Raw genomic sequence first — 72089 nt, forward strand, 5'->3', positions numbered from 1 at the left:
TTGTTGAGTAATTTCCAAAGTTCACAGTGTTTGTTTTAGTTTTCCTCAGTTTTGTCATTGATGACATTTCTTTTTACGGATTTGATCATGGTGTTTACATCATTTCTTAGTCTGTTTCTTTGTATTTTGAGTTCAACCATGTGGGCTTGGAGTTCACTGTTTAAGCTTTTGGTAAGCTTTGTCTGACTTTTATGAAGTTCAGAGCATTTTTTGTCTCTGGTTTTCATAGCGGTCAGTATTTCAGTGTGCATCCATGGCTCAGCGCGGTTTTTAACCCTGGTGGTTCTTAGGGGGGCCATGTTGTTAAGTATTGTTGTGAATTTGGTTTTGAAACCAAGCCATGTTTCTTCAACTAGTGTACCACTGAGCTAATCTGACACAACCAGGCTCTCCAGTTCTTGGTTAAAGGCCTCGCTAGAGTAGGTTTTGAGGTCCCTAGATGTGACTGTTTTGTGACAGTCAGTCTTTTGTTTTAGCTTTTTGCGGGTACAGAATATCATATAATGATCGCTTAACCCGCATGCTATAACCCCTTTATTGGAGCCGTGCAGATCACAAAACCTACTGAAGGCCTTGAAGATGGGTGCATTCTTACCTTGCATATCCGTGTTCCACAAGATCTATTAACAAATCAAACATGTGACCACTTTTAATCAGTTCATTGTGTATTTTATTGTTGCTTTTACTATTATCATATTGGATTGTGTTGTAGATATTGTGTTTTACTTTTAATGCTTCTGTTTTAGGTGTATGGTTTTATAACATATTGCCAAAACTACTACATTTGCGAATTAGCCAGCTGGCTAAAACTGGCAAATTTACAGTAATGTCGATTAATGTGTACTTTTTAAATAAACTGAAGCCACATAAGGTTGCCGGAAAATAAACGAGTTCCGTGAGAAAGTTGAACTCAATTAAACTTTTCGCAATAACACAAGCCCTCCCCATGCTGTGGCCGTCAACCGATCACAGTTGAATACAAGGGATTGTGGCGTGGAGGGGGGGTTACCTAACTCACAGCATGATGTCACACAAAGGGCCCATCCACGCCAATGCACCAAGCTGTGGTGAGGTGCCACCTTGTCGGATTAGATGAGAATGAGTCCTAACGGATCAGGAGATGTACTAATTTGAAAATGTAAGGTTAGTGCAAGGTCATGGGGTCACCTAAATCAATAGGGGTCATGAATGTGCACCGTCAATTTGAAAATATTTGGATGACAGCTATTCAAGTTCACATTCACACGTAGGACGTGGAGGCGATCAGGGTGAATGCATGATATCCTGTTGTTCGGGGATATAATCATAAACGCTGCTGGCTCATCCGTGTGGCCAAACAGTTTTCTTGGCCGAAACTACCCATCGTATAATCAACTTTAGTGGTCACCTGGTACTTATGAGGGGATAGTCCAGTGAGGGCAATTGTAGAAAAGGACCTGTCCATCAACAGTGATCACCAGTTTCATAAGTGTAGACATTGTGTGGGGGGTTATCTAGTGTCCTTATTTAGTGTGTTTAATTTGATCTAATTATCGAACCCACACAGAGAGAAGGCAAGAGAGATACAAAAAAAAGAGAGAGGATGAAAAGCTGTCTTTGTGTGTGGTTGCAGGTTAGGGTGTTTGGGTTTGGTTGGAGATTTACCATGTCACACGACTAAAAATAGTCCAAGAAATTGCCCCCCCTCAGTTTCAATCAATCTCCAGCGCTTGGAACATTTGGACATTTACCAGCACAAGTGTGTATATCTCCCGAAGGCTATCTTCTAGACACGGCGCAATCCGACAACCATAACAAGTACGTATATCTGCTGAAAACTCCCTTCTATATACATGGCGCAATCCGACGACCATAACAATTTAATAATGTCGGGGCATCCGTAAACTCATTGTTATGGTGTATCAATCACCCCGCTCCCCTTCCGACTATACAACTGTCATCAATATTTTCCTCTGACACATTGATTATTATCATTGTGACTCATTGCTCATAGTGTTTTGGTGGTGCCAGAAGAGGGATGTGGAGTTACAGCGCGGCAGAGAGCACCAACCTTTGGCTGGTCTGAGTAATCAGCTAATGTAGGTGTGGGGGGGGGGACCTTTCACTGGCTTTCACTAGCCTGATTTATTCCACCGATGGATGCAACCACATCAGGCTTTCATATTCCATATATGGTACTGTATCTATTCGCAATATTTAACAATAAGGGAACTGACCTGTGACCCTCTACTTTACCACCATTTGGTTGCCCTCGTTAATTGTTTAACCCTATTCTCTCTTTCTATCCTTCCCCCTTCCTTCCTTCCTCTCTCCCTCTCTCTCTCTCTCTCTCTCTCTCCTTCTGTCTGTTTGAGTGTGGGAAATATATATTTCTGAACAAGGATGTCAGTTAGGGGGATGGTTGGGATTTAATACAGGCTCATTATTTTGATTGATGCTGCAGGAATCTGCCACTCAGTGTAGACCTAAGAGGATTCAGCTACATGCTTTATGGGTTATAAAAACCCTCCAAGGAAAGTGTAAGTCCCTTTATAGATCCCCCCTGGCACTTTCTCTTGTCTTTCAACTTGATCCGGACAAATGGACCCAAAATATATTTTTTTCCTGCAAGTAAACATAATGGGGAATATACTTTCTTTCTTTCTTACTTTCTTTCCTTCTTTTTCATGGGCGTGTTGTCTGTTGCCATATGATCGATTGGATTAGTATTGCAATGAGGATGTATTTGGATCATTAATCTGCCAGTAGAAGAGGTGTGGGGAGAATATCACATTAACAGAAGCAGAGTTCAGGGCATAATTGATGAGAGATTAGAGAAATGATATACGCTTTAGTGCCAGTGTGGCAATGAGTGAATGGAGCCGACGTGGTACAGGATCCGCTGTGAAGGAGAGATACTTGTGTGATCAACACAAACATTTCATTTGTTGACTTTGTTTCCTCAAAAGTAAAGCAGTTTGCATTTATGAATCCTTAATAGTTTCACTCGAGGTGATGATTTGTATACAGAGGAGAATTTAATAACACATCCTATTCACTTTAGGGTCTCCAAGCAATAGATCTCTATCCCCGGAAACAATTCAGAATGAATTAAATGGCTTTACCGCGGGTGTTATGCGTATTGTTCAGGGGCAGAACCATAGAGTGAGGGTAGTTTTTCACCGGGGAACCATAATAGCGTAACCCTCAGGGCTGACAGTGAGTCATAACACTCCCTGAATTACATTTCATCAGCAGGATATTCAAGACAAAATGTCTCCTTCTACCTGAGAGACACAGGGGCTCGACCAGCACCCTTCACTGCATGTAATTCTTCATTTCTGATGGGTTTTTTTTGGGGGGGGGGGGGGGTTCTCCCACTGTTCAATTTGCCGGGTACCAGATCAGAATGAGTTAACATGCAAATGTAGCAGGTATATTAAATATACGTTAATGCATTCCACCAATAATCCCTAATGTTTTATTTTATTGCTTTGATATTATTTATTGGCACTTTTAAGGTTGTAACCAAAGATAATTTTGGGAGCTAAGTCTTTTATTTTGAAATCGTCACTTCCTCCCGCAGCGACCTATTGTATCTGTTTTCCGGTTTGTACCTCAGTTTATCTGTGATTGATAAGAGGTATGGGGCTTTTCCTGGTTATCTTGATATATTTATGGTCTAAGAGCCGATAATGTTAAATGTAATGATAAATATGGTCCCAACCAATGAACCGGGTTTGTAAAGTAAGTTGATGTTAACGATGTGCAGTTGTACAGTTGTTTGAAAGAGATTTAACCGTTTTCGTGGATTTTTCGCGGATAGTTGGTTAGCTAGCATTGGGGGAGGGGTTGTACACACGGCTCGAGCTGGTAGTATTCTAACTGGCGTTGTTCCCTACCGCAGATGTGTGTGCTACTGACGCCATTAGGTGGTTAATGCTGATGCATTATTTTTGTTTCATTTACCTGACAGGTATGTTGTAACGTTTATGTTTTTGGTCTATTGTGTTTTGAACTGTTTATTTTTTATTGTTTTATTCTAATGTCTAATGGAGTTTATCCGTGATTGATAAGAGATGTGTGTGCTACCGACGCCATTAGGTGGTTAATGCTGATGCATTATTTTTGTTTCATTTACCTGACAGACTGTGGACACCAACATCTGTAATAAATACGTCACAGTTTCAGGTAAAGAGAAGAACACAAGTCTATCATTCGTCCGCACACAACAAACAATGCAGAGTCGTGGCATTGGGGGTCTGTCAAGAGTAGGCCTGAAACCGGCTACACAGACACAAATTAGACTTCAGTTGCAAACATTTCTATTTCCTCACGGGGAAAAAAGAAAAAAAGAAAAGTATGACTTATCCGTTTGATTGCAAATTCCACTTTTCCTGAGACAGGCAAGAGAATGTATGCAAATCCCTGTAGGAAATGCCTAAGATAATGTGTTTTTGTTATTGTTAGATTAGATTACGATCAAATAACATAAATAAAACATGAAACCAATTTTCCAAAAACAAAAGCAAAAAAAAAATTAAATTTATGTTGATGAGTTTTTGTGATAGCATACAAAAAAACAGCATACTGAATTCTTCATGTGTCTCCCGGAGTTTAGCTTCACAAGTTGTTTCACACTGAATTCATTGTTGTCAGAATACAGAGAATGACTGATCACCCATTATCTTTCATGCATCACATCGGATTGGATTCTCTTTTACATTAAATATTAGCCCCTCATCATAATTTCTATTCATTATTTTTCTAGTTTTCCTGTTGACCACCATACATGCTGTCAGTTAGATGTCACCAGGATGTTAGAATTACAATATCTGACAACTAAGAGTTGAAGAGATGTACACTATGTGATGCCCTCCCTCCGCCCCCCCCCCCCCCCCCCCCCCCACACACACACACACACACACACACACACACACACACACACACACACACACACACACACACACACACACACGCACACACATGCACACACACACACATACACAATATGCATGGGAAGAGCTTGATCAAAGCCAAACAGGGGCAAGGAAGGAAAAGCCAAGCAATCAGTGAGTGTACTAAAAAATACCAACAGGCCACACACACACACAACACAGTACTCATACTCCACCATCCACAGCCCTCTCCGACCATGTCCAGTGAAAATAATTCCCTCTTTTTTTTGGGTTACCAAGTAACTGTCTATTAAAAGTGCTTGTTTTTGCCACTGAAACAGAAATCTAGTGAAATCTTGTGAGGCGTGAGTGTGAGCAGGAAGAGCGAGAGAGATTTGGAGAGGTGTTACCACGTTACCACGAAGATAAAAACAGTGGTTCATGGTTGTGTATTTCCAAATTGTGCCGACATCATGTCGCCCCCTTCACGTAGCGCTCATAGACCTGATAGGGACACGCTCATGGTGTGACGACAACATGTCGCCCCCTTCACGTATCGCTCATAGACCTGATAGCGACACGCTCATGGTGTGACGACAACATGTCGCCCCCTTCACATAGCGCTCATAGACCTGATAGGGACACGCTCATGGTGTGCCGACAACATGTCACCCCCTTCACGTAACGCTCATAGACCTGATAGGGACATGCTCATGGTGTGCCGACAACATGTCGCCCCCTTCACGTAGCGCTCATAGACCTGATAGGGACACGCTCATGCCATGGTGTGCCGACAACATGTCGCCCCTTCACGTAGCATTCATAGACCTGATAGGGACACGCTCATGGTGTGCCGACAACATGTCGCCCCCTTCACCTAGCGGACTCTCATTGGTGAGGTGTAACGTGTGGGAGGCTCACACTATCCTCACCATCTCCCTTCCTCGCTGTACAGGCGCCCTGACCGACCTGTAGGAGTCGCTGTTTACAACGACCAGATTACCACCCACCAGCTTCCCACCAACTCTGCCAATTGAGCCAGCATGACGGCCGGCCAAGCCGGAGGCACCGCTGACAGCCGGATTCGATACCAGTGTCTCTCACGTTGGTGACGAACGCTTAGTCCGCTGCGCCATCCAGCTGCCTAACTGTGACTGTTTTGATTGACAATAAGCATTAACTCATTCAGCGCGAGGGCGCTGTGTACTGTGTGGTTGAAAGGCCAACGCTTTAAAGTATAGGAATATGTCGCGGTGTTTGCAGGGCTACATTATAGCTATGGATACAATACTATTGCCCATTTGACATCGAGTATCTATCGTTCAATATGTGAAAAATAAATACTTTTTTCATCCATACATTCCCGTTTTATACCGTGGTGAATATAAGTATGCTTTTAGGTTAGGGTAATTCATGGGAGGCTGGTAATAGCCTGTATTATCCTAAATGCATTGGCGTTCCGTCCCTACACACGCTATCGATCTATTATCAATTATCAAATAGGATCGATGCAACGTAAAAAGATCGATTCATATTGCGATACTCTTATTTTGAAAATCCCCTCGTGAGCATATCCGCCCGGCTGCAACAACAGTAGCTCAGCGCAGCTCAGCGTGTGTAGACGTTAGACAGCATTGCTTCGGAGTCCGCCTATTTTGCCCGAAATAAGTGCCTGTTGTTTTTTTCCCCACAAGGGGTCAAATGCATCTAACATGCTTTCCATCCTCGCCATTCCTTTATGCCCACGTCGCGTTAAATACAGAAATTAACGTTGCGTTAGCGTGAGCTAACTAAGCTAAGCTGATAGAGCGATAGAGAGAAACTAGGGACTGGGAAGGAGGGGGGGTTACTGCATTCTCCCACTAACAGGATCTGGCCGGTACTGCACCTTCTGACTCCCAATATGCCTTTTCCAGCCAAAATACAGCGCTGTGATAGGATATTAATATCGAAAAAAAAGAAAAACTAACCAAAAACAGTGAACAGGAGGTCTATTTGTATTAAAAACAATAGATTGTTTTTGAGATGATTTCGGTGTGGGTTAGGAGAGGAGATCCCAAATGCAGGTAACCCGAGCAGAGAGAGAAGAGACTGAGACGACGTACTGAAGTGAACAGGCTTTTACTAAGCAGTCAGCAAGCAACAATGATTACAAACGGTATCAAAAGTTACTAAACAAAAGCGAACTGCAAACCCGGTAAACAATACTCAGCAATGCTGGAAAAATAAGAACTTAAGAGAGGAACGGACTCATGGGGAATACGGTGACAAAGGTGAGTAAGTGACCGAAACCAACTGTGATAACAATACACTGAAACAGGGCAATGGTGCGACAATGAGTGAGAGGCACGGGCAGGTCTAAATAGAGCCTGTGAATAATAATTACTAATGAGTGCCAGCTGGCATAGGCCAGGCAGGTGAACACAGAATTAGTAAGAGAAAACTCACAACATTGTTAAAAGCATGTGTACAGGAATATCTAAAGAAACATGTAAAACAAACAGCCCTTAAAAGGAACATACATATGTAAAGAAGTTAACACTATTAAAAACCTGTGTAAAGGGAATGAGCCTTAAAGGAAACACAAATAAAGTATTAACACTATAAAAACATATGCTGAACCTTTAAAGGGACATGAAAAGGATACCTTAAAGGAAACATATGAAAAGGTTGGACCTTTCAAGAACATATGTAAGGATAACCTTTTAAGGAAACATGTAAAGATAAACCCTTTAAAACACAAGCTACACACCACACAACATGAACAGAGAAAACACAGCACCAATATTATTTAGCAGACCTAGACTAAAATGCCACAGAGAGTCCAGGATCTGGAGTTGCTACGTTTGGCCACCAGAGGGCGGCAGAAAACCACTGTTCACATTGTTCGAGCATGATCCCTGGCTGGGACCATGACAGTACCCCCCCCCCAAAGGGTCGGATCCCAGACGACCGGTAAGACCGTCCGGGAACAGGCTAGGCGGGGGGCCGAGACCCCGGAAAAAACGGGGGGCGAGGACCCAGAGAGCCGGGACCGGGGGGCCGCGAAAAGAACCCAGGATGGGCAAAGCAGCAGGGGACCCGAGGAACAGGACCAGAGGGAAACCCGGGGAAGGGCGGGCGGGGCAAAGGGCCAGGGCGGCCGGAGACGGGGACAAAGGCCCGATGACGGGGGCCGGAAACGTGGACAGAGGCCCGGTGAGGGGGACTGGACACGGGGATGAAGGGCCGGTGAGGGGGACTGGAAACGGGGACGGTGGGCCGGTCAGGAGGCCTGGAGCAAAGGGCCGTGGGCGTCAGACCCGGAGCAGGACCCTGGATGAAGGACCCTCCAGGCGCAGGACTCGGGGCCGGACCGAAAGGACCGGAGCGGAGGCGCGAAAACGACAACCCCGGAGCAGGACCCCGGACGGGGACCACTCCACGTGCAGACCTCGGGACCGGGTGCAGACCCCCGGACGGTGGTCTCTGTGGATGAAGACCACGGCGAAGACCACGGTGACGACCACGGCAAAGAGCTGGACCAGACGAGGAGCCGGGGCCAGTCGAGGAGCCGGAATCAGTCGAGGAGCCGGAATCAGTCGAGGAGCCGGGACCAGTCGAGGAGGCCGGGTCAGGCGTGGGAGCCGGACCAGTCGAGGAGGCCGGGTCAGGCGTGGGAGCCGGACCGGGCGTGGAGACTGGGCCGGGCGTAGCACCTGGGGCTAAGCTAACAGGGGCTAGGCTGGCAGTAGAGGCTGGGTTAGCTGAAGAAGCCCTGCTAACTGTGAGGGCTTTACTAGCCTTTCTAGACTTGCTAGCAGTAGCAGGGGGAGCTAAGCCTGTACTAAGGGCCGGAACCCTCACACTGAGTCTCCTAACTGAGGAAGCCAAAGGTTTAGCTGTAGGGCCTGTAGAACTAGCAGTGGAACAGGAAGTTACTCACTGCGCATAGCCGCATTTCTCCCTAGCCGTATTTCTCGCCCGGGCTAGAAGCAATAGCGCTCTGAGTGCGTCATCGCTGTATCCGTCGCAACCAATCAGTCCGTAACGCGATGTGCGTTGAAATATGATGTATTATGTCGGAAGCCGGGCGCGATTTGAAGCGGTCTAGGCAAGCAGCCTTAGCAGTTTTTTTTTATTTCCGTAGCCGCATTTCGTGGAGACGCTCTCTGATTGGCCGACGCGGCGACGACAGTACTTTTCCGTAGCCGCATTTTGCAGAAGTGGATGGTAGATCGCCAGGTAGTTTGCAGGATGTTCGATGCTGTGTGTTGTGATGCAGTCTCGAGTCTGGACAGTGGGCAGTGGAATATACATCGACAACAGTCTGGGGACAGTCAGTGGACAAACACTTTATTAAGCCCTCCGGCTGGACCACGTTTCAATTAAACAAAGTGAGTTAATTCTCTTTCTCTCTCTATCTCTCTCTCTCTCTTAGCCACTCAGCTAATGCTAGCCGCTGTTAGCCACTCAGCTAACGCTTCTCTCTCTCTCTCTCTCTCTCTCTCTCTCTCTCTCTCTCTCTCTCTCTCTCTCTCTCTCTCTCTCTCTCAGCCACTCAGCTAACGCTTCTCTCTCTTTCTCTCTCTCTCTCTCTCTCTCTCTCTCTCTCTCTCTCTCTCTCTCTCTCTCTCTCTCTCTCTCTCTCTCTCTCTCTCTCTCTCTCTCTCTCTCTAACTAACTAACTAACGTGATTCTCTCTCTCTCTCTCTCTCTCTCTCTCTCTCTCTGCGTGTGTTTGGAGACGGAGCGAGTTTGTTTCTAACTTTTCTATTTATATATTGTGTTTCAAGTTGTGAATTAGACTGTACTTTATTTGACTGGTTGTGTGTTGTTGGTGGTTTGGTAGTGTTGTGGGGAGTCAGTGTTCGCTTGGTCAGCTGTCCGCTGCCAGTGACATGCCAATGCGTGGTACATGTTTGCAAAATGTTTGTTATAGCGCCCCCCATCGAGAAGAATGTACTGGCCGCCACTGAGCAGAGGACAGGAGCTCCCGAATCAGCCAACGGATCACACGGCCGTGTGCCTCCAGCTGGGGCGCCTGCTCGGCACTGCACTCACCGACAGAGATGAGCAGCGTGTACATGGTCCATCTCTCCTCTGAGAACGAGGAGAGAAAATCCCCTTTGAAGAACCTCTCCATCGAGAGGAGCGCGTCGCTGGCTCTTACAGTCTTCGTGGGTGCTGGAATTATGACTGGTTGCACCATTCTGAAATGGTTTCGGTGTGGGTTAGGAGAGGAGATCCCAAATGCAGGTAACCCGAGCAGAGAGAGAAGAGACTGAGACAACGTACTGAAGTGAACAGGCTTTTACTAAGCAGTCAGCAAGCAACAAGGATTACAAACGGTATCAAAAGTTACTAAACAAAAGCGAACTGCAAACCCGGAAAACAATACTCAGCAATGCTGGAAAAATAAGAACTTAAGAGAGGAACGGACTCACAGGGAATACGGTGACAAAGGTGAGTAAGTGACCGAAACCAACTGTGATAACAATACACTGAAACAGGGCAATGGTGCGACAATGAGGAAGAGGCACGGGCAGGTCTAAATAGACCCTGTGAATAATAATTACTAATGAGTGCCAGCTGGCATAGGCCAGGAAGGTGAACACAGAATTAGTAAAAAGAAACTCACAACATTGTTAAAAGCATGTGTACAGGAATATCTAAAGAAACATGTAAAACAAACAGCCCTTAAAAGGAACATACATATGTAAAGAAGTTAACACTATTAAAAACCTGTGTAAAGGGAATGAGCCTTAAAGGAAACACAAGTAAAGTATTAACACTATAAAAACATATGCAAAAGAGATGAACCTTTTTTTTTTTTTTTTTTATTTGATTTGAAGTCTTTATTTCGAACATGCAATGAATACAACAAACAAAAAAGAAAAACAACTCAATCTGCATGTTCGAAAAGGAGTAGGAAGAAGTATACACTTATTTAATCCTACCCCTTTTCCACTACTCAAATGAGTGTACTATTTTAAACATAAAAAAGAAAAGAAAAGAAAAGAAAAAAAATATATATATATATATGCAAAACAAAAAAAAACAAAAACGATATATGTATAAAATAAAATAAAATAGAAACAAAATAAAAATGTAAACACCTGTGAATATCAAGTCCCTTCTTCATCCCTGTACCTTGTGAACATAATTTCCTTATACATCAGTTTGAATTGTCTCATGTTTGGACATTGCTTTAACACCACATTAAGACTGTTCCACAGTTTCACTCCACATATTGAGATGCAGTGTTTTCTCATGGTAGTGCGTACGTTTAGCACCTTTAAATTGTGTTCTCCCCTCAGAATATAACCCCCCTCCCTATCAAAGAACAATTCTTGAATGTTTCTTGGAAGTGCATGACTTTTTGCTTTATACATTAATTGTGCCGTTTTAAATTCCACAAGATCATTTAACTTCAATGTCTTTGACTCCAGAAACAATATGTTAGTGTGATCACGATAACCTGCAATGTGAACTATCCTTATGGCCCTTTTTTGGAGTATAAAAAGTGGTTGTAGTGTAGACTTATAATTGTTTCCCCAGACTTCAGCACAGTAATTTAAATATGGTAAAACTAGTGAACAGTAGAGAATGTAGAGTGATTTTCTATCCAGGATGTGCTTTACTTTACTCATGACTGAAATGCTTCGTGAGAGTTTAGATTGGACATGTTTTATGTGAGGTTTCCAACAGATTTTATGGTCTATTATTACACCTAGGAATTTATTTTCATAAACTCTTTCAATAATCACATCATTTATTTTAACTTGTACCTGAGTATCCAATCTACAGTTTCCAAACAACATAATTTTAGTTTTGCTCAAGTTCAATGATAATTTGTTTCTATCAAACCATTCCTTCAATTTCTTCATTTCAGATGTGATGACCTCTAAAAGCTGCTGGACATTCTCACCAGAAAAAAAAAAAGATTAGTGTCATCCGCAAATAAAATACATTTAAATATATTGGATACTTTACATATCTCGTTAATGTACAAGATGAACAGTTTTGGACCCAACACTGACCCCTGGGGGACACCACAAGCAATGTCCAAACATTCAGATTTATAATCTCTCATTGTCACAAATTGTTGTCTTTTATTTAGATAGCTTCTTACCCAGTCCAATACTACCCCCCTGATCCCATATCTCTCCAATTTCCTTTAAAGGGACATGAAAAGGATACCTTAAAGGAAACATATGAAAATGTTGAACCTTTCAGGAACATATGTAAGGATAAACCTTTTAAGGAAACATGTAAAGATAAACCCTTTAAAACACAAGCTACACACCACACAACATGAACAGAGAAAACACTGCACCAATATTATTCAGCAGACCTAGACTAAAATGCCACAGAGAGTCCAGGATCTGGAGTTGCTGCGTTTGGCCACCAGAGGGCGGCAGAAAACCACCGTTCACATTGTTCGAGCATGATCCCTGGCTGGGACCATGACAGTTTTTCATTTAAATGTCTGGAAGAGATCAAAAATGTAAATGTCAAATGATATTTCCATTGCCTTTTTATTTAAATGTTACTGATTGTGTTAAATGGGCATATAATATCGTCTCATATCAATCGCAGGCACCTGAATCAGATCGTATCATATCGTATCGTGGCAGACTTTGCGATATTGGAAAATATGGTATCGTTGTCCAAATAATCGATATCGTATCGTATTGTGATGAAACTGGTGATTCCCACCCCTAACACACGCTACAATTAAACAATCAAATGCATATGATAGGTATTATGTTCCAGCATGAATGCATGAAAGGGTGGGGGGGGGGGTAGTTTTTTTATGCTTTGATCGTCACCAACGGAATACGTTATGGACTAGCGTTACACACATACGCTCGGATCACAATGAAGGCATGCTTTGATCAACGCAAGATTTATAACATATAGCCCTTACCTTGACGAGGATCTGCCTCAAAAAGAATATTCCAATTATCTGATCGCGAGTCCCAGTATTGGTTTCGATCGTGTCGCCAACATAATCCGCCATACATCATCCATCTGGATCATTTGACGCTCCTCAAGCCGATCGGGACAACCGCTCCCCTTGCCTGACATGGAAAAGTCCGCCCAGACCAATATAATCGACGCACAGCCCAATACACAGAGTTTCAAAGAATGTGCAATACCGGCCGCATCCTACCAGGCGGCGGTATTGGACTTTTGCGATCTCAGACTTATTCCCTATGATAACACCAGGCTCCCTGGATGGATAATGAATGGAAATATCGACTAAAAGAAAAAACTGCCAAAACCCGACTATACTCTGGTCTGGCGCTGAACGTTTAGCGAGTTAACCCAACTATCATCGGGTCTGGCGTGGAAAGTGTTAAGCATTGGGTATAACGTTATTGCAATAAGCTCAATAAACACAGATAATATCTGAGCGGAGTTTATCCCAATCTTCCGGGACATGTGGACCGGCACCAAACATCTATTGTTGTTGTGGAGACACCAGCGCTATTTGCAAAGTGATGTCCTCTAAATCCAATAAGCAAAGTACACATTGGTTACAACTCGGCTCTCTCTGGCCTAGTATACTCCTGACAGTGAGCTCTTGTAAATCATTCATGAGGTTTGTATTGTTTTTATCCATGTGGAATCTATAGTCTTGTTATGGCAATAGTACTTCTCAGAGCAGCCTTTGTACACTGTAGGCAAGGACATTAGTGGCATAATGGATACTGTAGAAACACTGCCTTATTAACCTTGCGGCGATTTGCGGTCATCTGCCGGCTCCGGGTCTCGAGTTACAAGACGAAATATCTGGCGAGCTCCATTTGACAGGCCGCTCCGTCAAATGACCACGTCCGACTGTAAACGGTCCCGAACTGACCAGTCACCACTGATGGCGAAAATGATTGACCACCGTTGTAGCCAAGGAGCGTCTGCTCCGTTATAATATTACAGTCCAGTAAAATGTCATGGTCATGGGATAAAGGCATAAATCAAATCTCTGCAGTGGCGATGGCTTGTTTTCAGCCCTAGTCTGCAGCAATTCTCCACTTGCACAATCTCAAAGTAGCCATTTCCGGCTGACTTCCGGTTGCCAATGGCACTTCCTGTCCCATCCAAATACATTGGTTTTAGCTACTTTTCTCCCCTTATTTAAACAACTTTGTCGTCACAGAGAGGCAATGAAACGTTTGTATTATTATAGTATAGAATGTATTTAATAAGCAAACGTTTGTCAGCAGGGTTTTTGGGCTGTATTTCATGTAAAAACGTTTACTGTTAGTTTCCTTGCTCAGCCAGCATTAGCTAACAGAAGCTAGTGGTTAAACAGGCCGGATTAGCTTTGAGCTAACTATCTTTCCCGACCCATGTATTCATTCCATTCTAAACATAACGTTAGTTTACAAAACATGACCTGTCTATATAACGTTGAGGAACAAATTATAAGTGTGTGGGTGTGTGTTTTGGTGAACATTGGACTGCAACAGAAAATGCATCACAGTTACAGACAGTAGCTACTGTTAGCTGCACTCAGGCTGGCTGCACTCAGGCGACGCAATCAGCCTGTTGGACAGGGAATGAAGATCTCCAGCGAACACTTCATTGCCTCGGATTATGTTGTTGGGGGTGGAAGGTTTGTCCAGAAAACCACTAATCAGCTGAAGCCTGATGCGGTTCCCTCGGTCTTCGACAGACAGACCGGCGCAGGCTCCAGTTAGTTAGCACCAGCCAGGTATCAACGTTAGCTCTCAGAACGATAGCCAGTTAGCCAGCACCAGCCAGGTATCAACGTTAGCTCCCGGAACGATAGCCAGTTAGCCAGCACCAGCCAGGTATCAACGTTAGCTCCCGGAACGATAGCCAGTTAGCCAGCACCAGCCAGGTATCAACGTTAGCTCTGGCTATCGTTCTGAGAGCTAACGTTGATACCTGGCTGGTGCTGGCTAACTGGCTATCGTTCCGGGAGCTAACGTTGATACCTGGCTGGTGCTGGCTACTGGCTATCGTTCCGGGAGCTAACGTTGATACCTGGCTGGTGCTGGCTAACTGGCTATCGTTCCGGGAGCTAACGTTGATACCTGGCTGGTGCTGGCTAACTGGCTATCGTTCCGGGAGCTAACGTTGATACCTGGCTGGTGCTGGCTAACTGGCTATCGTTCCGGGAGCTAATGTTGATACCTGGCTGGTGCTGGCTAACTGGCTATCGTTCCGGGAGCTAACGTTGATACCTGGCTGGTGCTGGCTAACTGGCTATTGTTCTGATTGCTAACGTTGATACCTGGCTGGTGCTAACTAACTGGAGCCTGCGCCGGTCTGTCTGTCGAAGACCGAGGGAACCGCATCAGGCTTCAGCTGATTAGTGGTCTTCTGGACAAACCTTCCACCCCCAACAACATAATCCGAGGCAATGAAGTGTTCGCTGGAGATCTTCATTCCCTGTCCAACAGGCTGATCGTGCCGCCTGAGTGCAGCCAGCCTGAGTGCAGCTAACAGTAGCTACTGTCTGTAACTGTGATGCATTTTCTGCTGCAGTCCAATGTTCACAAAAACACACACCCACACACTTATAATTTGTTCCTCAACGTTATATAGACAGGTCATGTTTTGTAAACTAACGTTATGTTTAGAATGGAATGAATACATGGGTCGGGAAAGATAGTTAGCTCAAAGCTAATCCGGCCTGTTTAACCACTAGCTTCTGTTAGCTAATGCTGGCTGAGCAAGGAAACTAACAGTAAACGTTTTTACATGAAATACAGCCCAAAAACCCTGCTGACAAACGTTTGCTTATTAAATACATTCTATACTATAATAATACAAACGTTTCATTGCCTCTCTGTGACGACAAAGTTGTTTAAATAAGGGGAGAAAAGTAGCTAAAACCAATGTATTTGGATGGGACAGGAAGTGCCATTGGCAACCGGAAGTCAGCCGGAAATGGCTACTTTGAGATTGTGCAAGTGGAGAATACAACCTGCACCATGCACCCAGCCTAGCCCAGGCTGCTACCGCAGACCAGCTACTACCAGGCCTAGCCCAGGCCACAGCGGCAATTCCACCACCAGACCTAGTCCAGGCCACAGCAGCAGATCTACCACCAGGCCTAGTCCAGGCCACAGCAGCAGATCTACGACCAGGCCTTTCCCAGGCCAGAGCAGCAGCTCCACCACCAGACCTAGTCCAGGCCACAGCAGCAGCTCCACCATCACACCCGGCACAGGCTGCTGCAGCAGCCCAGCTGCCACCGTTTTCAATGGTAACACCAGTGCTTTTAGTGTCAATGCGGAACCTAACCTTCCGCGACCACAGACATGTTTAGGATTAGACCCAACATTAAAAAAATGGCGCAAAATGAACTTCTATCAAACTGTCAACAATACCAATGTTCTGTGGAATCCTCACTCCAAACCCAAGGGACTGCTAGGAGGACATTTGAATATTCGTAGTATTATCCCAAAAAGCAACCAAATTAAACATCCTCTCTCAGACTCTAATCTAGACTTCCTGTGCCTCTCTGAGACATGGCTCCACAAAAACTCCCCATCCGCTGCCTTAACTATACCTGGCTATAATATCTAGAGGAATGACATAGTTCAAGGAAGGGGGGGGGGGGGGGGGGGGTAATGTTCTATGTCCGAGAACATATATTATGCGAAGAGATCCAATGCCCCGAGAATGACATCAAATGCATCTGTCTGAATGTCACATTATCTCCAAGAATGTCCTTTGTCTTAATTGGAGTGTATATGCCACCCTCTGCAGAGTATGTCTTTCTTGATAACTTCCATGATGTACTAAAGAAATATAGCTCAGGGAAGGAAGTATTAATCCTTGGCAATCTGAACCTAAACTATGAAGATACGTTAGGTAAAAAAGCACTGAATAGAATCACAAATAAATTTGATCTTACACAGTTAGTACATAACTTCCACATCAATAACTCAAATTGACCTAATATTCTCTAATAAACCTGAGAGAGTGCCTAAGACATTTAACATGATTACAGGCCTGTCTGATCACAACCTAACCCTTGTAGTTAGAAAACTTCCCCAAAATCAAGCACACCTGACCTCCAACACAAAATGTAATAGGCCTACATTCAGAATACCTAAGAGTGACATGGCTGAATTTGAAAGTGCAATTAAGAACATCAACTGGAAAGACCTAGTATCTGGGAACAATGTGGATACTGACACATGCATGTTCCTAGATACAATTACAAATACAACAAAATCATTTCTTAAGAAATGCAAAGTAAAAAACAATAGCAAACAGACTCTCCCCTGGATTGATGGTAATATAATGAAACCCATGAAGGGACGAGACAATGCCCTGAGAACATATCTGAAGACCAAACTATCAACCTAAAGCAACCTTTTTTGTAAATATGTTGAGCGAAGCTAAGCGAAATCCAAAACAAATCTGGGACAATTTTATCAGGCAGCAGTCAAAGATCAACAAAACAGCTTAAAATTTAACATAATTGCTCCCTGATTAAAGAACCAGTACAAATTGCAACTATTTTCAACTCCTATTTTGTGAACTCAGTTAGGATGACAGTGCCAAACAGTCAAACAGGACCACTTATTGCACGCCTGATAGATGAATCCCAGCCAGTGTTTTCCCTGATGGAGGTCACTGAAGCCCAAATTAGCAAAATTCTGAAGTCCCTAAAAAGCTCTAAGTCTAAGGATGTATTTGGTCTGGACTCACTTTTTCTAAGAAATAATGCAGATGCATTAACTGAACCATTAACAAAAATAGTGAATGCCTCTATTAAAGAATATAAATATCCTAATGACTGGAAGACAGCCATTGTTATACCAGTCTTTAAATCAGGAGACTCAAGCACAGTGAGTAACTTTAGGCCAATCACTATATTGCCTGTTATCTCCAAAGTTGCTGAAAAATGCATTATTGAACAGCTAATCTCCCATATTAATAATAGCCCGTACACTCTGCACCCAATGCAATTTGGCTTTCGGACCAACCACTCCACGAGACAGCCAACTGCTTTCTCTTAGAGAGTATTAAACCAAAGATGGACAAAGGAGGTGTTGTCGGTGCCATATGCTTAGATTTTAAGAAGGCATTTGACACTGTTAGTCATCAGATACTCCTTTGCAAACTTGCTAACTATAATTTTTCTATTGGCGCGCTGAACTGCGTGAAGTCTTGTCTTGCTGACAGAATTCAATGTGTTAGGGTCAGAGGTGACCCTTCCTGAGCAATACAATGGGTGTGCCCCAGGGATCCATCTTCAGGCCTCTCTTATTTAGTTTATTTATAAATTATCTTCCGTCTGTTTGCACAGAGTGTGAAATTCAAATGTATGCCGATGGCACCGTTATTTCTATTCATGCAAAAACCAAAGAACTGGCAGCTGTTAAACTAAACGCTGCAATGGTGAATGTCAGCAAATGGCTCACAGAGTCTCAACGGTGTCTTAATGTGAAGAAGACAGTTTGTATGTACTTCACAAAATCCAATCCAACATCTGATAATCCTGGAGTGTTTGTTGCTGGAGAGCCAATTCAAGTAGTATCTCAATTAAAATATCTTCGTATTATCCTTGACTCTACATTATCATTCAAAAAGCAGGTAAAAAGAGTAACACAGACTGCCAAATATAATTGGTCAAATTTCAGATTCATGAGGAACTGTTTAACATCCACTGCTGCCCTTCTCTATATGAATGCAATGATCATTTCCCATCTCATGTACTGTATGACTAGCTGGACCCATGCAAAAATCACAACCATGACACCCATTTTCCCTCTGTATAAACAGGCCCGCAAGGTGCTGGACCAAAAACCATATACTTACCACCACGGTCACATCCTCAGCAAATACAGAATCCTCAGCAGGGAAAACATCACAAAATACACTGACGCCTGCCTACTATTCAAGATCTTAAATGGCAAGGCCCCCCCACCCTTCAGTACTTCTATCAAACAAAAAACATCTTATAATAGGTCCACAAGATCTACCCAGAGAGGGGACTGTACTGTGCTGTTTAGATCCAGCTCCTTCAGTCAATCCTGTTTTGTAGTCAGAGCAACCTACCACACCTTTACGAAAAAACTCAATACCTGGTTATTAACCAATCAAACATGTAATCACTTTTAATCATTTCATTGTGTATTTTATTATTGCTTTTATTATTATGTTGGATTATGTTGTAAATACTGTGTTGTACTTTTAATGTTTCTTTTCTAGGTGTATTGTCGGTCTCATAACATCTTGCCAAAAGGACTACAGTTGCGAATTAGCCAGCTGGCTAAAACTGACACATTTACAGAAAAGTGTATCAATGTGTACTGTCCTTTTTAAAAAATAAACTGAAACTGAAACTGAATAGGATCCCAGACGGGCGGGTGAGAGTGGGGGAAGGTGACAAAGAAGATTAGATTTAGATTTTCCGTCGGATTTTAGTAAACTTTGGTCTTTATGACTATAAGACTTCAGGCTATGGAAACGTTATGTTTTCCAGCTCCTACTACTCACCTGGAACCTAAAAACAGGCATCTGGCAACAAGTCAACACAAAAGTAAGGAGAACATATTTTACTTCAGTGTGTTCAAACCTCTGTTTCTCTAATACATTAGCACTCAAAGTGATTTTTTTTTTTATTGTGTAAGAAACTACACCTCAATGTTATTGCCATAAAATACAACGCAGAGTATATTGTTTCTTTACCTTTCTGTGAATGTCTAGGAAAAGAAACGTGTGGCAATCCGGTAAAAAATGGCGTAGCTATGGACATTATACAAAAGTAACTGTACTTACAGTAGATTTCATTCATGGTATTTGCTGGCCTATACCAGGCGCCTGGTGGTACTAAATCCAGATTTAACTCTGCCATTGGAAAGAGGAGATTTGGGCCGATCCATAGATGTATGACTTGGCCATATTAAGGTCATTTATGCCTGATATTCTATATTCAGATTTCAAATAGCATGTGTCCGGATGGCAAAATTCTGTACTGTATCTACAAAAAAACCTGTGAATCATCTGCCCTTTATTCATTTGCTTAGGTTTTTAGTACACTAATCTCAAGAAGGTGCTGAATGGACTTCCGGTTTGACAACGGCATGTGACGGTCGCATTGGTCACATGCTCCGCTCCCGTTTTTGTTAATTTCGTTTAAAAACCTACTTTTTACAACACTAATGTTTTTAAACCTCGACGTATATATTAACTAAGACCTTCAACTAACTATATCAACAGGAAAAATCAATATGCCAGCAAAGAAAGATACTACAAAGAGACGTGAAGCAGACACTCTAACGGTAGACACTGCGGTGACGCGCTCTGTGAAGGAGAAAGCGGACGCCATTGAGAATAAAACGTTCGACAATCCCATGGATTCCAACGTTCCTACGACCTCATCCGAGACAGACATGGAGAATACTTCACCCGATTTCAAAACGCTGACCACTCTGATAAAGATCTTAACCGACAAGGTGGATAACGTTGATGCCAAGGCTGGTAATATAGCTGACAGAGCGGATAGGGCTGTTGAGAGAGCCGAAGCTAATGCTATCGCATTTAAGTTAGCTATAGAAGCTAAACTTGAAGACATCAGGGCAGAGGCTGTAGTACAAACCTATCGCATAACGGAAGTTGCAAATACTGTGAACGAATACTCACTGAAACAAGAGGAGAAGAATAAGGATCTATATGATAATATCGTCGAAGTATCGAAGGAGATGCAAGTGGGGGACAAACAGCTTTGGCAGATGATACAGGACAACAACGAGAAAAACACGGTCAGATTGCTAAAAATCGAACGTCACGCCCGCAGATTTAACATCGGTATAGTGGGTTTGGATGAATCAGTCAAATGCACAGATGCCTCGTTTGCTGCAGTGCTAGTCGAAATTCTAGGTCCTGAAATCCTACCTACAGAACCGATAGTGGACAAACGCTACAGAATAGGCACCGTAAACTACAACAACAACAAAGAAAGAGTGATCATTGCTAGCCTACGTGAAACTGAAACAAGAGACACGATCATCAGGGAAGCACGCAAGAAATGGGGAAAACTGATATATAAAGGGAAAAAAGTGTGGTTCTATGAGGACATGTGAAAGGAAGCTATAACTCTACGAGCCCGCTACAAGGATGTGGTACATCAGCTCTATGAGAAAGGTCTCCATCCCATCCTACGTTATCCAGCTAATCTTTCCATTGTGGAGGGAGATGGAAAAAGATTTGTGCTACGTTCGCTTGAGGCGGCAGAAGATTACATGAAGAATACAAAAAGTGGATGACAAGATTCATCTTTTTTGGATAACTTTGCAATCGCACGGACATCAAAAACGGCATCATACAAGCTTTTGACAACATTGAGGTATAAGTAATTTAATATAAAACGCTATACACTATATATATAGATTCATGGTAATATGCAGGTCATGATTTGATACAGACTTTTTTGGAACATTCTAGAATTTTCTATTTTCTTTTTTTACTTGAAGGCTATAATGGAATATACTGGAATACACTAGATTGATATTGTTCTATGACACGAGGAATGTACTGGAACATTACAACAACAATCTGCAAGTCATGATCGGCTGACAGCATTCTGGAATACAATGCCTTTTTCAATGATGGCCCTGGAAAATAACAACGATATGAGACTTGGACATGAAATAGATGTGAAGAACAACGACCACCATAACAGATTAATGATCACTCTTGACGGGGGACGATCTGCATACAAGTATTTAAAAACCTCCTTGTTATCTAGATGTGTAAACATGCAAAGTTATTTAAAAAAAAATGTATTAAAATTAAGTAGTTATTCCCTGATTTTATGGGTTTCGATAATCAAATTCTAAACATCGTTCTTTCTTTTTCTTTATTTCTTTATTTCTGAAATGTTCTAACCAATACATGTTAGTAGAAGGTTAAAAAAAAAAAAAAAAAATAGGTTTAAATGAGTATACTAATTGAGGTATATTTTTCATTTTGTTTAATTACATTAACGGGAGAGTGGCTTGGCCACAGGTGACATTCTATTAAATTAGAATTAAAAGTTTAGATTCTATGGTATAGTAAAGTTTAGGATAAATTGCTCATTCTGGGCTGACCGGAGGTGCAGGATAGGATGGAGTTGTACGCGAAGGAGGTATCAAATAGGTACCTTGTACAACTCTTTAGGGGAGGGGGATCAGGGGTTTATTTGTATATATGTATGTTTTTATGCTCGGCTCTCAACGGGACCTCAATAGTAGGATGTATATCCATTGTGAATTCGCACTCCAGAAGCATTACCAACAACTACAAAACAACATGTATAGATTATGGCTAGTTTGAATATAATGATCTGGAATACTGGGGGAATAAATAATCAACATAAACGCAAAAGCGTGCTCACACTGATGAAAAACAAACAGGTTGACGTGGCTCTTCTTAGCGAAACGCACATTTTAGTGGAAGACAAAGCTATGTTAGCGGACAACATATACCATAACATTAGTCACTCTTCCTTTGGAACGAGAACCCGTGGAGTTGCTATAGTCGTGAAACGGAAGTTGAATATTGAATTGAAGGGAGTATGGTCTGATGCAGATGGTCAGATAACCATAGCTAAAATTGTATACAGGAATAGGAAAATAGCGTTGGTAGCGGTATATGCCCCAAATTTGTACGAAGCTGATTTCTACACTACACTTACCAGAACAATGTTAAACCTTCCTGAATACTCATTTATAATTGGTGCAGATTTTAATGCCATTTGGGATCCTGGGATGGATAAATCTTATCCCACCTTTTCCAACGAACAGAAAAATTCATCTAATGCGTTAAAGGATTGGTCGAAGATTACAGGTGTAAATGATCTATGGCGATCACTCAACCCCACGACCTGGAAGTACTCTTGTCAATCTGCAAGACATAACACACTTATTAATTAATTAATTATGTTTTTGCATCCCCGAGACTATTTGATAACTATGACGTGGAAATGGTACCCAATGCACTATCAGATCACTGTTATTTACTCCTAAAAGGATCATTTGGTATACTGTCATCCCGAGCCCCAAGATGGCGATTTAACTCGATATTGCTGAATAACAAGGAATTCATTACACAACTCAAAAAAGCTCTTTCTGTATTCCTACTGGAGAATGCGAAATCGGTACAGGACCCCAGAATATTATGGATGTCGGTAAAGGGATTGATCAAGCATTTTACCGGGTACTTTTCCTCCAAAATACGCAAGAATCGCTGCTCAAAACTGGCAGAGCTGGAAACACTTTACTCTACGTTATTTTCTTCTTTACAATACAACTACTCGGTTCGACTGGAAACTCAAATTAATGTGTTAAAAAAAGAGATTAATGCCATTTATAAACAACAATCTGAAGTACAAATACGTAGCACAAGACAACAGCAATACTCTCATGGTTCTAAACCAAGTCACCTACTAGCTATGAGGTTAAGAGTCAATGCAAAATTTGCAGATATAACTACCATTAAAGCACAACAAGGACTTGTTACAGACCCTAAAAAAATCAACGAGACATTCAAAGAGTTCTACTCCAACTTGTATAAATCAGAAACGACCTTCGATCAAAACAAAATAGAAACATATCTCAATCAAATTAACCTCCCTAAACTATCAGAGGATGACGCTAAACAGTTAGAAACACCCATCACAATAGATGAACTTAGGGAGGCCATATCTGAAATGCAAAGTGGTAGGGCTCCTGGAAGAGACGGTATCCCACCAGAAATGTACCTCTCATGTTGGGACATAATTGGACCCCTATTACTTAATATGATTTTATACTCAATCAAGGAGGGGAACTTCCATAAAAACGACAATATTGCACTCATAACAGTCCTCCTTAAAAAAGACAAAGACCCCACCGATTGCGGTAGTTATAGACCCTTAAGCCTCCTCGGAACCGATATCAAGCTGTACTCTAAGGTACATTAGCCATCAGACTTCAAAAGCATATGACGTCTTTAGTTCATCCGGATCAGACTGGCTTCATAAGAGGCCGCTTGATCAGGGATAATATAAGACGATTACTACACGTACTAGATGCCAGCAAGGATGACACCACACCTAAGGCGATGCTGTCCCTGGATGCGATGAAAGCTTTTGATAGGTTGGAATGGTCTTATCTATGGGCAGTATTAGAAAGGATGGGGTTAGGAAAAGGATTCATCGATATGATTAAAGTATTATACAAAGACCCATCGGCCATGATTACAACAGGTATAATCACCTCCGAAATCTTTCCGGTATCACGCTCTTCTAGACAGGGTTGCCCTCTTAGTCCCGGACTATTCGATTTATCATTAGAGCCTTTAGCACAATATATAAGACAATCCCAATCCATAGAACCAATCGCAATCAAGGGCACACAACATAACATTTGTTTATATGCGGACGACGTAATACTGTTCATGCAAAACCCTAACACCGCAATGCCTCATCTTCTCAAGTTGATTGATGAATTTGGATAAATTGGCCAAAGTCGGCTTTCCTTCCACTTAATGCCCCTACAAAAAATATACTCCTTCCAGAAGAAATACCAATGGTTAAACACTATAGATGTTTGGGAGTTGAAGTATTCCCTACTATAAGCCAAACGGTGAAGTACAATTACATAAAAATCCAAGATAAGATCAAATACGACTTTGACAGGTGGTCAAAACTTAAAAACTCAGTACAGGCACGGGTATCAATAGTTAAGATGGATGTCCTACCTAGAATCAATTTCATTAGCTCAATGCTACCGTTACCCCCTCCAGATGGTTACTGGAAAAAATTACACTCTACCGCATACAAATTTATTTGGAATAACAAACCACCACGTATAAAAAGATCCACTGCACAGAGAAACAAAGCCGACGGAGGTATGGCATTTCCAGATTTTTACCACTATTTTAAGGCGTACACTTTAAGACCACTGACAACCTGGTTTGATTCCCAAGCATCAGTATCCTGGAGAAATTTAGAAGTAAATATAGCCTAGACTCAGTCTGGAGGAGGGATATACCAGACCTGGAAATACATTTTTATTGGCAAGAAGCCTGGGCAAACGTTCGACTTGCGTCACGTAACCCGGACCATCAACAAATTAATCTTAACTATATTCATAGGACATACCTGACTCCTATAAGATTGAACAAAATGGGACTTAAACAAGACTCCAGATGCTCCTTATGTACAAATGGGGACGAGGGTACATTTATGCACATGTACTGGGATTGCCCACCAGTTAAGATATTCTGGAAAGAACTGTCCCAGCAATTATCAAATTTCTTAATTCTGAATATACCTGTACACCCCTCTGTATTGCTGTTGAATGATGTTTTTGAGTTTGCAGTTCCTATACAGCTAAAGAGATTAGTTTTATCTGGTATCACAGCGGCTAAAAAGCTGATAGCTTCACCAGTGGCGAATCCTTATGGAAGCCAACGGAAGCCATGCCTCCCTATAAATTCATATCAAATATGAAATATAAAAAATAAAAATAAAAAAAAAAAAAAATAATATAGTTTACATTCTTTTTCATCTGTGCATCTGTGTTATATATATATTTTTTTTTTTAAATGTCTCCCTCTTCTCCTTCTCACTCCCTCTAACCCACTGTCAGACTCACTGTGCTCACTGCAGCTAGTATAGGAGAGAGGCAGTGGGTAGGTCTCTTTCTCCAGGCTTCCAGCATTATAGAGTCCAAATCCGATCCTAGCCAATCAGATTCGAGCTGACTGCCACACCCTAAAAGTTTAAAACGGAGCTGGGAGGAAAACACTCAGCATATTTTCCCCCCTGGAGGCGGGGCACTCAGAAGTTCACGTTTCCACCTGACTACCTAACGTGACATCCCATTAGTAGTATAAAACTGTCTGGCGTCACTCAGTCTAGTAGTCTACTACAAACATGTCTGAACATCATCCCCTCGCGGAATTGATTGAAAATGTTATTAACAGAGCGGGCACGTTCGAATCCTCTATTAGTGTATCTAACATTTAGCACTTTAATAGCAACTTATTTTCGCCGGCGGGACTTTACTGAGGACCAGCAGAGCACACCACTGTGGATATTATGATTTAACAAATCTATCTGGCAAGAGGAGGACCACATTATTGACCAGGTAAGCACTGAGCAGCCTGACTGACTAACTAACGTTATCAGGCAAGCTTGTATACCCTTTCATGACTGCAATGCAAGCCAGGGGCTGGGATACGCAGTCACTTATTCCTCCGTAGTAGCCAGGTTAATGTGCACCATCAAGCACTGCTTAAAAGCTAGCGGTGGGTCCAAAATATATCGGATATAAATGTCAAAGGTACCCAGCGTTCCATTAGGGTTTCACACACAGATGCGGCGGGGTTTGAAAGCTCGGCGTTGCTAATAAACATTTTAAATCATTTTTATAAACAAGTAAAACTGAGGCTGAAATTGCTGCTTCCGCATTTTACAGTAGGAGCGCTCTGATGGCTGGGCGTGCCGCGCAACAGACACGTGAATGAATGAATGAATGAATGAATGAATGAATGAATGAATGAATGAATGAATGAATGAATGAATGAATGAATGAATGAATGAATGAATGAAAACTTTATTTAACAGATTGCAGAATGGGTACAATACAGTACGGCTCAATACACACAATTGTTAAGGGGATGCAGACCAGAGAAATACGTTTGTCTTGTCACGTTTGTCTAATAGACAGTCATATTCTCTCCCGGCCGTATGTATATTTCTCTCCCACCCACCCACCCCCTCCTAATGTACAGTCCCCTCCCCATCATATGTATATACTCTGTCAGGATCTATAGGTAACAGTACTGTATATTTGATGTCATGATGTCTTGTATGTCATAAATGTCACTATGAATTGAAAATGGGGGACCCTGATGTAATAATAATAATAATAATAATTTAGGACCTGCTCCGAGGTCATCATTTGGCACACATGCGAACCATGCATACAATGCGTATCTGCGATTAACCCATCCCGTCGTCCTTCCCCCCCAAGGGCAGCCGGGAGCAGACAGGCGCCACGTGAGCCGCGCCAGGGGACCAATCCAAGTGCTCCTGTCCGTCTTCGTCAAGGACGCCACAGCGTTAGCGATCTTGTTGTTGTGCATGTTTTTCCATTGGGTTTATCTTACCGGGGGGGGAAACCCTTGCGAGCACGGGGAGAACATGCAAACTCCACACAGAAAGGCCTGGGAGATACCCCACCTGGGTAACTGGCATCATGGAAACCTGGTCCCCAAGCGGGATTCGAACCCTGGACCTTCTTGCTGTGAGGCGACAGTGTTAACCACTACACCACCGTGCCCCTAAACAAGACAAACGTCTTTCTCTGGTCTGCATCCCCTTATACAATTGTGTATTGAGCCGTACTGTATTGTACCCATTCTGCAATCTGTTAAGAAAGTTTGACTGGCCGCCGAGCCATACTGTAGTGTACATGGTGACTGCTTGACTTAAAAAAAAAAAAAAAAAAAAAATATTAATAAAAATATTTAATTTTTTTTTTTAATAATTTTTTTGGCTTCCCCTGTTATTTTACCCACGCGACGCCACTGAGCTTCACGATGGTTTCAACCGGAAAAAAATTGTCGGAACGTTTGGATTCTTACATATCTCGATGTGATTTATCTAGAAATATCTACAGCAAGAATTTTAGGTGTCAGTGAATCCAAAATTGCAATGTGGTTATAAGTGGTGGAGAGAATAAAAGCTAGCATATGAATTGTAGTGCCTGGTTAGGAGCGATTGATAATGGATGGATTATCCAAGTGGGGGTCCGGGGGGGGGGGGGGGGGGGGGGGGGGGGGGGGCGAGTGAGAGCATATGTATGTAGGGTATTAGATAGCAAGTATTAGGTGTATATCTCGTATAATACATTTATTTAAATGGTGATTTCATTGGATGTGTACTGTTAATTAATGCTATATCTAATTTTATGTTGTTATGTTTATGTTTATGTGTATGTTTAAAAAAAAAGAAGAAAAAAAAAGAAACAAAAAGAAAAAAAAAGAAAAGTGCTGAAAAAAAGTGGTGGCAATTTTTCACTTTTGGTCAATGTTAACATGGTGTTATTCACCGTCAAAAATGAAAAGAAAATATATATAATCATGTATATTCTCCTTTGGTTCATTACAGTTTACTCAAGCATAGTCACAGACAGAATTCTGACACTGATAATACATTCACTGAGGTCCATAGATCTCCCTAGATACCAAGAACATGCAAATGGCATTGTAGAAGTGGAGCAATCTTCCATTTACTTGGGTATGTCCAGTACCTTTAGGCAGATTTTATGAAAATATGGCTAGGGCTAAAGAGGTTAAATAGTCATCAAATGAACCACCTAATTTGCACTTACATGGGTCCTTAACATTTTCAGCGCCAGGGGTCGCTATGGGCGTATGGCCGTTGTATGCCAGCGCTCTGTTCAATGGGGATATATTCTGGTGTTTGCCGTGTTAAAACTATATAAAATATTATAGCTATGGATCTAATAACATTGTCGATTGTCAGTGAGTTTCTTCCGGTCAACATGCAAAAAACAAATACATTTTCGTTTTATACCGTGGGGAATATGAGTATAGTTTTAGAGTGATTATGTGTAATCCCGGGAAACAACGCAAATCAATCTGAAATCAATGCTAGATTATCGGTATTATGTTTCATCATGCATGCACGAAAGGGTGGGGGGGGGGGGGGTGTTTTTCTATGATTTGATCACCACCAACGGCATACATTACACAGTACATTACAGACACACGCTGCGATCGTGGGGAAAAGATTATCGGATCAACGCAAGATTGATAACATATAGTCCTTAGCTTGTCTCTGATGTACTGCAAAAAGAATAATCCAATTATCTGATCAATATTCCAAATACTGATCGCGATCGTGTGTCCAACGTTATCCATCATTGCACATGAACGGGGGGGGGGGCGGGGACCCTCGTCGATGCCATCCCTATAAGCGCTTGTCTTGCCGGAGTATTTAGACCCCGCCCGCGCGCACCACCTCAAATGGAGTGCAATAGCGGCTGCAAAGCGTCAGGCGGCGGTATTGACCGTTTGCGATCTCAGAGCCATTCCCAATGATAACATCAGGCAGGACGAATGAATTATGAATGGATATAACGAATAAAATAAATAACGATTAACCCGACTTTTCTCGGGTTTGGCGCTCAAGCGATGGCACTGAATGTGTTAAACAAAACACTTCCACCTTTTCCCTATGATTTAAAAAAGAATTAATTACATAATTACTTACATTACATGCAACATTTCCAAAATAAATCTGCATTTCAGTTTAGAATTGAGTATAGAGGCCAATAAATTAAATTAACTTCCTACACACTTATTGCTTATTATTATTATTATTATTATTATTATTATTATTATTATTATTATTATTATTATTATTATTATTATTATTATTATTATAATAATAATTATTATTATTATTATTATTATTATTATTATTATTATTATTATTATTATTATTATTATTATTGCTGTTGTTGTTGTTGTTGTTACTGTTGATGTTGATATTGTGTTGTGTTGATTAACACAATGGCCGCCAAAAACGCCTTACCACGTCATTCCCCGCCATGCTCATTCTGCCAAAGACGCCGTACCACGTCTTTGATATCAATATTTAAAAAATCTGTGATCGCAATCATATTTCTCCGCCGGAAACTTGAGATCTACTGTTGATCCCCTCTCAACTCTCCAACGGTTCAAGAGCGCCATCTAGTGGCCGATCGGCGGTTCGCTCAAACCGGAAACAGGAAATGGAAGCTGGTGCTCATTCCAATTCGGTCCGATCACTCGCTAATAGTCCCAGGACTCGAGCTAGACACAATGGATAGCAATCCGTTACCAATAACTCGATAAACAACATGATTTGGACGTATATACTATTATACAACCTGGAGATGGATCGTATATTTCTACATCCCATAATAGGAATATTTCTGCTCCACGCTCATCGCCCAACGGCCCGAGGAAGCTACGGTTAGTTCCACCCCCCCCCATCCGGTCAACATCAGATGATAAGTAGTAACTTGTAGAAGCACGTCCATTTGAATTTTTTTTATCTTGCGCCGATTGCTATCAAACTGTATACAATCATCTGTAACTGCCCCCCGGCTTGGTGTTGAAATAAAGATGCGGTTATGTTTCGTACAGATGCTTTTATTTATTTTCTCTTTTTTCTTTTGCATTTCAGCTTAGCAGTACTGTAGCTTTTCTTTGGTAGTTTGTCGTTGCACCGTGTTTTGTACAGGTAGTGACGGTTGCATCATTTGCTCCGTTTGCACCGTGAAAACTGCATAGGACAGTCAAACACAAACATACAATTAGTTACATAGTTCACAGTTCAATATTGTTCACATGTTGTTCACCCAACGTGTTCAAACAAACATTTGAATTCAAAGCTATTAAGGGTGAACTCGTCTTCCATAACAAAGGCACTCAGGGAAAAACAATGATAAATAATAACGTTACTTGTCCGGCAGGCGGCAGCAGGTGCCTTTGATTAGAAGCTACTCAGTGAGTGCACCACTTTACATGTTTATAAATGTTTGGCAGTTAGGCGGCTAGGTGGTGTAGTGGTCTAAGGCACTCGCCACCAGTGTGGAGACGCTAGGATTCGCGTGTTCGAATCCAGCTCTCCACATTGTTTTTCAGTTTGGCTGGTCGTCCGCAGTAATACACATTGGCCGTATTACGGGGAGGGAAAAACTGAAGGGTGGGGATCGAACGTTGTGAACAAGCGACTCCTACAAGTCGGTTGGTGCGCCTGCGCAGTAGAATCAGGAAGTGTCGGGGGCAGCGTGAGCCTCCCACGCGTTACTCCTCGACACTGAGAGGTCGAGCTGCGCAGGTGAAAAGATGCGACTGCTGTTACCTCAGGTACCGGAGGGGACTTGTGCTATGTATGACTTAGTCCTCACTGCAGCCGGCTTGTGGGAGGCAAGAAACAGCGTTCGTGACAGGGGAGGGTTGAATTGGATGATACGAAATTGGGATGGGAGAAAATATAGAAAAATGGGAGAAAAAGTGGATCAAAAAAAAAAAAAAATGTTTGGCAGTTACACACATAAATATAGACCTCTTCAACAACAGTAATAATAATACATTTTAGTGTTCAACATACCTTATTCCGCTTTACCAAGGGGAGTTATTTACTGGAGTAAGGTTCTTCTATTATACATAATTCGCTGTCTGCTCCGTCGTTGTCTCTGAGTTACTTCCGCCTTGGTCACACAGGATGCTGTGACATTTATACTATAGGAAAGACGAGCTCTGCCCCCATGTGGACACGAAATGAAAATGCTCCGAAAGTGGCTCCGAAATATTCTTTTCTTAAATAGAGAGCTCAGTATTCTGAGCCAATACAGAGAAGTTGATCATCGATTCTAGACCAACGCAAATCAAAGCTTACTGACAATAAAGATGATAGGCATCTTTACCCTTGGCGGTCAGTTACATCATCAATATAATGCATTTAGGGCTATAAATCACGTTCTGGAGAAAGCTGCAGAAAACGATAAAAACATACTTATAATTTAGACCGTATTTTAGTATGAATATGTGAATGAAAAAGTATAACGTTGCTACAACCTGAACAATAGATACTTGATGTTGAATGGGCCATAGTAATGTCAATTTAGCAATACAATTTAAAAAGTTATAGCCCTGCAAAGAAGGGGAACTTCTCCATAGACAAATAGAGCTGGTGTGGGATGGTTTATTAAGAATATAAGCCTGGCGACCAAAGTGTTAAAAAAAACAAGCATATTTCTGTAAATGTGCACATGTGGATAGTTGTTTTGGGTGTGTTGTGTATATTGCCCCTTTTCCACTGCATAGTACCTACTCGACTCGAGGTTCCAAGTGGGTAGAAGTGATACCAAAAAAGGTTACGTGAAACACTGCAGACCACTGATTGGTCAGAAGAGAGAATCATCACTACGTTATCATTGCGCAACACAGGAGACGTCCTGCACAAAACACTAAACCCACCAGAACTACGTTTCTGTCGTCCGATCATTGAGTGCCGGAAACGTAGACCTACGTTTTTCTGACTGTATTTATTTTATTCGCTATTGCCATTCATAATTCAGCGGGGCACCTTGTGCATACTGTGCTGAGTGTGTCTGAGCTAGCAGACTGTCTTATACCGCCCTGTAACGCCTTCGGCCATTATTGCACCCCATTAGAAACCGGTTTGTTTCTTTTCTCTACCGAGCTGCGGTGTTAGGGCGGTTCCTAAACACTCCGGCAAAACACACGCTTGTAGGGATGGTTTGGACTACTGACCCCACCCACCCGTTGAAGTGCAATGCCCAACAACGTCAGAGACAGGATCGCTGTGGATAACTGGAATGACGATCAGATATTTGGATTCTTTTTTTTGCATTACATCAGAGACCAGGTAAGGACACTATATATGAAAGCTTGCGTCGATCTGATATTTATTTCTACCACGATTGAAGCTATCTGTGTTTTATGTGTATGGCTGTTTGCCGTTGGGTTGCAGGAGGGGGGGGGGGGGGGGCGCCGGTCTAAACCGCTTGCATGAGGAAGGATAATAATTATGATCTAGCGTTGATTTCAGGAAGATCCGATAATCAGGCGAAAAATGACAACGTGTTTATTGAATTACACAAAAACGCTGTTTTCGTGTTTTTTCCCTGGAATTACTCAGAAGCAACCAAACTATATTCATATTAAAAACGGTATAAAACGGAAATGTACGGATGAAAAAATAATCAGTTTTTTTGCACGTTGACCAGAAGCAACTCACTAAGACTCGACAGCGTTATTAGACCCATAGCTATACTATAAAATATAGGTTTAGCTCTACAAACTACAACAAACACATCAACATTCTCCCCCGCCGGACTCAGGCACAAATTCAACAAATAAAAAAAAGAAACATACTTTTCCGGACAGATCATCTGAGCTCCACTGTGTTTAAATCCAAATAATCCTCTGCCATTGTTGTAATATGTCATCTGTTCTCTAGTATTCAGTCTCGTCATGAAGTAAAATTCTCTCTAGAAGTGAAACTGAAACTTAGCAAGTATACGTTGTTAAAGGTGCAGTAGGCAAGTGGATGCCTGAACATAGAATGACACCAGTATCACTGACTACCACGGCAAGCTTATAGAAAATTATTCTATTTAATAATAATTATTATAATAATTATCATAAATATAATATATAAATTTAAAAGAAAATTAAATTTTTTTTTAAAAGATTTATATTAATAATAATTATTATAAATATTTTTTTCTGTTATACCGAACTCGTACCGAACCGTGACCCCAATACCGAGGTACGTACCGAACCGTGGCTTCTGTGTACCGTTACACCCCTAGTGTGTGTCTGTGTGAGGTTCGTGCCGACCAAAGTACGGAGAAGCGATTTTTCAGACCCGCTTCTGTTCGTGCATGATGACACATATAATATCGATAATCTAGCGTTTATTTGAAAACGATTCATAAATCAAGCAACAAATGGCACGATTTCTAAGGAAATACATTGAAGCTCAATTTGCTGGAGTTTATTGAGATTAGACAGAACACTCTAGAAATAATTTATATTCATATTCATCACGGTATAAAACGGAAATGTATGTATGAAAAAATTATCTGTTTCCTGCATGTTGACTGGAAGCAACTCACTGACGATCAACGTGTTATTTAGATCTATTGCTATTATATTTCATATATTTTAAGCACTCACAAGTAAGTCCTATCCTACATTGGATAAAGCACTGGCACTGAAGGGCCATCAGTGCCCTCTGCTGTTGGCCCCCTATGAGTTAATAACGTTACACATGGGGAGACTACCTTGCTGAACACAAATTTTTTTGATATAGCAGTCTGGTTAATGTTGTTATATCGCTCGCTATTGATTGTTTGTACTAGTAACGCTAACGCTAGTAGAATAGACACAACGAGAGTTCTGTATCATGCTAGCTTCCGCTCAGCGTCATATTGCATATATCTCGCTTCAGCGTATATACACTGAATACATTTCAAAATGTACCTTTACATACCAACATCCGTCTGACCACACCCCCATCTGCTACCTATATAAGCAGGGGTGGGGCCACACACTCATCTCCTTCTCAAATTTTACCCCAAGGAAGTGCCTGTTATATACCTCACTTGACGTGGGAAAGAAAGTATTTAGAAGAAAGGAAAACAGAAGACAAGGAGATACGTTGACATTATATCTTTATTTTCTCTCTCACTATTTTCGAGAAAATACAGCGATATTGTCTTCGTCACTGGAGTGTCTGGAAGATGATGATCATTCTGACCGCCACCGGCTTTTTCGTATTAGGGGCTCGGGCCGCTGATATACTCCCCACCTGCAGTCCTCCTTGCTGCGGCTGGATAGGTCTTGAACCTCCGGTCATACAGCTGGACTGTGGGAGGCACCGGCTGTTGTGAGAAGCTGTTTTGCTTCCGAGCTGGGTGAGTAATGTTTTGCTTGCGAGCACTAGTTGTCTGTTAGTGCTATGGGGGCTAGCTGACAATTTTACGAAGGCCGGCCCCAGATTGGAGTCCTCTGCTCAGCTTCTTAAGCGGCGGACGGAGGATCTTGGTCTGACGCCCATGATGGTCAAACTAGTGGGCCGCGAATGAGACCTGGTTGAACAAGCGGATGCTTCTCTGTCCCGTGCAGGCCCCATCTTTCACGTGAGTGAGAGTACACCCTAACGAGGAAATGTGGGCATGGATCTTCGTTATCGGGAGATCCATGCTCAAGTCAGCTGCAGCCCGGATGGGAATTGTGCCGGCTCCGCTGAATGTCTGGTAAATCACTGTTGAAAACTGTGTTTGACATTTCTTTTTCTCTTCTCTCTTAAGGATGAGGAGGGTTTCAGACAGCGGCCTGTCTGAAGTGTGGCTTGTTATGTCATTGTGTACAGTTCAGGTGATAGCTGCTTAGCTTGTGTGCTAGTTTGTGGCCTACTGTTGTTAGCCGGTCAGCTGTTAGCTGCGGCGCTAGCTCGTTGTGTTCACTAGGCTAGGAAACGTTAGCTTGCTGCTATCAGTCGAGAGCGGCTGTTAGCTTAATGCTACACTGTTGAACGTTACTGTGACTATAACATGCCTTAAACACTCTGACTACGACGTCATCTTTGACAGAGGATGTTAGTCGACCCTACACCCGGGTGCCATGCCAGCAAGGACTTCGTCAACATGGAGAATGGCGGCTGGGTGGCGTAGCGGACATTACCCTCGTCACCAACGCAGGAGATGCTGGGTTCGACTCGGTGTCCCGTTGACCAGTGTTTCAGTCCTCTCGGCCTGCGCTCAGGGTGAAGGTAGGAGTCCTGACCGGACTTTAAACACTTCTTCTTTTCTTCCCTTCTAAATGTTTTGTAATAACGATGTTTCCAAAACATGTGTTGCTGCATTACATTGAGGATACGACGTGTGTTGTGTGTGAATTGTCTTGTCACTGGTATAGCTTCTCTCTCCATAGAAAATCGGCGTTGTTTTTTACATGTGTGAAAATGAACTGGTTAGTTGTGATGAGAACATGTGTGTTCATGTAACGTTGTAACGTGGGTGAACTCACAACTAAGAGGGTTAGTTAACCTGTGAAGCTATGCTTAGTGACATGTGATTGAGGAATGAATCTTTTTCTCAGCCTGTGATGATAAACCACGTGAACTTTGGAAATTACTCAATAATCAACTAGGCTGCAGTAAAAAACTTAAAACCAGGTTCTCAAACATAAACATAAAGACGGACAACACGCTCATCACAGACAAACTGGATGTAGCCAATTACTTAAACACTTTCTTCACAAACATAGCCACAACACTGGTAAACAAACTACCCTCCCACTCAGGGCAGTTTGGGGTAGATCACATAGTAGCATACTACAAGAACCTAGGCGTCCACAAAGACGATTTCAAACTGGAAATGGTAACTACAGATGAGGTACTCGATAAACTGAGCGCCCTCCAACCGAACAAGGCCACTGGCCATGACAACATCCCCTCCAAATTCCTCAGAGACTCAGCAGCCGCCATCACCCCAGTCATCACACACATAATAAACCTCTCCATAAAACAGGGACACGTCCCCAAGGACTTCAAAATAGCGAGAGTAACACCCTTGCACAAAAAGGGCAGCAAATTAGACGCAGGCAACTACCGCCCTGTTTCTATCCTTACATCCATCTCGAAAGTCATGGAAAAAATAGTATACGAACAGTTCGAAAAGTACCTTACGGATAAAAATCGAATCTACGAATTCCAATCTGGCTTCAGAACATCCCACTCCACTGACACATGCCTTCTCTATTTGAACGACCACATCAAGCAAGAGGTGGACGCGGGCAAATACTGCGGCATGGTCATGCTAGACCTACAAAAGGCCTTCGACACTGTCAATCACACCATTCTGATTGACAAGCTAAAAGCAATTGGTTTTGATAGTTTATCAGTGAGCTGGATACAATCCTACCTGGAGGGGAGAGAACAGATGGTGGAGGTAAACGGTACCCTATCCCCCCCCCCTCACAGTGAACTGTGGTGTTCCACAAGGAAGCATACTAGGACCACTACTGTTCCTAATTTATGCAAATGACATGTTGTCAGCTTGTGACTGCAACTTGTTCCTGTTTGCGGACGACTCAGCCCTGCTGGTCTCTGACAAGAACAAGTTACAGGTTGAAAAAACCCTCAGCTCGGAACTAGGCAAAATCTGCATATGGCTCGCCGACAACAAACTATCATTACACATGGGCAAAACAGAGTCCATTCTCTTCGGTTCAAATAACAAACTCAGCAAAACAGACGGCTTCTCAGTTACAGTGGGTGACAATATTGTCACAAGGAAAGATGAAATTACCTACCTGGGTTCCATCCTAGAGGCTAATCTTTCCTGTGACAAAATGGCATCCAATGTAATAAAAAAAGTCAATCAACAAACTCGATTCTTGTACCGGATCTCCTCCCTGGTAAACAAGAATACCCTGAAGACTCTGGCAGGAGCACTCATTCAAGGGTACTACGACTATGCTTGCACCTCATGGTACCAAAGCACCTCAAAGGCACTAAAAACCAAATTACAAACATCTCAATACAAACTAGTCAGACTACTGCTTGACCTGACTCCTAGAACCCACCTCACCCCTGCACACTTTGCCAACCTAGGATGGCTTAGAGTAGACAACAGAGTACAGCAACTTGCAATGGGCCTGGTCTACAAGATACACTACACGACCAAGGTACCCATGTACATGTCAAAATACTTCCCAAAGGTCAGTGAATACCACGATCACAACACCAGAGGGAGCTCCACAAATCATGTAAAACCCAGATTCGGCTCAAACAAGGGACTAAACACGTTTCGCAATTATGCCACAACAATGTGGAACGCCCTACCCAAAGCTGTAAAGGAATGTAAATCACTACCCACCTTCAAAAACACTCTCAAAGAACACCTACGGGAGACTGCAATTCAAAACTGGCCCCTACAAATGTCCTAACCCAGTTGTACAATAAAGACCAAGCATGGCTTTGTCAGTATTCCAATGTACAGCCCCACCCAACCCCACCCCACCTACCCAACCTCCTCCAATGTACAGTTTCCATGTCAAATGTATGTCAGTATTCCAATGTACAGTGTCCCCCCCCCCCCTACCCAATCCCCCCCCCCCCCCCCCCCACCGCCAATGTACAGCCCCACCCCACCTACCCAACCTCCCCCAATGCACAGTTTCTATGTCAAATGTATATACTCTTCTTCTGGATATTTTTAGTATCACAAACAGTACTGTATTTGAAAATCTGGTATGTCATAAATGTATAGATGTAGCAGTACTGTCTATCTGTATGTCATGTGTGTCATATGATGAATTGAAAATGGGGGACCCTGATGGAAACAAGACGAAAGTCTTTCTCAGGTCTGCATCCTCTTAACAATTGTATGTATTGAGCTGTACTGTACTGTACCCATTCTGCAATCTGTTAATAAACTTTTCAATCAATCAATCAATCAATGAACAGCATGTTCACATATTAACAGGAGTACCTGTTCTACCTCAGGAGCCTCTTCTAACCTTCCCAGAGAGCAGTCGCATTTATTATCTCTCCTCCCAGCCCTCCAAGGCCTTCTCTACCCTCCCCCCTGCAGCCGTCTTCGTCTCCGTACGCCAGCTCTGCTATCTGCCTCTCTAACGGTGTGGATTCTAAACTGCATTTAATAACGGTGTGGATCTCTACTTTCAACTGCCTCCTTGACGGTGTGGACTTTCTACTTTCTTCAATATACCTGACTCCCTACTCAATCAATGGATCAACTAGTAAGCTGGGGATTTGCAGCAGTTGATCGAATCTTCTCTTCAAGAAAACAAAGAGCGACTGAACCGCTGTGTCCGATCGGGACATTCCAAGCGGGGTTTGCAATTGACAGTTGGGATAAATGGCGATCAATATGCCTATATTCTATTGAGATGGAAGATGTTGAGGATTTGTATATCCTCGTCATCCTCATGTTCGGTTTGGGAGCGATCGCAATTTGGATTTGGATATGCACAAGAGTATTTGGTAAAGAAGATAATCGACGAGAGGGGCCAGGCTTGAAATCGCCCACATGGAACTTGCAAAGAGGCTCGCACAACACGCAGCGGACGAACAATTAAGGGGTCAAGTCATGTTGGGGGTCGCGCAGGACATTAGGACCGCGACAAAGAAGATTGATCTGGATTAAATTGATGTTATTCAGGAATCATTGTAACCTGATGCAACACCCCCCCCCCCCCCCGCCACACTCTAAACTCAAGTCTGTGGAAGAAACCGAAGAATATTCGAGGTCAATGATAGAGGCCGCGCTAGAGAATAAGTCAAGATAAGATCTGGTTTGTGACGTCCGTACTCATCACAGCCAAGGACGGGACAGAATCAAACTGTCTGAAGATAAGATGGATGGCAGGGCCCCCCCCCCCGATCCTCACCCAAACCTCCCTCCCACGTGCATGGACTGGAGGGGAGGGACCCTCGACTGTCTCATTCGCCCAAGTCCTAAGCCAACTACCCTATCCTTAAGCGGCAACTGTAGCTTAACCACCCACCACCCCCCACTCTCCGCCCTCCCTCCCAACCCCCAAATCCCCTCCCCTGAGGGTGCTTCTTGAAACACACAGACTTTCGGCATAGAGGAACATTGTAACAACAAATGTGCTTTGTTTGTATAAATTTAGGGTTGTGCCATTATTACTATGCAAATACAATAATTGTGATTAATTTTGTAATGAGTTGTATGTGTCTGTTTCTAGCATCCTTGACATCCAAGGACAACGATGTAAATAAGTCACTGCGCCTTTTTTGTTTCTATCCTCGACAAAAGTGTAAATGGAGTAAAATCTGTATATGTTTTGTGTCTAAATAAAAACCTTCAACCTTCAAACCAACCTGGTCGTATCAAGGGTAAGATAGGAGGGGTGACCCCCCCTGTTTCCCTGGGGCTTCCCCTCCTCTCAGACATGTTTGTTTATAATATATTGTGTCACTGTGTTTGTGGGGATACAATGTAACCCTCAGCTTGAGTGGCTGGGGTTGTGCTTCCGCTTGAGAAACTATTATTTTCCTAAAGAAAAGGTTGTTTGGTCACTTATCATGTGTGCTTAGCAAGGCCTGTGGCCAATACGTAATCAAGGACTTATGTCTCGTTATGAAAAACGGCGTTCCTCTGTAGTAAGAGTGTACTTTGCCATTTTTTGTTGTGATGAAGGGTTGTGTGTGTCGTTGTGATCTACAACTGGGTTAGGTTTGGCCCACAGAAGCACATGTGTAAGTCTGGACCGGGGCTCTTAAAGGGGCCCTCTCTGTTCTGTGTTTTTTTCCTTATAAAACTCAGATAGCAGGTTAGCACATGAGCTGTGTGAAGCTGTTAGATGCTTCATGTAGCATGCTATGACTGGGTCATGCTCTACTTTGTCATTACATCGTATCAGGGGTGAGGGGTCGTAAAGGGGTGAACTGGTAAACCTTTCCTCCCCTTTTCTGATTGGTCAGGGGTTAAAACCCCCTGTCCTTCAGGGTTCCTGTCACGTTGCTGTTCGGCACGTTACAGGGTAGGGGGGGGGGTTTCTTGGTCCCACGGCCTGAAAAATTGGGCGTGTGCACCGCGGAAATTCCCCGCCATAGAGTACGTCACTGAGCGCGTCTCTATTGGTAAGACTTCCGTGAGTTGTTCAGGTTCCATGTTATGGATCTGTTTCAGGGAGTTGTCAGAGCTCCTCCTCACGAAGCTCCTCCTCAGGGAGAAGTGCCTTCTGTGAGTTCGGATCTCCTTCCCAGTGAGGGAGCCTCCTTAGAGTTTCAGAGCCTCCTCCTCAGATTGTCAAGGTGAGTAGAACTTCAAAAAGGAGTTCTGCTCTATTGCATGTGTATTCGATTCGATTCTATTATTGAGTGTGTATTGGTTCAGTGCCTCCTCCTCGGAGAGCCCTAACCCAAGTGTTACATAGCTAAATGTTGCAATATTTCTTTTCAATCTATACAGCTCGCTATCCCTGTGGCGAGGTTGGCGGGATGTAAACATTTAAAAAATAATTACCCTCAGCCGCGTCACGTGGGATTCATGTCAGTCTGTGTTTCTTTCTTTTTTAATAAAAAGAGGAAAGAACATGAAGCACGACGGCTTCTTGTCGTTCTCCCAGGCGACTTGGAGGAACAATGTCTGGTGTCTTGTTAGACTATCCATTGATGTGTTTGGGTCTCGACGCGTACATAGTGCTGGCTTGGGGTGTTTCTGATAAGAATCACGCATGAGGCTGGTACGCCTTGGTTGCTCGTTATTAAAACTGCGTTTTTATAGGGCAACTGGGATGGAGGTTTTCTCTTCCGAGCCCCTGTTACTAGGTCTCGACAAATTCTCGTTCATATCTGGGGGATGTTAACGGAATAGATCAAAACATAGGTAGAGGGGTCTCACGCCCTTGGGGTGGGCCACTGAGCGCGGTACGAATGGGACCGTCTGGGTGGCGCCCTCTTTTCATGTTTTAGATCGACACGCGTACCTACCCCCTCTCTTGGAGTGGGGATGTCGGCGTGATTAGGGCACGGGACTGGTTCTGGTCCCGCTGGTCCAGGTCAGTTAACCCGTTGTCCGCCGGGGATGCAGATCTGCTGTTCTGGTACCCTGAGGGACTTGTGCTTTTTTCGGGGGGAAAAATGTCGGGTCGGCCCGGGTGTCACAGGGTTGGGCGTTATGGAGACCCTTTGTTGGGTACATGTTGTACCCTGCGCTATCATGAAGGGGCTGGTTCTCCATTCTTTTTGCTCCTCTCTTACGCATGGCGAAGAGGGGGCTGTTGGGGTGGTCTTCTGGACCTCCTCTGGCATCCCTGTGTGCTTCCCGGGCCGCCGGGCCCGGTCCGAAGTTGTGTTTTGTCGACCCGTAGGCCTGGAATAACCCTTTTTGAAAACTAAAACACTTGTACTGCGGTATAGCCAGTGTATACCCGCAGGTGTGTTTTGGAGATTTTTCTTGAGGGGTTATAGGAACAACCACCGCATGTGGTACCAAGAGGGTGGTTGATTCCCTGGTGTGTTGGAGCAGAGTCAACTCCCGGGTTACCCGGTTGAGTGTGCCCCTGCACGTTCATGACGCCTGCCAATCGTGTCAGCTTTCTCTGCCTCGGCCCCTCTGGGTCGGGGTTTTTTGGTGGAGGCTTTGTCATGGTGCGCAACAATGCCAGCATACGCCCCTTCCGCCGGGGTGCTGTTTTCAGTTGACCCCTTTGGCGCCTGTCTTGTCCACAGTGCTCCAGGCTCGGGTCAAATGCCTGCTGCCTGGATTGAGAGACCGACCCCTTCTGGTGGTCGTCTCCCCGGTGCGCTGCCTGCTCCCGCTGTAGTGTAGCCTCTTGAGTGCTTCGTGTTACAGCCATGCTGACTGCCTGAGTGTGCCAGGCTCAGTGTGCGAGGCGGCGTGCTAGTGGGGGGAAGGGCCCGCTCTTGGAGGGGCCCTGTCCGAATACGCTGGCGATGTGGGGGGCGGTGTCACTAGTGACCGCCTGGTGAGGTCTTGATGCTGTAGCATCGTTGTCCTCTCCGGGCCCCCTTTTTCCGGGGGATCCAGTCCCTTCAGTGGGTCTGGGTCTTCCTTCGCGCTCCGCTGCTACGGCCTTGCCACGGGGTTGAGTTTGCTCTCGACCCGTGTTTTTGGGGGTGGTAACGAGGTTTGTTTCTTCCGTTCGTTCCCTGGTGGCATGCGGGCTGTGCGTGTGAGTAGTCGTGGGGTCAAGCCACGGTCTGCTCACCCTGTGCGTTGAGTTGCTCGAGTGTCTCTTCGCACAGTCGGATCCGTCTCCCTCCCGTCCTCCAATAGGGAGGGTATCCTCCATTAGGGAGGGTCGGGGGGCTCGGTCCTCTCCGGTCTGATGGTTGTGGGGGGCCTCAGCGGAGTACATTTGTCGAGCTTTTAGCTCCCGCTCAGCTCCTGTTATGCAATATGACGCTGAGCGGAAGCTAGCATGATACAGAACGTAAGGTTATGAATATAACCAAGTTCTGTGAATGCTAGTGACGCTCAGCGTCTAGACACCACTGCAGCCCTTGATTTTTCATTGTGGTGAAATCTTTTGGGAAGGAGATGAGTGTGTGGCCCCACCCCTGCTTATATAGGTAGCAGATGGGAGTGTGGTCAGACGGATGTTGGTATGTAAAGGTACATTTTGAAATGTATTCAGTGTATATACGCTGAAGCGAGATATATGCAATATGACGCTGAGCGTCACTAGCACTGGCGGACTCAGGGGGGTGCCCCCACGGTCGAAAAACGCGCCCTTAAGTGCCATTTTGAGTGAAAGAAATTAGAGGATGTGCCCTATTGGTGCCCCCATGGTTGAAAAACACGCGCTAAAGTGCCCTTTTGAGTGAAAGAAATTAGAGGATGTGCCCTATTGGTGCCCCCACGGTTGAAAAACGCACGTTTAAGTGCCCTTTTGAGTGAAAGAAATTAGAGGATGTGCCCTATTGGTGCCCCCACGGTTGAAAAACGTGCGCTAAAGTGCCCTTTTGAGTGAAAGAAATGAGAGGATGTGCCCTATTGGTGCCCCCACGGTTGAATGCATGCTAAAGCACCCTTTTGAGTGGCGAAAAATTAGAAGGTGTGCCCTATTGGTGCTCTTCCAATGGTCTAAACTTGACCATGTGCCCCACGGTTAAATAATATCACGTAAAAGTGCCCTTTTGAGTGAAAGAAATGAGAGGACGTGCCCTATTGGTGCCCCCACGGTTGAAAAACTTGCGCTAAAGTGCCCTTTAGAGTGGTGAAACATAGAAGGTGTGCCCTATTAGTGCTCTTCCAATGGTCTAAACTTGACCATGTGCCCCATGGTTAAATAATATCACGCAAAAGTGCCCTTTTGAGTGAAAGAAATTATAGGATGTGCCCTATTGGTGCCCCTCTAATGGTTAAACGTGACCATGTGCCCCCACAGTTGAAAACATTGCGCTAAAATGCCCTTTTTGAGTGTTGAAAATGAGAGGACGTGCCCATTGGTGCCCTTCCAATGGTCTAAACTTGACCATGTGCCCCACGGCATGGTAAGATGGAGCAACTTAAAACAGAGACCACTGGAAGAGGCTTTCAGTAGGGCAGACGTAGAAGGCCAAGCCAAAAGAGAACAGGAATGACAAAGAAACAGGGAGCTAATGACAAGACTGGTAGACATCACATGGTATCTTGCACGGCAAAATGGGGCGTTCAGGGGTCATGATGAAAGTGGTACATCTTTGAACAAAGGGAATTTCCTTGAACTTGTACAGCTACTTGCAAAATATGACTCCACCATCAAAATGCACCTTGATAAAATCAATCACATCCAGTCTCAACAGAAAAAACCACAGACATCACTGTTGTCCTACAAGACACAGAATGACATAATCAGTGCCCTTGCCACCTATGTCAGAAGAGTAATTCTCAAAGAAATGGAAGATTCCAAAATATTATCCATTCTCTTGGATGAGACAACTGATGTTTCTCATGTCGAACAAGTGTCCTTTGTTGTTAGCTTTGTCCATCAGATGGAAATCAAGGAGAGATTTTTACAAGTTTGTGATGTGAGTGGAACAACAGCAAAATAATTGGAGAATGTTGTGATGACATTCCTTGAGGAGAATGGATTAAAAGTGGAAGACATCAGGGGCCAAGGCTACGATGGAGCCACAAATATGAGCGGAAGCTACAACGGTCTGCAGTCGCGAATTCAGAGCCACAATGAGAATGCTTTATACATGCACTGCCATGCCCACTGTCTCAACCTGGTCTTGGTGGAGAGTGCCAAATCAAGCCAGCATTTTGTTCGGTTTTTCAATTTAGTTGAAAATCTGTACACTTTCATATCCAGATCTCCAAAACGCCACGCTGCGTTTGTGAAAATGGGGGATTCGTGGGATTCATGTCAGTCTGTGTTTCTTTCTTTTTTAATAAAAAGAGGAAAGAACATGAAGCACGACGGCTTCTTGTCGTTCTCCCAGGCGACTTGGAGGAACAATGTCTGGTGTCTTGTTAGACTATCCATTGATGTGTTTGGGTCTCGACGCGTACATAGTGCTGGCTCGGGGTGTTTCTGATAAGAATCACGCATGAGGCTGGTACGCCTTGGTTGCTCGTTATTAAAACTGCGTTTTTATAGGGCAACTGGGATGGAGGTTTTCTCTTCCGAGCCCCTGTTACTAGGTCTCGACAAATTCTCGTTCATATCTGGGGGATGTTAATGGAATAGATCAAAACATAGGTAGAGGGGTCTCACGCCCTTGGGGTGGGCCACTGAGCGCGGTACGAATGGGACCGTCTGGGTGGCGCCCTCTTTTCATGTTTTAGATCGACACGCGTACCTACCCCCTCTCTTGGAGTGGGGATGTCGGCGTGATTAGGGCACGGGACTGGTTCTGGTCCCGCTGGTCCAGGTCAGTTAACCCGTTGTCCGCCGGGGATGCAGATCTGCTGTTCTGGTACCCTGAGGGACTTGTGCTTTTTTCGGGGGGAAAAATGCCGGGTCGGCCCGGGTGTCACAGGGTTGGGCGTTATGGAGACCCTTTGTTGGGTACATGTTGTACCCTGCGCTATCATGAAGGGGCTGGTTCTCCATTCTTTTTGCTCCTCTCTTACGCATGGCGAAGAGGGGGCTGTTGGGGTGGTCTTCTGGACCTCCTCTGGCATCCCTGTGTGCTTCCCGGGCCGCCGGGCCCGGTCCGAAGTTGTGTTTTGTCGACCCGTAGGCCTGGAATAACCCTTTTTGAAAACTAAAACACTTGTACTGCGGTATAGCCAGTGTATACCCGCAGGTGTGTTTTGGAGATTTTTCTTGAGGGGTTATAGGAACAACCACCGCATGTGGTACCAAGAGGGTGGTTGATTCCCTGGTGTGTTGGAGCAGAGTCAACTCCCGGGTTACCCGGTTGAGTGTGCCCCTGCACGTTCATGACGCCTGCCAATCGTGTCAGCTTTCTCTGCCTCGGCCCCTCTGGGTCGGGGTTTTTTGGTGGAGGCTTTGTCATGGTGCGCAACAATGCCAGCATACGCCCCTTCCGCCGGGGTGCTGTTTTCAGTTGACCCCTTTGGCGCCTGTCTTGTCCACAGTGCTCCAGGCTCGGGTCAAATGCCTGCTGCCTGGATTGAGAGACCGACCCCTTCTGGTGGTCGTCTCCCCGGTGCGCTGCCTGCTCCCGCTGTAGTGTAGCCTCTTGAGTGCTTCGTGTTACAGCCATGCTGACTGCCTGAGTGTGCCAGGCTCAGTGTGCGAGGCGGCGTGCTAGTGGGGGGAAGGGCCCGCTCTTGGAGGGGCCCTGTCCGAATACGCTGGCGATGTGGGGGGCGGTGTCACTAGTGACCGCCTGGTGAGGTCTTGATGCTGTAGCATCGTTGTCCTCTCCGGGCCCCCTTTTTCTGGGGGATCCAGTCCCTTCAGTGGGTCTGGGTCTTCCTTCGCGCTCCGCTGCTACGGCCTTGCCACGGGGTTGAGTTTGCTCTCGACCCGTGTTTTTGGGGGTGGTAACGAGGTTTGTTCCTTCCGTTCGTTCCCTGGTGGCATGCGGGCTGTGCGTGTGAGTAGTCGTGGGGTCAAGCCACGGTCTGCTCACCCTGTGCGTTGAGTTGCTCGAGTGTCTCTTCGCACAGTCGGATCCGTCTCCCTCCCGTCCTCCAATAGGGAGGGTATCCTCCATTAGGGAGGGTCGGGGGGCTCGGTCCTCTCCGGTCTGATGGTTGTGGGGGGCCTCAGCGGAGTACATTTGTCGAGCTTTTAGCTCCTGCTCAGCTCCTGTTATGCAATATGACGCTGAGCGGAAGCTAGCATGATACAGAACGTAAGGTTATGAATATAACCAAGTTCTGTGAATGCTAGTGACGCTCAGCGTCTAGACACCACTGCAGCCCTTGATTTTTCATTGTGGTGAAATCTTTTGGGAAGGAGATGAGTGTGTGGCCCCACCCCTGCTTATATAGGTAGCAGATGGGAGTGTGGTCAGACGGATGTTGGTATGTAAAGGTACATTTTGAAATGTATTCAGTGTATATACGCTGAAGCGAGATATATGCAATATGACGCTGAGCGTCACTAGCACTGGCGGACTCAGGGGGGTGCCCCCACGGTCGAAAAACGTGCCCTTAAGTGCCATTTTGAGTGAAAGAAATTAGAGGATGTGCCCTATTGGTGCCCCCACGGTTGAAAAACGCGCGCTAAAGTGCCCTTTTGAGTGAAAGAAATTAGAGGATGTGCCCTATTGGTGCCCCCACGGTTGAAAAACGCACGCTTAAGTGCCCTTTTGAGTGAAAGAAATTAGAGGATGTGCCCTATTGGTGCCCCCATGGTTGAAAAACACGCGCTAAAGTGCCCTTTTGAGTGAAAGAAATTAGAGGATGTGCCCTATTGGTGCCCCCACGGTTGAAAAACGCACGCTTAAGTGCCCTTTTGAGTGAAAGAAATTAGAGGATGTGCCCTATTGGTGCCCCCACGGTTGAAAAACGTGCGCTAAAGTGCCCTTTTGAGTGAAAGAAATGAGAGGATGTGCCCTATTGGTGCCCCCACGGTTGAATGCATGCTAAAGCACCCTTTTGAGTGGCGAAAAATTAGAAGGTGTGCCCTATTGGTGCTCTTCCAATGGTCTAAACTTGACCATGTGCCCCACGGTTAAATAATATCACGTAAAAGTGCCCTTTTGAGTGAAAGAAATGAGAGGACGTGCCCTATTGGTGCCCCCACGGTTGAAAAACTTGCGCTAAAGTGCCCTTTAGAGTGGTGAAACATAGAAGGTGTGCCCTATTAGTGCTCTTCCAATGGTCTAAACTTGACCATGTGCCCGACGGTTAAATAATATCACGCAAAAGTGCCCTTTTGAGTGAAAGAAATTATAGGATGTGCCCTATTGGTGCCCCCATGGTTGAAAAACACGCGCTAAAGTGCCCTTTTGAGTGAAAGAAATTAGAGGATGTGCCCTATTGGTGCCCCCACGGTTGAAAAACGCACGCTTAAGTGCCCTTTTGAGTGAAAGAAATTAGAGGATGTGCCCTATTGGTGCCCCCATGGTTGAAAAACACGCGCTAAAGTGCCCTTTTGAGTGAAAGAAATTAGAGGATGTGCCCTATTGGTGCCCCCACGGTTGAAAAACGCACGCTTAAGTGCCCTTTTGAGTGAAAGAAATTAGAGGATGTGCCCTATTGGTGCCCCCACGGTTGAAAAACGTGCGCTAAAGTGCCCTTTTGAGTGAAAGAAATGAGAGGATGTGCCCTATTGGTGCCCCCACGGTTGAATGCATGCTAAAGCACCCTTTTGAGTGGCGAAAAATTAGAAGGTGTGCCCTATTGGTGCTCTTCCAATGGTCTAAACTTGACCATGTGCCCCACGGTTAAATAATATCACGTAAAAGTGCCCTTTTGAGTGAAAGAAATGAGAGGACGTGCCCTATTGGTGCCCCCACGGTTGAAAAACTTGCGCTAAAGTGCCCTTTAGAGTGGTGAAACATAGAAGGTGTGCCCTATTAGTGCTCTTCCAATGGTCTAAACTTGACCATGTGCCCGACGGTTAAATAATATCACGCAAAAGTGCCCTTTTGAGTGAAAGAAATTATAGGATGTGCCCTATTGGTGCCCCTCTAATGGTTAAACGTGACCATGTGCCCCCACAGTTGAAAACATTGCGCTAAAATGCCCTTTTTGAGTGTTGAAAATGAGAGGACGTGCCCATTGGTGCCCTTCCAATGGTCTAAACTTGACCATGTGCCCCACGGCATGGTAAGATGGAGCAACTTAAAACAGAGACCACTGGAAGAGGCTTTCAGTAGGGCAGACGTAGAAGGCCAAGCCAAAAGAGAACAGGAATGACAAAGAAACAGGGAGCTAATGACAAGACTGGTAGACATCACATGGTATCTTGCACGGCAATATGGGGCGTTCAGGGGTCATGATGAAAGTGGTACATCTTTGAACAAAGGGAATTTCCTTGAACTTGTACAGCTACTTGCAAAATATGACTCCACCATCAAAATGCACCTTGATAAAATCAATCACATCCAGTCTCAACAGAAAAAACCACAGACATCACTGTTGTCCTACAAGACACAGAATGACATAATCAGTGCCCTTGCCACCTATGTCAGAAGAGTAATTCTCAAAGAAATGGAAGATTCCAAAATATTATCCATTCTCTTGGATGAGACAACTGATGTTTCTCATGTCGAACAAGTGTCATTTGTTGTTAGCTTTGTCCATCAGATGGAAATCAAGGAGAGATTTTTACAAGTTTGTGATGTGAGTGGAACAACAGCAAAATAATTGGAGAATGTTGTGATGACATTCCTTGAGGAGAATGGATTAAAAGTGGAAGACATCAGGGGCCAAGGCTACGATGGAGCCGCAAATATGAGCGGAAGCTACAACGGTCTGCAGTCGCGAATTCAGAGCCACAATGAGAATGCTTTATACATGCACTGCCATGCCCACTGTCTCAACCTGGTCTTGGTGGAGAGTGCCAAATCAAGCCAGCATTTTGTTCGGTTTTTCAATTTAGTTGAAAATCTGTACACTTTCATATCCAGATCTCCAAAACGCCACGCTGCGTTTGTGAAAATGCAACAGACCATGTACCCTGGCCAAAGACTCTGTGAACTGACAAGGCTGTCTGACACACGGTGGGTGTGTAGAGAAGATGCTCTGAGATCCCTGAAGAAGGTCCTTTCTGCTGTGGTGAAGCTGCTTCAGAACATGGCTGATAGTGATCCACCAGACTCTGCAGCAGGTGATGCCAGGATGCTCTTGTGTAGCATAGATTTTGAATGTATGCTATGCAAGGAGATTGCCACACCTGTCTTCAATGAGACTGCCATCGCATCTGCTTCACTTCAGAGAAAAGACCTTGACTTGTCAGCATCATACACCATTGTGGAGGTGTATGATGCATACAAAGAGTGAAAGCAATGAGGAAGGATGAGGAGTTCAAGGTCCTTTTCTCAAAAGCAAAAGGGCAAGCAGAGGCAGCAGGCATTGATGTGCCAGAAGAAATACTGGACAAACAAGACGCAGGAAGGTACCTCAAAGGTACAGGTATAGCTCTCAATCTGCTACGGAGGACTACCAAGTCCAAGACTTGGAGGAGCACTACCGGGGAAAGGTGTTCTTTACCTTTCTTGACATACTCTCCCATGAGCTACACCGAAGATTCAAAGGGAAGGATGACACGCCTACTGGGTCACTCCTATCAGGTCTTCACTGCCTTACCATCTCAATCACTGGAAGGGCATGACAAACGACACAGTCTGTATCTGTCAGAGATGTGTGCCAGTTTTATGATGCAGAGGTAGAGAATGTTGTCACCGAACTCAAGGTATTCCACTCTTCATATGCTCTCCCCTCCAACAATGTCAAAGCTGCACTTAAGTGCTTTAAAGACAATGATGTGGAATCTGTTTTCCCAAATATAACCATGCTCCTCAAAACATATGCTACAATACCAGTGACAACTGCTTCAGTAGAGCGATCATTCTCTAAACTGAAGCTGATAAAAACTCAGTTCAGAAACCGATGTGGGGAAAAAAGGCTCTCTGATCTTATGCTGCTTTCAATTGAGAGGGATATCCCAAATGATCATAATAAGGTCATTGACATATATAAACAGAGGACCAAAAGACGAATTATGCTATGACTCCCCCACCCACCATCTCCCTTCCATTGCAGCAATGGAGAGCCATGCACATACAAATCTGTCCATGAAAATAACCAACATATTTTAATTAGAGGTGATAGAGGAGAGGACAGAGGATGGCAGGAGGGAGGAGTCAGGTGGTACAATATAGTAAGTTTAATGGAGAGAATGGGGAAGATAGGGAGGGGGAGGGAGAGAGAGAGGGAGAGACGGAGAGAACAGGAGGAGAGGACAGGATGAGAGAAGGAGAGTAAAGGACAGGAGGAGAGAAGGAGAGGAGAGGACAGAAGGAGAGAAGGAGTGAGAGAGAGGAGTAAGAGGCACAATGTGTCAGACCATATATGGAAAGTTTGATTGATTGTAGCCACGCCCCCTTTTGAGATGATTTATGACCCATATGTCCCGCCCCCTTTTCTGATTGGTCGAGGATTCAAGGAGGCGGGACATCCGGTTTTGAGGGGAGGGACATCCGGTTTTAGGAGGGGGAGGGACATCTGGTTACGGAAGGGGAGGATTTTTCAGATTTTTTTCAAAATAAACGTTTTATTTTATTTTATTTGTTTTCAAAATAAAAGTTCTTCAAAATAAAATATTCAAAAATAAGTTTTTTTTTATTGTCAGAAATAAAAGATTCAACTGTTTTTTTTTCAGATTGTATTTGTGTATTCCAAGGTTTTCAGATTAAACATTTCACAATATGTATTTGTGTATCTTAAGAATATAGTTTCACAATAAGTATTCCAAGGTCTTAAGAATATGTGTATATCTTCAGAATAAATGTGTGTGTATGTGTGTGAGTGTGTTCAGACACTTGTGATGTAATGTTTTTTTTTCAGAAGCGGCATATTACTATCGCTGATGGGGGCACGTAGTTAGTAATAAAACAGGGGTGTGTATGAGGATGTCTTCACAACTTAATATTACAGTGAAAGAATAAAAAGGGAACTATGTCCGCACAGACAGAGGCATTAGAAACCCCTACTACTGTAGATTTCTCAGAGGATGATCAAAACAGTATTATTTCGATGGAGAGCTTTAATAGGCTACTAATACGGGCTAGCATTGGTAGTATGTGTATAGGAGGCGTTATGGGAGTATGTTTTTGTCTTTGGAAGGTGTGCGATATTATCCATGACATAAATGGGGGCGTTGTGTAGGGAAAAAAAGCTATATATATGTTTCTGATGGTGACTGATAGATCCTCGTGCATAATGGCTGACAATATTTGTACACCGGTTATACACACAGCTGACAGACTTGCGCGTTTTAGGGCACTCTTGAGGGCACCATACAGATATGGACGGGGCATTTATAATGAAGTGTGGCCTACAAGCGACGGAATATTGAATCTGGAATATGACGGAAGATTAGACAGAGTTGTGATATACAAACTGGGCCTAACGGACTTCGAAGGCATTGGAGAGAGGCCGGAGCTCTATTTAAGCGAAAGAGAGTTCTGGCAGATAAAAAATTATTCTTTTGACGCGCTAGACGGTTTGGCCGTCAGAAAGCTCAAGGAAGGACAGCTAATCAAACTGTTAACAGGCTCCAGTGACTTAGAAAGTTATTTTGTATATTACACAACATGTATAATACATAACAAGCCAGTTGTTAGTGGAGTGGGGGATATGACCATTTTCAAACGGTATGCATTTGGAGCCGAGAGTGTTCTATTTACTGTGCCGGTGAACACGTGGTTAGAATGTCTTCACACATGTGGAGCTGTCACGAGCGAGATGTTAAAGGTGCAAGCAGATATGGATCATTTGAAAAGACGTCTCTTTCCATACAACGAATCAGAGGAAGACGATACCAAAGGTCCTGGCGAGGGCGTGATGGAAGCGGTGTGTCAACCGTAAAAGACCCTTTAAAAAAGAAAAAAAAGTTACAATGGACTTTAAAGACTTTAATCATGGCCTCCTGCAACACTGGATACGAACTGGAGTCTGCTGTACCCGACTCACCGCTACTCTGCATTACTCCAATGATGAATACCTGCGAAACACCTGATCTGTCATCACAAGATACCATAGCCGATGGAGAGGCTGGGGACACACAGCCTAATGGAGAATGGCGATCACACACACCCGAATCTGGTTTCCCGCAAGACCTGCCTGTCACAGAGAGGAGACGACTTACAGTACTGCCCGTTGTGGTTGATGAGAGACCAGGATTCCTAGATCATCTAATGATTGCCAGCATTAAACGACTTCTGGCCGAAGTGTTGAAGTGCTGCGTCGATCTACATCTCATCGAGCATTGCTATGGTTGTACCATTCAGCACCCGAGTCAGCGTCATCATGAATGCTTGTTTGAACCTGCATTGTATTACATGATCAACAAACCAGCACTAATGACTATGTTGTGGAGTGGTGAACTGATTCCTACCATTAGCGGGCCTCCTGGGCCGGCTCTGTTTAGCCATTCCATCACCGCTAAGAATGCAAGGAATCTGCGAGGGGCTCCTCTATGAATTTCAGTCATTTAAGAATAGTGAATGTCTGAAGGATTTGATTACGGAAATACACCTTGATTACCCTGAGATTGATACAGAGGCCGTCTACGATTCAATACTTCTCTTCATGTCCAATGTGCCAAAACTGGCAAAAGTCTATAGAGTGTGATTTGTTTATTTCTGAAAAAAAAGAGAAAATTGTGTGTTAAAAAAAAAAAAAAATGTCTCCTGCTTATTTATTCACTCATGTATTATAATCCAAGGGGTGTGGTGGTTTGAAAATATGGATGGCATACTAACTAAAATATATTATGACCCCGCAAATCCAGGTTTGTTTGGGGGTGTCGAACGCTTGCGTAAGGCAGTGGAACTCTCTACAGGAGATAAAGTAGGGATAAATGTTATTAAAACCTGGTCATCAAAGCAGGATAGCTACACTCTACATAAGCCTGCTAGAATACATTTTAAGAGAAATAGAGTATTCGTTCCAAGACCTCTTTATCAATTTCAAATTGATTTATGCGATATGCAAAGCTTGGCACAGTATAACGACGGTTTTAAATATCTGATGACTGTAATTGATGTATTCTCAAAGATGGTTTATGTAAGGCCTTTTAAAAATAAGACAGGTTTAGCTGTTACAAAAGCCTTCGCTAATGTTTTAGAGGAGAGTCAAACGCCTGTAAAAATACAAATGGACGAAGGTAAAGAATTCTTTAATAAACATTTCAAAGAATTGATGCATCGACACAACAAACACCACTTCGCAACTGGAAGTGAATTGAAAGCGAGCGTTATCGAACGACTGAACCGTACATTGAAGGACAGGATGTGGAGATTTTTCACAGCTAAAAATACTTTTCGTTATATTGATATGTTGCAGGATATGGTACAGAGTTATAATAACACGTTTCACTCCAGTATTAAAATGAAACCTACAGAGGTCTCTAAAGATAACATACTACAGGTATTTCAGAACCTGTACGGAACAGTACCTCTAACGCATAAAAAAACTAGATTTAAATTTGATATAGGCACTACTGTGCGTATATCTCAATATAAGTCTGCCTTCGACAAGCGCTATGAGCAGACGTATACGTACGAGACGTTTATTATAGAGAAGCGTTTAGCCCGTGTCCCTGTTGTGTATGTCCTTAAAGACCAAGATGGTGAAAGGGTAAAAGGAGTTTTCTACGAATTGGAGCTGCAAAAGATTGTGGAAGGGACGAATAAAACATACAAGATAGAAAAATGTATTGAGAATAAAAGGATAAACGGCAAGATGTATACACTGGTAAAATGGATAGGATGGCCTGCGAAATTTAATTCTTACATCTTAAAGAGTACTCTCAGAGCTGTATGAATAAGGTCCTTATATAATCCTATACTTTTTTAAGGAAGGTAATCATAATTCAGCATATTAACACGATGGAGGGGTTCTACGTTACGCTCCCTTCCAACGCGTGCATGTCTGTGTTCCCCAATAATAAGGCTTCTAGTTTCAATATTAATCTGGCTAAGCCCCTCCAATTAAAAGGTGATTGGTTAGTTGGTCTGGCAGAAATAACATACCCTCATACATGGTATAATTTGCCCCCCGAATCAGCATATTATGAATGCAGACATCTAAAACATCATCCCGAAATGTTGGTTGAAACAATAAGGATAGGCTCAGGGGGTTACTATAAAAATACTAAACAATTAATAAAACTAATCACAGATAGTTTACGCATGACAGGTGATAAAAAGGCGGGGCTCCTTTATAACAAGATCACTAATAGATGTGAGTTTACGGGGAGTGGTGTGTACGAGGTGAGATTCTCTCCAAGGCTATCTTATGTTATAGGATTGAAATCCGATAAATGGTATGGTCTAGCTAATATAGATGCCCCATATCCTGTGGATCTAGGTTCTGGTGTATATAATCTATTCATATATTCTAATCTGTCAGACCACCAGCTCGTAGGGGGTTCATACATTCCTCTATTATCTACGGTACAAATCAAGGGGACATATGGAGATTTGATAAACATACGTTATGATCGTGTGCATTATTCTAGGGTATCAAAAACCGATATAAATACTATTCAAATAGAAATCAAGACAGACACGGACCAGTTAGTAAATTATACGTACGGGAAAGTGATAGTAAAATTACATTTTAAGCCCTTGGACATAAGCGTGTAATAAAAAAAAAGATATTATGGACCCACACATCCATCCTAACCGTTTCGTTAATTATTATGTAAATCAGGTGGGGCACGGCTAAGCTGGATTTGCAGGGGCACCTGTGCAATACGGTCGAGGGATAGGTTCTATCTTCTCCAAATTATTCAAATTTGTTATGCCTTTTCTTAAAACAGGTATTAACATAGCTAAACCACACATCAAGACAGCGGCTAAAAATATAGGCAAAGAGGTTTTAGATGACGTCATTCAGAAGGTCACCACTAGGATGGGTGAGCAGAGCGGTTCCGGTTTCGGCATGAGGCCTTTGAGAGGCATGAGGTCATCAAAAAGAAGGATACCTCCTGGCTGTAGATTGACAGCTATAAAGAATAAGAGATCTTATAAAAAGAAGCCGGTTAAAAGAAGAGGTCTTAGTCAGAGAAGACGACCGACAAAGAAACGTGTAAAGGATATATTCTAAGTGAAACATGATTCATCAGCGGTCTCAAGAGTGCTCTAGATCCGAGTTGGATATTTTTGCAGCCCCTTATACTCAGCTATCGATCGAGCGAAGTGATTATATTGAAATATCCTCCATAACAGCTCTAACTAGAGATTCCCCTATAGAATTTAATATACCAGGTGAAGGAGAGCGGTACTTGGATCTCAATAATACGTTACTATATTTAAAGGCGAAGAACACCAATGGCGATGGTACTAATTTGGCAGCCAATGCGGATGTCTCTATAATTAATTATCCGTTAAACACAATTTTTAGCCAAGTAGATGTTACAGTCCAGTATCGTTTAATCAGTCAGTCTAGTTCTACGCATCCTTATAGAGCTATGATTGAAACATTACTGAATTATTCTCCCGATAGTTTGAATAATCAATTTACCTCTGGCTTATTCGCTAAAGATACAGGCGGGGCCATGGAAGATGTCTATCTAGGAGACGACGTGAGAAATAAAGGCTTAAAAACCAGGGGGCTGGAATGCGCTCTATCGCGAGAGTTTCATCTACTGGGTGGAATCAATTCAGATATATTTTCTAGCGATCGTCTATTATTAAATAAAGTTGATTTAAAAATAAAACTAACTAGAGCTAAAGACGATTTCTGTATAATGTCTGCGGTCGAGGGTTTCGACCCACGAAAACATCTTTCTGGGTTTTTCTACCGAAATACGTTATACTCGGTTTAGTTGAACACGAGGCTTATAATGGTACCCGCATTAGAAATCCATTTAATTTCCAACATTTTAATTTAGAATATGCAGCCTTAAGTTAGGACGGTCGTCAGATCCCATCAAAAGCTTATCAGCCACAGTTTGCACAAGGAAACGCGGTGAGGGAATACTACAGTTTATTTACAGCCACAGGCCGTCATCTGAAGGATTCTGCTCTGATTTTTGATCGAAAGGACTTTCTAGAGGGATATGGCTTATATTATTTTAATCTAGACCCAGATGAGGACGGGTTGGCCTCATCCCCCGCTGCTACAGGGAATCTACGTCTGGAGATAAGATTTCAAGAGCCTCTACACACCACTGCGACTCTGATCGTATATGCTTGTTTTGACTCAATTCTCGAAATCAATGACCGACGACAAGTGTTGGTAGACTATTATTAGAAAATGAATAATGTAGAATTGCAAACGTTATGTTCATCCTTGCTGGGGTCTCGTTTTCAAGGTGTATGGGCCTGTGATGAGTTAAAAAGCAATTTACAGAATACACTGATTAGACCCATCTATTTTATTGTTAATACAGATCCTAGCAATAAACCTGGGGTGCATTGGCTCGCTGTGAGTCTTGATAACGAATGAGAGGGTGTATTTTTTTTATTCCTTCGGGCTCAGCCCTAACTCTAAAGCATATCCGTCAGACATTAGTGAATTTCTAGAACAAAATGTTACAGAATCCTATTATTATTCAACTCGTAGAGTGCAGAATGAACTCTCAGCCTATTGTGGACATCATTGTGTATATTTTCTATGTCAACGAGCAAGAGGATACAGTCTGCACGATATCATATTTAAACATTATACAGGGGACACTTTGAGAAATGATCTCCTAGTCAGTAAATTTGTATTAAAATATAAGAAATGTATATTAAATGCAGAGGTATCCATAGACAAGCGTGCTGTAGTTTAAGAATGTTAAATGAACGTATATAACAAATATAATAAAACACACATGTTGAAAGTATTTCATTATTGTTGTAGTTTAAGAATGTTAAATGAATGTATGTAACAACTATAATAAAACACACATGTTGAAAGTATTTCTTTGTTTAAAAATTAAAAAAAATACAAAACATTAATGCATTTCACAAACTGAGCCAATCTGTATTCGGTTCATTATTCCGTCTCCTTTTTCTTCGGATGGAAAGATTTTCAGAAGGCGAATTCATGTCTCCTTCTGAAAATCCTGTGCGGGTCTTTAGAGCATTCAAAGAGGAACGTGCATCTTTATTACAAATATAGGATAGGGGTATATTAACCTCCGATAAGGTTTGTAGAAAAACATCATAATCAGGACCTGGTGCAGAATGTTTAGAGGTAGTAGTCAACGTTTTTAAGTAATCAAGCATATGCGATCCTTTTATGGGGATACCGTCGCGAATAAACTCGCCTTTAAGATTCCATGATTCCGTGGGTATAATTTTTAATTGTTGCATAATCATGCATGCTTTTATTTGACTTCTAACGGGGAGTGCAGAGACTAATTGGTCAATATCTTGTGGGGTTCTGACCTCTGCCGCTTCTATCGGTGTATCCATAGGTAAAACTTTGGGGGTAACATGTTCTTTTTGTCTGAGTAAACCTAGATAACGATGAAGAAGAATATTCATTTTCTTAGCCTTATCCGAATCCGATGCATAGACAGCTGGATTATGTAATCGCGATGCATTGGTGTCAATTGGAGGCAACACCTGTTCCTCTTTATCTGTAATATTGTTCAGAATATTATACATTCCTGTATGTAATTTATCTGACGCTTTCTCAGTGATATTAATAGGAGTTGTCATCCTGTTTGAGGAGACAGGATTCCATTGACTCTTAGGAATTAGGATAATTATTTGCATGCTGGTCATTATTCGTTTTTATTTTTTTGTGAATAAAGACGTTAAAAATGGAATGGCTATGCTGAGTAACGGTAGAAAAAAACCGTCCCCAGTCTGCATAAGCTTTTTTCTCTTCTTTGACAGATTAACTTTGTTATCAGCCAAGAGCTTTAGGATCTTCTTTTTTCTTCTCAGTTTATGTATGTGGACGCTTTTAAGGGGAATAACACCTTTGAAGACATTTAATGCTATCTCACACACACATCTCAACAGATCTGGTGAAGCCCTAGTTAACATCTGCTTTCGAATGATGGGAGGACTGTTATATAAAGCCTTCAATACAGCCATATGACCCCGTATACGACAAGACATGATCCTTATTTTTTTATGTACACCACTGGAGGTCCTTCCTGAGGTGTTAGACCGGTTCTAAGTCTCAACTGGTCAGGGCATTGCGGTCGCAAATCTATTAATAGATAAGAATACGGATGCCGTGTGGCCTCTTTGAAGCTGTCCAGTAGAATAGAGCGCTCACCGGGGTACATTTGACCAGCTAATACTGAAAGTTGTAATCTATCTCTAGGGTTTTTAAATAAAATCAAGTAGCTTGCGTTAAGACTAATTGTAAAATGTCTGTATTGGGTAAAAATGTTGGCCACTCAAGATGTTCACCCGCTGAAAAAACCATATCATCTAGGATAATTAGGTGATTCATACTGCTAGGGAATAGTGTCTCGTCGTTAAATGATTCTGGCAACCCTTTGACAAAAGTGATTTTTATTGTCTTCAACAGTTCATCATACATTGTTTGATAGCAATCATAAATCCATACAATATTATCTGGTACATTTGACAAAGATTCATTACAATTTTCTAATATTTTCTGTACAAGATAGGTCTTCCCACAACCACTTGGACCCGCTATAATTGTGGACATTGGGAGCTCTAAACGGGGGTCAAAATCATATTCTGCTGTAAACTCATTTTTTTTTTCACTCAATACCCAAATGGTTTCGTCGTACCGTCAGAGTATAACCTTCTTTTATCGTAAACCACTCTGACTTTCTTCAAGATGTTGGCGTTAGAAAGAGATAAATCTTTTTTACATCTGTTTATATTGAATTGGGGAGCATAGAGGATCTGGTCGGGGGCTGAAGGGTCACGTTTTAGATAATGTTCAACTAAATTACACATAGACCCAAATGAAACCGTTCTGCAGCTATCATAAGTCTGGGTTATCCCCTTAGCTTTCAAGACAACATTATCTTGGTTTGTACGATAGGCGTATGATTTGGGTCCACAAGTTACCCAATCAATGATAGATTCGCCCGGTCGTAGCTCGCTAGTCAGCTCGCCTAGATAGGATCCTAAAGGCAAACTCTCACCGTCCTTAACTGTAAAGTATCCCTTCGCGGCTATGGTATTCAGCTATATATCTATCTTTATCAACCTCAGTGATCACGTCAGAGGGGTAACCGCTAGCCTCGGTCTTGCCCTTCAAGAAAGCTTTAACGTACGAGCCAAAGATATCGTTACTACGTTCAGGGAAATCCCATACTTGGTGGATTTCTTCTACGTGATAGCCTAGCTCTATAGCTTTGTTTAACTCTGGGGTAATCCATACACCTGTTAACGATCGTTCTACATCAGTGTGGAGACAATCACTATCCTGATTGTTTGCGAGAGCGCACGTTCGACACAATGGGAATAGGAGTTTACCGTTTCCTCTATAAGGGAGTACCGGAAAGTATAATCCCCTCGGAGGAATTACAGTTGCTTTGATCAGTCCAAAATAAGTGTTTAGGTCCTTGAAATCACTGCGTATAATAACTGGGTGGCCTGTAGGGTAGAAATACTCTTAACTTCGCATAACGTGGGGATATAAAGAGCACACATCGTTATACGATATTGTCTCATCGGCTGTGGTTGTGTAATGTAATCTAATAGCAGATGTGCGTCCTCCGTACAAAGCATCTCTAGGATCAAAACATCCCTCTGTCAGACTGTACGGGTATTGTTTAAGGAAAGATTGAAGTTGTACGTCTGTATCTTTCAAAACTTTCCAGTCATGTTCCCACATCACAGTTGTTTCGATACCGTACGTGGCTTTTAAAGCATCTATCTTAGCTAAACTATCTGTATACATTTCTCCATACAGTTTACGGGTCAAAGGATTCAAATCATGGGCCTTGTAACATTTTGTACACCCGTGGAAGAAGCAGCCGTAAAATTCAAAAGCGTGTTTCTCTAGGCCGTTGTCATGATATCCGTCTAGATAGTAAGGCCCGACATGTGTTTCACCACCATTCAAAGCATGTTTTATGGAAATACCATGTTTTTTAGACATGTATTCGAGCCATTGTATGGCAGCACTAGAGTAACATTTCTATAATTGTTTAGATCTGGTACGGCTAAAGTGTCTGCTTTTAGATATTTTGTTTTGAAAACTCTTAAGCAGGCCGATGCTATGGTGATAGATTGAAAGGGGTCGACCGATGTTTCTTTAATGAAATCCTCACGAAATGTCAGACATCCTCGGCTGAGTATATCCACATCGTTGGTGCAGTAACGTAGCGCCTCTGATGCAAAATTAAAAACACCTGTCTTAACGCTATTTGATTTGATTTGAAGTCTTTATTTCGAACATGCAATGAATACAACAAACAATAACAAAAAAGAAAAAACAACTCAATCTGCATGTTCGAAAAGGAGTAGGAAGAAGTATACACTTATTTAATCCTACCCCTTTTCCACTACTCAAATGAGTGTACTATTTTAAACATAAAAAAGAAAAGAAAAGAAAAGAAAAAAAATATATATATATATATATGCAAAACAAAAAAACAAAAACTATATATGTATAAAATAAAATAAAATAGAAACAAAATAAAAATGTAAACACCTGTGAATATCAAGTCCCTTCTTCATCCCTGTACCTTGTGAACATAATTTCCTTATACATCAGTTTGAATTGTCTCATGTTTGGACATTGCTTTAACACCACATAAAGACTGTTCCACAGTTTCACTCCACATATTGAGATGCAGTGTTTTCTCATGGTAGTGCGTACGTTTAGCACCTTTAAATTGTGTTCTCCCCTCAGATTATAACCCCCCTCCCTATCAAAGAACAATTCTTGAATGTTTCTTGGAAGTGCATGACTTTTTGCTTTATACATTAATTGTGCCGTTTTAAATTCCACAAGATCATTTAACTTCAATGTCTTTGACTCCAGAAACAATATGTTAGTGTGATCACGATATCCTGCAATGTGAACTATCCTTATGGCCCTTTTTTGGAGTATAAAAAGTGGTTGTAGTGTAGACTTATAATTGTTTCCCCAGACTTCAGCACAGTAATTTAAATATGGTAAAACTAGTGAACAGTAGAGAATGTAGAGTGATTTTCTATCCAGGATGTGCTTTACTTTACTCATGACTGAAATGCTTCGTGAGAGTTTAGATTGGACATATTTTATGTGAGGTTTCCAACAGATTTTATGGTCTATCGTACCAAAGAAAAAATTTCGCTCTTTCTGACGTGGACATTCCATCAGGGTTATAGCACTCGGGTGCTGGATAAGGACCTATGTAGTTAAGGTTGTCTAGAGAGCTGAATGAATGGGGAAAATAGCCTTTCATTTGATCAGTGAATCCCATCGCGGAGGGCAATTGACTTAATTTCATTGGTAAAAAGGAAACCGAGTCGATATAGCGTTGTTGAAATGTTTTATCGTTTAAACATAGGATTTTACTACCTTGTGTGATTAGATCGGGGGTTAATCCATCTTTAACCATCGGATTTAAGACTAGATAGCTATCGAAACTGCGACTATTATGGGCGATGAAGGTGTGACGTGCATAGCAGCGTTTTCGAAAATGTTTAAGAAACTGTTTAACGCAGTCAGGCCCTTTCCACGAGTCCTTACGATTATTAATTTGACTGCAAATGAGATACGGCACATGCCTATTATTGCAGTCCACAAAAGATTCAATATCGTAAAACACTATGTGGGGTTTGGGCTTCGTCTCGACGGGTAATGTTTTGAAATAACATTTATGATCACGTTTGGCTGTCTCGTTGGGTAAAGGGTCCTTACATGTGTAACAGGTAGCCGTCCTGCACACGTGTTCTTTTGGTTTCGAGGCCGCGATGTAGAACAAATCACCACATTTTTCACATTTTTTATTGGCTTCGCAAACAGATCGTTGTTTTAGCGCGGTTGCACGCCTTGCTTTGTGCTGGTCATAACAGAAAGACGAGTGACAAATCCGATTGCAATCTTTACATTTCCGTAGCGATTTAGGCATTGTATAACAATCAGCATGGTGACATATGGAACAGGTAGTCTTACAGGTGTGTGCCCCTTTACGCGTGTACCCCGCAAAACACCCCGGACACACGTATGATGTGCCTAGAAAAGCCTGCAGTCTTGTTATTCCGTAGTAATGCCCGGAATGTAGGAGAAGATGGAGAGCGGGCTCCGGTCCTTCAAACCCTGAATTATAATGCGAGAAACCTTTATCATCTCGAAAGAATACGACTATTGAACGATTTAAAACCCTCTCGAAGCGGTGTATATCGGTGAAACTCACACCTCCTTCAGGAAGATTTGCAAGTGTGTGTAAATCATTGCCTTTTTGGTAGGCAATATCCTGATTTATAGAAGGATCTAAGAGTAATGCAACATTCGTTGCAAAGCATTGTTGATCGTCGGGGTTAGTTATGATGTTTAAACAACATCGTTTCTTGGCGAGGATCTCGCTATCTAGTAGACCGTCGATTTTTCTTCTGTTCCCTTCCCCCGTAGGCACTTGTACGATCTTGACCATCAGTTGTAAGGATGTATCTGCGAGTAATGCCTGATTTGATTGCACAATCTGCTCGAGTATCAGGTAGAATTCCTCAAGACTTTCACAACCTAGGTTTCTATAAACCTCATCTTGCACACAGTCACCTATTAACGAAACCTGTATATAGTCTCCATCTGTTGTCTCGCTCTCGATTCGACTTAGAATGCGCTCCATGGTGTCCGTAATATTATTATGGAATGCAGCGAAGTCGGGTGCACCCTTCGTGGGTTTTAAGTTAAAATGTTCTCTCAACTCTATGTTATTAAAACGTCCACGGCGATGTATTGTAGCACGCCCTCTACCAGTTTGTATAGTAGGATTCTCAGCGTTTGAGGGAGGTGTCAAGAGGGTGGATGGTATGCGTGTCTCATTAGAGGTTGATGGTACAGGACTCGCCACCGTTGCTTGTATTTCGTCTAATTCTATTAATAACTCATCCATAGCCTGTGTCTCACGTATAGCTGTGAGCAAGGAATCATTTTCGATCGACGTATTTGAGCGTATCGCTAGAATATTAGACTCAGTCTCACGTATAGCTGTGAGCAAGGAATCATTATCGATCGGTGCAGGGGCTGTTTGTATGGAAGCCGTGATTTCAGTTACAGGGGTATTGTGTGTCGTATTATTCAAAGCTGTAATTGCATTAATCATCTCTATTGTATGAATATAATCTGCAGGGTCAACATAGGTGTTGGTGATAGGGTTAATCATAACACGCGGGGAATCTAGAGCTATGTTGAATAGCCAGGCGTTAGGGTCATTAGAGAACAGATTGGTCTCAAGGTCGCCCATATCAGGCATTGAGAAATCCTGTATATCTACATCGCTTAAATCTTCCTCCATAATTAGTTCTGTACAAAAAAATTTAAATTAAAAAAAAATTTAAAAAAAAGACTCCCCTAGCACAGGTTAATTAGAATCTAATGTGTTTGTATCTGCGTAAATCATTGTTATATGGTACAGCACCATGAAGTCTGGCATGACATGATAATACTATACGTCTGTTTCTCGCAGAGTATGATGCTTCAGGACTCATGGGTGGGGGTTGAGCAATGGCCTTGGACTCGCAGGAGACATGGCTGTCGTCGAGGGCTTTCGGGGTGTTGAGAGCGACGAGATCCTCGAGGGCTTTTTGGTCAAGGACATTTACCTCCTGCAGTGTCGCGGGGTTCCATCCGTCTTTTGCTGTATAGAAGAATGTCACACTTAGTCTTTTTATTGATTCACGATATAAATTAATATATACCAGAGGATGCATTGTATACTCACAATATTTGTCAGAGTCAGCATTCTCTCCTTCGATGTTTACAGAGGTGTCATCATCCATCTCGAGCCATGTGCTTCCATCTGTAAAAGTTTTAAAAAAGACAAAAAAAAATGTATGGGTAGGCTTTAAGTAAAAATACATTGTTGTAATCTCACTGTATAAATGTATAAAAACTCACCCTTTGCAAATTAATCCCAAATGATCGTATCAGCGGCCTCCTGTAAATCTTCTCATGTTTTTAGAAAGAAAAGAAAAAAAAGTCACGTCGTTATAATAGGCATCAGCGCACACAGATATTCTGAAGATAGAATATTATTCCTTAATTTGTACTTACCATAGGGTATTAGTGCATCAGAGTATTGCCCGTGGTATGATGCTGTAATTTAGAGATTAAGGTTTTAAATATATTCTTGAGTTTAATTACTGTATCGGGAATCAATAAAAGCGCATTCAGTAAGGCCCACCGTTGTTGTTTACAGCCATTCACGATGTCTGAAGACTGGTGAGTCTGATAGAAGTCAGCTATACCTACGAGGAGTCGGTATGATCTACAAAATGAAGTAGAACCAAGGCCTTACTTAAAGGACGCCTGCTTCCTCTTTTTTTTCTGCTGACATATTAGAAAATGTAGGCTCCCCCAACATTTCTGCTGAGAGGGTCGAATCAACCTTGCAGAATAAGTGTCACTTTTCAGAAACGCGTGTTCTGCAAAAAAAAGGGGAACTAACAGTTTCCTTGAGTGGTTAGACAACCTTGCAGAATAAGTGTCACTTTTCAGAAAAAAGAAGAACCAACCTTGAGTGGTTAGACACCCTTGCTGAATAAGTGTGTTCTGCAAAAAAAAAGGAGAACTAACCTTGAGTGGTTAGACAACCTTGCAGAATAAGTGTGTTCTGCAAAAAAAAAGAGAACCAACCCTTTCCTTGAGCGAACACACACACCCACACACACCAAACTGCCAGAAAGGGGGAAGTCGGAGGGTCGTAAATATTTTGGACTTGCCAGAAGCTGCATACGGCAGTTTTGAGCCATCCCATTCGCTATCCATACACCCCTTCTCTATGACAGCTAAGGGGGTGTCACTTTCATAATCGTGACAGTGTCAGAACCACTGTAGTGTTTCTGTATGTCATTTCACCCTACGGAGTGGAGACACACACAGCATGGGGAGAATGCTTTCTGCTCAAACCATACCACTTGCAAGAAAACACACATTGTATTATTCTTAATTCTCACACACAAGTGTCTGAACACACTCACACACATACACACACACATTTATTCTGAAGATATACACATATTCTTAAGACCTTGGAATACTTATTGTGAAACTATATTCTTAAAGGGGAACTATTTTACTATTTCTTTCACTATTTGGGCACTTTTACACAATTCCTGTGAGTCTATGGAACACCTCTGTAATATTTTTTATTTTTTTATTCATTGTTTTGTATTTCTAATCAAGTCCTCAAAAACAGCATTTTTCTACCTCAAGATCTCGAGCCGTTTTGAGCCTGGGCTCCAACCACTGTGTGCAGCTCATCATGTACCTCGCCATTATCATGCAGCGGTGTCTCTCTGACATCACAAATCATCACATTTTCAGATGACTCAGTTCAGTGAGGGTGAATATTGTGAGTGAGAATTGGAAGAATGCGCCAATATGAGAATTAGAGACATAGATCATATTAATATAAGTTCACATAGCTAGGAAACAATGCTAAACACTCAAAAAGGCCATTTATAAGATAGTTCCCCTTTAAGATACACAAATACATATTGTGAAATGTTTAATCTGAAAACCTTGGAATACACAAATACAATCTGAAAAAAAAACGTTTGAATCTTTTATTTCTGACAATAAAAAAAAACTTATTTTTGAATCTTTTATTTTGAAGAACTTTTATTTTGAAAAAAAATCAAATAAAAAAAAACGTTTATTTTGAAAAAAAATCTGAAAACTCCTCCCCTTCCGTAACCAGATGTCCCTCCCCCTCCTAAAACCGGATGTCCCTCCCCTCGAAACCGGATGTCCCGCCTCCTTGAATCATCGGCCAATCAGAAAAGGGGGCGGGACTTAGGGGTCATACATCATCTCAAAAGGGGGCGTGGCTACAATCAATCAAACTTTTTATGGTCTGGACAGGAGGAGAGAAGGGGAGTACAGGAGGAGAGAAGGGGAGTATAGGAGGAGAGAAGGGGAGTATAGGAGTAGAGAAGGGGAGTACAGAAGGAGAGTAGGGGAGTATAGGAGGAGAGAAGGGGAGAGGACAGGAGGAGAGAATGAGAGGAGAGGGGGAGGAGAGAGAAAGGAAGAAGCTCAACGGCACTCGAATTAACTTAACACTGTTAAACTGTTTTATGAAATAAAAATGTTAAAGGTGTATTGTTCCCTGTGTGTTTTTATCATAGAGGTGTGGTTATACTATTAATCTGGATTGTCTATGTTAATCTAATGTTAATCTTAATCAAGGATGAAGACTATTTCATCATACATGACGCATCATAGCTTTTTGCTTACTGTTGGGGTCCCATGTTGTGCAGTAGGTGCCCTTTTTATTTTCGCCCCTGCCCTTCAAACAGCCTGAGTCCGCCACTGGTCACTAGCATTCACAGAACTTGGTTATATTCATAACCTTACGGTAATCATCATCCATTTTAAACAGGTTATTGCCTAATGTTAACGTTAGTAGAATAGACACGAGAGGTAACGTTAGTAGAATAGACACGAGAGGTAATGTTAACCCATTCAGTGCCAACCACAAGATTAGTCGGGTTAACTCGCCATGCGTTGAGTGCCAAGACCCGAGAAAACTCAGGTTTTAATCGCTATTTCTTTTATTAGCAATATCCATAAATTTTGTATCCATCCAGCCTGACGTTATCATTGGGAATGGGTCTGAGCTCGAAAAGGGCAAATACCGCCGCCTATCGTCTCCCGGATGGTATTGCACATCATTGGATTGGATTGGATGGGACTGTGCATCAGAAAAAAGCTCTGGTCCGGGGTTTTCCCATCTCGGGCAAGTAGTATCTGTTACCACATTCACTGGGGAGGCTCGGAGCAGCTTTCGATATCGACGGCATGGATAATCGATTTTTCAGCCTGCTTCTCTAGCGTGCATAAGTACACATATACTATCGATAATGTAGCATTTATTTGAAAACGATTCATAAATCAGCCGAAAAATTACAACGTGTTTTGTGTATTCCAGTAAAGGGTTATTATCGCGGATTTCTCTGGAATTCTCCAAAATTTCAAACTATACTCGTATTCAAAACGGTATAAAACGGAAATGTACCAATGAAAAAACAATCCGTTTCATACATGTTGACTGCAAGCAAGTCATTGATAAGCGAGGGGTGTGTTAGACCCATAGCCATCATGTAAGATATAGTTTAGGCGTTCGGAAATTTCCCCGACCTCCCATTGACTTCCTTACTGGCACGCTAGCCCTAATATGGTCAAAGGGGCGTGGCTCTGAATGAGTTAACGTTAGTAGAATAGACACAAGAGGTAACGTTAACGCTAGTAGAATAGACACGAGAGGTAACGTTAACGTTAGCAGAATAGACACAACGAGAGACTGGTTAATGTTGTTGTATTGATTGATTGATTGAAAACTTTATTAACAGATTGCAGAATGGGTACAATTACAGTACGGCTCAATACAAACAATTGTTAAGGGGATGCAGAACAGAAAAAGACTTTCGTCTTGTTTACATCAGGGTCCCCCGATATCGCTCGCTATTGATTGTTTACTGGTGATGGTGGCCAGGTCTAATATCTGAACGATACGTTTCGAACAAAAGTTTCTTACAATAATTTTCATATAATGCTACTTAGCTACCGAACATTACAAGTAGATGTTATTTGTAACAAACTGATTGTTCATGCGTTGCTGATTAAATATATAAGCTAGGTACAATATTTTAGTTTAACAGCTTAATGTTAGCAAAATCTTTGTGGACGTTTCATCAGGCACCTTTCATGTTATATGCTCCGTTCCATTCCGACAGCAGCAAACCATTAATATTTTCGTCAATAAAAGGAGTCCTTTTAAAAACAATTCCATTATTTTATTCCTCCAAATCTCCACTTGTGTTTACTATGGCTTGCTCCAAGCCCTCACGGACATAGCTATGCTCACGGAGCTCTCATGCTGTACGCCAGCGGCCCCGCCTTCCCACACAGAGACAAACGAAGTACTACCTGCAGTGGAAAACTAACGAAGTACCAGGTACCAAAAGCGAGTAGAGTAGAGTAGAGTAGAGTCGAGTAGGTACCATGCAGTGGAAAAGAGGCGTATGTGATGTCTGTTGTCATGAGGGATTCACACTTAAAGGTGGGGCAGGCAATTTCACAGAAAGGAGCAGAAATAGATAAAGCTCTGTATCACTTTTCCGGCCCGGTGCCATGCACTGTGCATGTGCAACAAAGGTTTTTCACAGAGGCACCAGCAGCTTCAGACTGGATTGAAAAAGTATTTAATAAATATACTTTCCCAGCCTGTGATTGGTCAGGCAGTTTTGCACACAGTGTGTTCTTCTTGACGTAGAACACTTTTTCCGATGTTACCTCGGGAACAACCACTTGGCAGACCAAAAAACTGGTTGCTAAGATTCAGGACGCCGTAAGATTTTGGAATGGCTGATCACAGGGCCTGCAACGTATTGTTGATTTGATTTATTGGTAGCTATTAGTAAAGAGAATTTCATCAAATATGACCAAAATGGTTCTAAAATTTGCATATTCTTGGTATCTAGGGACATCTACGGACCTCAGGGAATGTATTCACAGTGTCAGAAATATTGTGTCTATTACTAGGCTTCCTTAAATTGTGATGAAACAAAGGAGAATATTTATTATGATCTTTCTTTGCATCTTTGACAGTGAATAACACCATGCTAATAATGACCAAACATTAAAACTGCCACTTATCTCGTTCAGTACCTTCTTGAGATCATGTGTACAAATTAATTAATTAAATTAATAAAGGGAAGATGATTAAACAGAAGGTTCTGTAGATACAGTACTGAATTCTCCCATCTGGACCAATGCAATTTGAAATGTTATTATAGAATATAGAATAGGAGGCTTATAAATGACCTTATTATAGCCAATTCGCACATTTATATATACATATATTATCTTTCAAATGCCCGAGTTCAATTTGGATTTAGTATCACCAGGCGTGCATAAGAACAGATAATGAAATCTACTGTAATTTACTGTACTTTTTTATTTTCCCCACAGTGCAACTGTTTTGAAACTAATTTCCGATCTAATTGTTCCTACATGTTAACAATAGGGAAGAGCAACTTGAAAGCCTTTCAATATTTGTCAAAAACTTTACCTTTTGTGGCTTATTATCCCGAATATTAACAGTTATTGAAATAATTCATACAGAACTCTGAACCTTGAACCCCATAAAATCTTCCAGGAAGTGTAGTTTTAAAAACGTTCAACGTAGAACCATATCTGTGGAACTACAAAATGGCTGCAAAAAGACTACAATTCCCAATATATATATATATATCCAGAACGGTCGCCCTCGTGGATAGAATTGGTCAAATCGAAAAGTTCAATCTATCTAATGACACTTTTAACTAGGGATGTCCCGATCGCCTTTTTTTGCTTCCGATCCGATCCCGATCATATGATTTTAAATATCTATCGATCCGATCGTTTCCGATCCGATCTTTCACATTAGTAATCAATTTTGACGCATTTTTGTCAGAAACTGGCAGAGTGAGACAAGCCCATCTGTTGCCTATATCCGGGGCGCGAGCGCGGAGGCGTTTGTTATTACATTCACCCTGAGAAATGTGCTTCTGCTTCATATGAGAAATATTAAAAGTTTCAATATATGTTTGCACATTAGTATACATTCAGTGTTCGACTTACGTAATGGTCCATTCTGGTGTGAAACGCCGACGATAAAGTCACGTAACGTTATCCTCCTGTTGAAAAGTTAGTTTGAAAACTTCGCCTCCAGCCTGCTGCTTCATGAGTTTTTCCTCCACGCGGAATCTCCTCCTTGCAAACATTGCAACTGGCTTGACTTTCTATTTTTAAATGCTTAGTTCCAAACCTCTGACATTAAGTTTAGCTGCTCAAGTCAGTGGATATTAACCGTGTTTCGGGAGCGACGTGTTGTTGTTGTGATGTGGTCGCGACTCGCGTGTAGCGTGTAGCGTCTAAATTAAAGGGAATGTTTGTTGCAACGGTGAATATTAAAGGGGAATGTGTTTGTTGTGGATAATTATTCTGCTCTGTGTGACAATAAATACATTAATGATGATATATTATGTAATTTAAAACCAAAACTAAGGCCTCCGTATGAGTTTAAGACGTGGACATGGTCATGTTTGTTGAATACAAATTTTTTTTTTTTGACTGCCGATTTTTATTATAATTTTTTCCCGATCGCCGATACTCTGAAAAGCACGTGATCGACGCCGATTCCGATCACGTGATCGGATCGGGACATCCCTACTTTTAACCTATTGCTAAACTAACATATTGATGATAATATACATTCTACATGCTGTTGTGACATGTTCATGATGCTAATACTTGAATACGTTTGAAAAAAAAATCGCAACTTTTATACAACACTCAGAAAAATATTGATTTATGACCAGATGTCATTTGCTGTCCGCCGATGGACCAAACGGGGGAAAGGTTAATGTTGATGTTGCAAAACCACGTTTTAATATTGTAAAATAAATACAAATTAAATTAAATGGAAAACACTGTATTTATAAAGGAAGCCTCTGAATGGTGGGTGTATTGGTTCTGCATTCAGTTTCTCTCTTGTACTCAATACTGATAGATGCTGTTTACAAGTGCTGGGAATACTTCAGTCTCTATTTGCTGTAGCTTGCAACATCAGGATCTACACTGATAAAACCAAATAATACATTGATATATTTTCCTCTGAGTGGTAGAACCAGCGCATTGTGTGATATCTTAGACAGTGGTGCCCAACCAGTCGAACGCGATCGACAGGTAGATCGCGGGCTGATTTCAAGTCGATCTCGATTAATAAAATTATATTATAATTTTTTTTTTTTTTTTTTAATCAACTCTGCCTCTCTTTGTTAACTACAACAAGCAATGCTGTTTGTTATTTAAGATGAGATCGGACTCTGCACTGACAGATTTGTGTTCATTATGCTGCTTTTATAAAGCCTCAAATGACGGCTTACAATATTTCATGAAAGCAAAGTGTTATTATGCCATATAATATGTTCTGTCATGTGCATATTGAATGGGTATTACTAAGACTATTAATACTAATAATAGCCGAGAGTAGGTCAAATTTTGGCTGGTAGCTCTCGGCTAGGTGGTAAATTAAAAAGTACATCTTGGTTAAAAAAAGGTTGGGCACCCCTAGAGGGAGAGAACATGTTTGCCATACTGTAGCTCCAAGCACAGCTGCAGGTGACTGACTTCTGCTAAACCGTATGACTGACTCCTCTTCACATGGCCTAGAACACACACACACACACACACACACACACACACACACACACACACACACACACACACACACACACACACACACACACACACACACACACACATGGCCGCCTCAGGGGGTGTGCGAGCAGTGCGGTCGCACAGGGCCTCGCGGGAAGGGGGGCCTCGCACAAAAAAAAAAAAAATAAAAATTATTTATTATTTTTTTTATTTTTTTTTTTATTTTTTTTTTTTTGCGAAATCCCCCCTTCCCGCGAGGCCCTTTTTCATCACAGACATAAAATCTAGTTTTGCTTATATGCTTATATATTTCACATTAGACACGTTTGTAGAATGTTCCTGGCTCTGCGGCTCTGCACTATTCTCTATTGGAGCTCTGGGGCTCTGCAGATTGGTTTCAAGAAGGGAGGGGTTACATCATGTGTATGCCGGCGTGCGTCAGCTGCGTTTGACTATTTCGCGCCTGCAGCTTTGGAGGTTATGCTTAGTTATGCCAGCCAAGATGAAGAGGACGGTCATTCGGCAAATGAACTTCGTCAACTCCACGCGGTTGTCTCCATCCTCTTGGACGTTTGGTACGTTTTTAATGCACTCTATTCTATTCCCGCCGTGGATATCTCTCTCTCTCTCTCTCGGGAGCCAAACGGGCCGGCTAGCTGTTGTAGTAGCTAACGGTGTGTGGCCTGGTGTCAGCACCTGGTGCGAGGGAGGTGAGCTTGGTGTTTCATTATGAGAA

Source organism: Notolepis coatsorum (assembly GCF_963971535.1).
Source record: "Notolepis coatsorum genome assembly, chromosome: 7".
NCBI classification, from domain to species: Eukaryota; Metazoa; Chordata; class Actinopteri; order Aulopiformes; family Paralepididae; genus Notolepis; species Notolepis coatsorum.